At 31.8% G+C, this 72,089-nt stretch overlaps 3 long non-coding RNA genes across 4 annotated transcripts; all 3 read right to left on the minus strand.

Moving 5' to 3' along the window:
• Positions 1 to 22,443: 22,443 nt before the first annotated feature.
• Positions 22,444 to 33,436, minus strand: LOC130625988 (uncharacterized). The gene is made up of 11 exons (XR_008981787.1): positions 30,928 to 33,436; positions 28,603 to 30,456; positions 28,285 to 28,302; positions 28,146 to 28,183; positions 27,772 to 27,816; positions 27,634 to 27,677; positions 27,496 to 27,539; positions 25,774 to 25,797; positions 25,519 to 25,696; positions 25,382 to 25,427; positions 22,444 to 22,529 (listed from the first exon to the last, which is right to left on the minus strand). It is a non-coding gene; the product is annotated as an uncharacterized LOC130625988 (long non-coding RNA).
• Positions 33,437 to 33,482: 46 nt separating this feature from the next.
• On the minus strand, positions 33,483 to 41,840 carry LOC130625925 (uncharacterized). The gene is made up of 4 exons (XR_008981779.1): positions 41,099 to 41,840; positions 37,770 to 40,645; positions 35,840 to 36,241; positions 33,483 to 35,477 (listed from the first exon to the last, which is right to left on the minus strand). It is a non-coding gene; the product is annotated as an uncharacterized LOC130625925 (long non-coding RNA).
• Positions 41,841 to 50,435: 8,595 nt separating this feature from the next.
• LOC130625938 (uncharacterized) lies at positions 50,436 to 59,447 on the minus strand. Of its 2 annotated transcripts, XR_008981783.1 has the most exons (6): positions 58,421 to 59,447; positions 54,404 to 57,963; positions 53,976 to 54,011; positions 53,861 to 53,893; positions 51,563 to 52,821; positions 50,436 to 51,200 (listed from the first exon to the last, which is right to left on the minus strand). It is a non-coding gene; the product is annotated as an uncharacterized LOC130625938 (long non-coding RNA). The 2 variants fall into 2 exon arrangements; XR_008981782.1 differs by having other exon boundaries at positions 50,436 to 52,821.
• Positions 59,448 to 72,089: the final 12,642 nt, after the last annotated feature.

Raw genomic sequence — 72,089 nt, forward strand, 5'->3', positions numbered from 1 at the left:
TGTGTGATGTGTGTGCATCAGTCGAGGTGAAGTATAAAGATAAAACAAACTTACATGTGAACTTTTAAAGCAGAGTTAGGTTCATTGACAGATCATATACTAAGCATTATCTGATACTCGGCTTAAAATTGACCAGTTGACGATCCCGTGCTTATTACCAGTTTACGTAGTGTCGGAGAAAATGAGTGTATTCTTTCCTCCAAGATGTATCCAACTTATTATTGTTTTGCTCGGTCTGTACTTTTGACCTCGGGCTTTGTATTTTACAGTGCAACATCAAAACTGGTCAGTATCCGTTAAACACCGTTTTGTTAAAACGTCTTTATAAACAGTCCAAGCTTAACTTTTATTTTCACTAAATGGAGTCATTATAAAATTTTGGATCACATTTCTACAAAAAATAAAGCCCTGTAGTATTTTAACTAAAAAATGAGGTTAATGGTTATTGTTTACATTGAGCGTCGTCGCCGTTAAATATTGGACATCCTTATTTTCCGATCAATGAAATAGTTTCTTGAGTACAAACTCTAACGTTTCTATGTATCTAATGTTAATTCTTTATTTTTTAGCTCTGCCAGCCAATATCACAATTAAAGGTATGCTTTTCCTCTCATACACTTTATTAAAGCAGCGTAAATTTCTAACCATAACATTCATTTCTATATCTTGTTTTTATATCTTATAGACGAACCAACCTGTTCGAAATTCTAATAATTGTATCCGGTGAGTTAAGAACTACCTCTCGTTATCTGTCTTTGATATGCCATATCCCTTGACGTTGCTTTTCGCAATATATATGTTAGCTATATGAAGAAACTTCGTAGCGCTTCTTTTTCGTAGCGTTTCTTTTTGTTTATAATCAGTTTGATTGGGCATTTTCACTATTTACCTTCGTTAATCGCGTTATACCAAAGTGTTTGAGATCGGTTATAAGTCCATGTCGTTAACAAATGTTTCGCAAAAAACTAACATTAGGCAATGACTTTTATTCTGAATTAGCTAGTTGGCAACCACCGTTGAACTCCAGTTTAAGTGCAAGTGCAGCTGAACCATGTCATACATCCGTGCGTTGAGTCCTTACATCAGTGCGCCCTGTAAGCGGGATACTCTTTTTCAAAAAAAGCTTTATTACAACTTCAATTTAAATAAAAACAACCCTAACAGATTAAGCATAAGAACGATTATTTAAAAAATATGTAGCAGTCAACTAGCTACTTTCACGTTTTGGCTAATAGCTAGATCTTCACAACCCCAGTTGCAGCTGGGTAAAAGTAAGATTGATAACACACACAAAAACTGGTATAAAAAGTTTACCAAACTGAATAAAAAACCTTAAAATATTATCAATGCAAAGGTTACTTAGTTAAAATAATCCATGGAAACTACATAGTTAGCACAGTTTTAAAATCGGTTTTACATTGATACACGGCTGTATTCTTATCCGAATAATTTTTATTCCTTTTGTAAATAAAACTCTATTAATTCTTCGCTGATAAAGACAAGATAGCTGTCCCTCTTTTCTGCTCTAACGCTTCAATGTCTGTCCTGCTTTTTTAGCGCGCCATCGCAAAAAAGAGAATAACCTACCGTAGAAATTGCAACTGCTGCCTTAGGGTTCTTCTTAGACATATCTTAGACATATTATTTTTGACTTAAACAGTTTTTTATGACTAGGTTAAGTTTGAACTTTAAGTCTGTTCTCTACGATGGCTCACTTCTCTTCTTAATAAAAAAACTTTTCTTGTTAAAGGGGCTACGGGATGGCTGTTAGTTTTCGACTTACACGAAAGTTGAACTATGCCAGCGAAAAACAACTAGCTATTTTTCCGGCATGTATGTAATTTACAGACTCAAACATATAGATATATCTAGAATTTTTATCTTCCCTGGCCTTGGTCATGTTTTCATCCAGAATGAGTCTCGCTGAAATGTTTCTTTGTAATGTACTTTTCAAAAAAAATATTGAACCAGCGAACAAGGTGCGCTGGTCTGTTCATTGCGCAAAACGGGTTTGCCGGATTCTTAATATGTGCGCGGGATATACGGAATGTGAGCACTTTAACAGGGTCGTTTTTCTTTTCTCCGTAATCTTCTCTTCCATTTAAAATACTTCTCTTCAAAAGTGAGACGCACTTCTCTTCCAGGAACTTAAAAAGCTCCCAGACTCAATTCTGGTACAGAATATTGATTAAGCTGGATTTTGATAACTCAAGTTTTTGAAAAAATGACAACCCTCGACCCCAGGCATTTTTTCCCTTTCCGAAATATAATGGATGGTGAAAACCCCTGCGGACAAGGATGAATAAATGACATACCGGCCATGAAAAAGATTTAGTGTTCTTCGTAATTAATAACTCTCCAAAATATTTTGTGTGGTGGACCACTACACATACTTCAGATAAAAATATATTGTGGTATTCCGTTTGAGACGTTTCTTTATGCTTTTCAATACACACTTATTTTATAAATTCAAACCACACCAGGCTGGTCAGTATTCTTATTTTTCTTTTCTTCTAAGCAAAAGAACTGTTGGTTTTATCCTAAAATCCCAGCCTGATATTCTTATAAAGCACATTCATTATAATAAAGAAAAAGCCATTTATCTTACCACTGATTGTGTCTATTGATAAATAAAGTTAATTACTCTGCTACTGATCTGAATTGATTTGTGACACCTTGGGACCTGCTACAATAAGCTGTTCGTAAATTGAGCACGTATGTTAGCCAAGTATACTTCCTGCAAAAAGTGAAAAAAATATACAGACCGTGGGTGTAAAATTGCGGACCAGAATTTTAAATTTAGTGTCAAGAGAAATTTTGGTCCACATGCAGGGAAGTGTTAAGTGTAGAAGAGAAGTGTCGAAATGCAGAAGAGAAGTGTGAGAAAACAGAAGATAACTGTTTGGATCATAGAAGAGAAATGTTTTTAAATTGGAAGAGAAATGAGCCATAGGGGCCATCGTTCTTCTTATTCTGTTCTTTTTACGATAAAATTCGAAATTGGTTTTTTTAATACTGTGTTTAATGATTATAATGATGTGTAAAATTCGTGACTTTTTTGTGTCATTTTTGTATCAGATAACTTTCAGGGCATTTCTAGTCGTTTTATTACATAAAAGGCCTGGTCCAAATTGAGAGTTTTTTCACCTGCATATTTTGTGACCTTAATTTCCTTTTAGACAACAGTAACGTCTACATGTTTAGCGCCCGGCTGTGTATATGCAACGGGAAAGGGGAAGGTCAAACTTCAGAAACCTAAGAATGAGGCAGAGACATGAAAACTGGATTAAGGTTGAAACATTTTACTTCAAACAAAGCTTAGTTCTATGCAAAACCCATTTTCATCCACAGTGCATCAAACATAACCTGCAATAGGTTGAGTTGATGAATGCAAAACCGAAGAAAAAGTTACTTCCTGGTGCGATACCAACGATATTTAAAATGTAGCTACGACATTATTAAACGTGTACTTTACAGATGTCCACGAAGTACTAAATATTTCATCTACTTAGTTTTTAAATTTTTTAAATCCAAGATATAGTACTCCAGAAGAATTACGAACATGATTTACATTATTCAGTACACATCACACATACATAAAGATATTACAACTCCTAATCCTTTGCCAATGTTTTTATATTAGTGTGATCAGGAAGCAAAATTTTTATAATCTGTTAATCAATATTTTCTAAAAACAGAACAAAATTTAATTAGGACCTTATCTGCATATAATACAAAAGGATTCCGGAAAAACCAAAGTTCAAATCATTATGCGCAATAGTGTCTCGATTTATAAAAAAATCAAAAAGAAAAAAAGGCGAAAGCGGTTTCGAAAGTGTTTTGTATTTAGCGGAAATCTCGGTGACCCGGCGATCGTGTTTCGGCTGTCGGCGATGGTTTTGCCCGTTGTTTCGGCGGTGATTTTGCTTTTTCTCGATGGTTGCACATCGCGGAGAAACGCTTGAAGAGACGATGTTGTACCGCGGTGGTTGGTATTTGAATGGTCTTTCGGAGGAAATGGCGGTTTCCATAAGAAATATATATATATATAAACACGAAGTACTTTTTAACACAATTACAGAGTGCCAAATATAACAGAGCAATTATTGCGCCCCGCCGAAGGGGCGCACATTTAGTGGACCGCGGGTATATAGTGTTTGTTTTATGTATGGGAGAAGTTTTTTTCTTACTCTCAACTTCGCGGGGGAACTTCGGCTCGAACATCCAACCTAGGTTTGATATAACACAACCTGTGTGTTTGGTACCATCAAGACAAAAATAACACTGATCGAGCAAAACTTATCTTGTCTCGGTTTCTTTGTTGTCTCTGAAGATTTGACTGCCATAAAAAATATTAATCGAGATTCTTTTGTTATGTTAATTTAAAGCTTTGTAATATTGTCTCGTTTAATATGCTTAAATGTCACTGCAGCCCACGTGAATTTATCTTCAAGAAAAGGTTTGTTTTTCTTTATCCAAGTTGTTTCGAAACTTGTTAACAGTAAGTAGAAGGATTACTTATATTTTATATGAAATTAAACTCAGAACGGTTTATGGCGTTGATCCAAAGGCCGCAATTTATAAATGCATCACAATTTAAAGTCAATCAAGAACAGAACATTCCGTGTATGACCATGACTAAAACTGCTTGCATTTTGTTGGTCTTCCCTTCCCGATGGTCTGGCTTGTCGTAATAGCTTTAATGATGTAGCTAGGGAGCTAAATACTTATTTTTAAATTCTTGCATTTTATAAGTTAATAGTCGTAAAACTACTCTCACTTGTACTACAGCTATCAAGCTAGAACTGCACAAAATAGTGCTTTCATTAGAGTCCCTTTTTTCAGAAGCAACAAAAAACTTTTATCCTGCCCTGTGTAATTTTATCAACAAGGGTGCTGATAAGCCACATACACCGTAAAAAGTATAGGCGTTTTGGGTGAGTAAAATAACTTCTAAAGGAACCTTTGTGAGGCTGCTATCATGTATTCTTGCGGTCAGAATGTTCTCCTTCGTTGCTATCCGATGGAGAACAAAGTGGACTTTTCACGGTCAAACCTTCAAAGTAGCAACCTTACTTAAACAGAACTTACAAGTAAAACGTCGTAAAAATGTCGCAAAATGGCAAAAATTAAGCAGTATCTAAAACATATTAAGATTTGACTAAAAAAAAAAGAATTCCTTGAAAAATTCAGTATTGTATTTATGAAGATTTCACCACAAAAACATTAATTACGGCATTTGTACCCCATTTCATAATGGCTGCCCGTGATTGGTTGACACGAATCCGACTGCAAGAATATATATAAAAAGATATTTGTTGAATCATGAAAAAATATTGTTGTTCATTGCACGGAACAGTCAAGTTGAACTGATAAATTAACCAATAACATAACATAGTTAGCCCTTGCAGTACAACTAGACGCTACCCACAGTATGTTACAGGTTTCTTTGTTTTCTTCCCTTTTTTATGTTTTTTCTTGAAATTATAAATGATGTTGTTGATTTATCAAATCTGACAAATTTATTAATTGAGTGTCTACCCTTTTTTGTATCAACTTGTTCAATTCAATTCGAAAACAATGACCAATCAATTTCCTCGATAATAAACAATCAAATTTGTAAAATTCAATAAATCGATTTCAACAAAATAAGTCCTGTATTGTCCACAGGTTTGAAAATCTTGTATCGCCTGCCTAATATTATACTTGTTTAACAATGATATCAAAGCCAGCTTGACTAAATTTATATATATATTTTTATTTATATAGTATACCTTTTGTGTATCACATGGCATTGATTTGTATCTTTTTAATAAATTCTAACATTAAATCAGATAAGTAGACAATAATTAAACAACCTAGTATTAATTCAGTTCTGGTAAAATTGTATTCTTCTTTCTCAATTTTAAATATACTTTCTTTTTCAGATCATTTGTTATGAAACCATGCACCATCAGCATTTTCGAAAAATCTTCAACGAGAGAAATTTTTAAGGATTTTATTGGTAACTTAACAGAGTAATAATTCATTGAAATTGAAATTGTTCAGAAGTTATTATATATATTCGAATCGTGAAGTTCATACATAGCAATCCTGCATCCTGGAATTTTCGAGATCAGTTATAAAAAAATCCAGTTAAAGTTTTAACTATTGTTTTAGAATATATACTATATATATGTAAAAAAAAAACTTATTTTTTATTTATCAAGTTGTATTTTACGTTAATTACAATAATAATTGAGAATTAGGATACTTATGATGTGTTTATATACCCCATTGTTCTCCGTTTTAAAGTCTACTTCAAATTTCAGAATCTTTTAGGGTAATGACGGAAATCTTCAAGTCGCAGGGCTTCTTATTTAAAAATTTTCCCCTGGGCAATAAGCTTATTCACAAGCCTCTATGCAATTCCGTACTGCATTTCTATCATATTCGTCATATTTGGCGGAAAATGTTTCAGCAGAATAGCTTTCAGACACAATTTGTTATTACAGCACAAGAATTTTTGGAGATTTGATAAGTCAAAAATGTATGCGTAAGTCTTTTGAACGAATTTTAACCAAAAATCAAAAGCAATGATTACGTGAAATTACACAACAAGAAGGCTAGAGGCGTTTAAAGTGTACATATATTTAATCAAGATCTAACTTTATAGATGAGCCTTAGCCAAATGTGAAAATAACGAAAATAATAAGTTCTAACACTGCAGTTTTTATAGATTTCAAACGTCCACCATTTTCCATTTTAATTTTAAATCCCGTTCTAAATTTGAATGTTTGAAATCGTTATTAGTAATTCGGGGCGCATTAGTGGTAACTATGGCTAGTATTATTTTTATGTTTTGTTTTGATGAAACAACTACATTCGTTTTTGCTAGTTAAAGTTTTCATGCAATCTTCAGGAAAATGATACAAGTTCTACAAGTTGGTACTAACTAAAGTATAAACCTTTTAATTACGTGATAAAACGTAACAAATAAATACAAATAAATACATTGTTCGTTACGGTTCATTTCAACCATTTTAAAGTATATTTGTTACGATGGCGACATTTTTCTTCGGTTCAGCTCGTACAATTGGTATTTTTTCTTTTAGGCACATGTCACACGTGCGCGCTCTTGTCCTATACGGCATTGCGCGTTTTTCAATACTCCATGAGATTTCGAAGTCTGTTCCGTCATTTTTTAATCTCCAAATTAATTTCGAAAATTCAGTTTCGTTTCGCTATTTCTCGTGTCGAAAGGACTTTTTGTGGTTGTTAAACCTTTCTTTAAATTCGCCTTCGCATAAGCCGTAGTAAAATTCATTTTTGTCTACGTATTTGACTTCCGCTTTGTAGATGATGTATGCAGCTAAACAGTCGCCATTCAGTGCACTGGGACTTATGCCGGCAATTGGAAGATTGTTGTTTTTGCTTTTCTGCAAGAGTGAGAACTTTTTTATTATGTCCCTTTATGATGTTTCCGACGTTTGTGCTACATGAATAGCTCAACTTAAGGGTGTTTTTATTGAAAATTTTACAATATTTGTGTTCTTTACTGAAATTTTTTCTAACAATCCTGAGAAATGATCGTCCAATGTCGGTTTTAACATTTTTACTGAACGCCGGATTGAACCAAATTATCTTCCTTTGGCGAGTTTGGCAAGTTTTTATTCAGTTTGGTACACTCTTATTTCTTTATATTTAGTGTTGTTGCTATCTATCTACCTCTTTAGCTACTTCAAACTATAAAGTGAAAGTAGCCAAATACAGTTTGGCTACCAACACAATTCCTAGTACTAAACTACGTATGCTAAATACAGTCAGGTGGCTGCAGCATTTGTTACTGTTACAAAAATTTTTTTTGCAAAAAAAATTACTGAGTAATTTTTTCAACTGGACCGGGTAATGCCAACTGTTTACTGATTTCCTTAAAAAACGAAGCAAGAAAGATTTTTGAATAATGGTTTTACCTCTATGCGCATGCATGACACGGTTTACCTGATAAGCGCTCAGCCTGGTGTTAACAACGGGCTGTTTCCTGTTTTTTTTTATTTAAACCGTGATGATAAAGTTTTTTTGGAAAATGGTTTTATACGGCAATTAACTCATGCGGGAGACGGTTCACCTGTAATAAACGTTCAACCTGGTGTTAACAACGGGCTGTTGTGTGTATTTTTCTTATTTAAATTGAAGTTGTGGTAAGTTTTTCAGAAAAAGACTATTATGGCTATGCGTATAGGCGTGTGACACGGATTAGCTGTACTAGGCGCCCAGTCCAGTGTCATGATTAATTTGTTTACGTTTACTGAAACCTTTTCCACAAAATAAAATAATTTATATGATTTGTTATGATATAACAATAACCGTTGTTATGATAATAACAACGGCTTGTAAATCTGTTTTTATTTCAGCTTCCGTTGCAGGAAAGTTATTTTAAAAAAAAAAATATGTTACAGTACACTACAATTCAACGATTGGGTTTGACGTCACAATACTTTTGTTGCACGTGAATGGTTGCCGAAGATTAGAAAGTTTGAGCAAAGATTGAAGCAAAATCTTGATAGCTAAGCATCATTCCCAGACAGATTTTTATTGTGATCACCTTTCGTTAGATAATTATTCTTCAACTTCCTCATTTGTTAGCACTATCCCCCCTATGAAGTAGGCTTGTTTTCACCCAGCGAAATGTTATAAATGGCGTATGTAGCACAATTGCGTTTCGTCAATTAAGACAAATGTCAATCAACACTACGGAAACAAAGCTAAATCGAATCGCCGAATGGTGTATTCGCTTCACCTGATTTGCGACATACTGCATAATGGTACTAAAGCGCTCCACCGGAATATGTCTCACATTTTGCGGTTCTTATTAAGCGCTCCTCAGGGCATTTAACAACAGTTACTTGTGGCTTAACTCGGCGTTTCAAAGCCAGGTCTCCCGGCTAGTCTATATTATAATACCGGTATACGCCTGTCTGTCTGTCTGTTACGCCAAATGGTAACGGCAGTACCGAGACACACAAAATGCGGCATATAAAGGACGGCTAGACCCGTGGATGTATCCACGGGCCACTGACTAGTTCAATACTAATATACTAAAGGAAAAGTTGAAGAAAATAATATTATCTGTAATACATTCTAAAACTTATTTATATACTGACACTTTTTGTAAAAATAACTCCCTATATGAAATTTAAACATTTACAGTAATATTATATAATTTTATTTTCACCTCAAAATTCAAAGATACAAAATTATTGCTGCACAACATTCATTATTTATATTTTCCAAACAAGCAAAGATAAACAGGAAACCCCCTCCTTTTTTATTGCATTCTCGAAATAGATATTTAGTTAATTTAGTATTTTAATATCATCAAGCCTCCAGTAAATACTGCTCACAGATATTTTTTATAGTATTTTTTTGAAAAAGAAGTTGTGTCTTAAACAATACCATGGAAACAATGATCGCCGTCAATTTTTCCTTTCGCACGCTTTTTAGTCTCTGCGACAGAGCTCACCGTTTCAACACGTCATTTTTAGCGCAAAAGGAAATAAACTGAACTTTTTTTTTTTTAAGAAGCCGAAAGGATAGGGAATATTTTGATCCTAACATTACCGTTAGTGGAAAGTGGTGCTTGTATTGTAACAAAAGTTTATGATTGTTCTCAAGCCATTTTTTGGTATCTAATGGCAAAAGTGCGATATGTTTACTGGACGTTAGGAAATTATTTTATTTACTTTTATTTATTACAAAAATCATTACAGCAACAAATCAATTTTCAAGTTTTAGTGTATGTAATAAGTAATGTCCCACATTCTTTTAAACACAATTTAAAAAAAAAATAATAATTTTAAGTATTGCGCAAATAAAAGAATCTTTTCTCAATTCAGGAAATATATAAGCATCACATGCGTAAGGTTGTTTTATAGAAATGATACTGTTTTCGCAATATTCTCTCGGAAAAAAATTTACTGAGAAAACACGGAAACATCTCCTTAGCAACACTTCAACACTTCAAAATAATTTGAACAGTTTTATACAACTAAATACGTTAGTGAAAATAAGAATAACGGATGGGTGGATCAGATTCAAACGTGGTACCAAAAGTGCGCAATTATTTATGTACTTTTTTATAATGCCGTCAAGGATAGTTGGGCATGTTAGTATAAACAATTTTCATGATAAAATGATAAATTAAAATATTCTCAATAAACTTTACTAGTCACAAGGTTTCACAATAATTGATCAAACATTTTAGAATAGAATTTAGAATTTTAGGTCAAATCAGCACCCGTCCCTCCCCCAGTTACCAAGAAGGGAAGTATTTTGTTACTGTTTTATTTATGAGAATTGATAAAACTTAAGGCTGAATGCAGAAGTAACTCTTATAATGTAAAGATATTTATTCGAGATCACGTAGTGGTAGAGATATAACCGTACCAGATTTTGACAAACAAGTGTTTTTATAAGAAAACTGTTTATAAGAATCGTAAATGTCCATTAGTTTTAGTTGGCATCACAGGTGACATTTTTCTTATCATTTTCGTAGATATCGAAACTGTTAGTTTTAAGTTATAACAGACCATAGCTACGATTTTGGTAGGAAATAAATAATAAGCTAGAAAATAATGTAGTCCAATGAGCACTAAGCGCTAACTTTAACAACAGCAGCGTAGCTCTGGTAATGTTTTTCTCTTCATTATTCAAAGTTTTTGTTTTTTAGCATCACTAACGCGATGTTTTTTTATTACTATTCTTGGTTTAAAAAATAATGCACGCCACCCTGTATTCGGAAAGCGCTTGATGCGTAACCCAAAACCATTTCCTCACGCTCTTAAGAAAACGACAGATCGTGACTTTTGCGTCACGCTTCTTACCATCTGCACTTGTAATAGCATCGTGCGTACAGTGTAATAATACCCAAGCTAAATGAAGTCGCGTAACTGTTATTAATAAAACGTCTTTAATCCTCAACCAATCTTTATACATCGTTCTCTTAACGTCGTTAGTATTTGTGTTTTCCAAAGTGCGCACTAAATTTTTTTTAGTTATGCCATTCTTTAAGTTTATTTCAGTCGTTCTCTGTATACGGTGTTTTATAAACAACCTGTGTCGTACGAAAGACGGGTTCGTATATAATATGTGAAGGTGCGCACGCAGTCTTTAGCGTAAAGCGTTTAGCGTTGTATTTGAATTGAAACATGTGTTTATATGAAAAAATGTTCCACATCAGCTGGAACGGGTCGGGATTGTCCATGGACAAAAATTTTCATGAGAAAAAAAGTGAGCCTTCGTACAATTATGAATAAGGGCGGGATCACATCACAAATTCCGTGCCACCAATCGAACTTTCTTAGCGTTAGTTGACTATCTATTTGCGAAAACTAAAATCACGTTCTATCGCACAAAACTAACTACCTACTTCAGGCTATTGTTGGTCTTTTTCTTTGCAAGTGTCTAATTTTACTCTTTCTAAGGAGGTTGTCTTAATTGCTTGTTATTGATTTTTAGATGTTTCTCATAAAAATCGCGCGACCTTATTTTATCTGTTTTTATAAGAACGTCTGAATTTCAGTTGAGGCTAAATGCATTTTTGTAAATTTTATTAAATCTTCTTATTTGCTCTCTTTTTAATATAACCGTAGAAAGTATGGTCAGAAAAAAATGAAGTTGTTTAGGGAATAATTTGTTAGTAAGCCGAATTATATGATTCTTATCAAAAACGGCGTTATAACAAAACGTTCACTGTGCAACTCCACATGAAATTAACATTAAATGGTCTCTTGCCGATTTTATTCCCGCCTTCTATATGAAACTGATTACACAAACTGATCACTGAACTCTAACGCATACAAAGTTAATGAAGTGCAACCAAAAATTAAAAATTAATGGCCAAGATATACGATCAAAAATGTTTAGAGACAAACCACGCTGTTGCACAGACATTTTCGCAAGGTTCTGAATAATCAAGAGGATGAAAGTAAAGTTTTATCCTGGTACGTTAAATATACATTTTTTTAAATAAACTTTATATTAAAAACATTCATCATCTGAAAGAGTTCTGAATACAGATGTATTTATAAGAAATGTTTTATTTCACTTTAGTATGAAAGAAAATCACAGAATTTTATTGCAACTGGATAATATCACAACCAACGTGTATCAAAGTCAACGTGTTTCAATAAAGTAAGTAATATTTTTACTACAATCGATTATTAGTATTTTAATCGCGTAGGCCTTATTTTTAAGACGTTATTTTTTCTTTATAAAAGTCACATATTGGCGCCAAATTGGAGAGACTATAGCGTGTGAGTGGCTATGCAAGTGGCTATGCAAGTGGCTATGCAAGTGGCTATGGTAAGTCGATATTTTTTGGTTAATACTTTTAAAGCATATCCTAGGGTTAAAACGTTTAAACTGAAGCCGAATAGAATGTTTCTGAAACAATTTTCTTTTTAACAAAAACGACTGACTAAAACTTTCTCTTGAGTTTTAGGCCGCTATTCTCATGCAGATACAGCTGATTTAGGTGCGGCGAAAACTGTACTAACTAAAGTTTTCAGTTTTGAGCAATTTATAAAGTGTAAATAAACAAAAATCATTTTTGTTAAACAAAAAATACAGAAATATGTTTTTGGGACATATTTTTTTCATTTGCCAGACAGAAAATGTGCCGAATTTTGCATAAAAAATCTCAACGCTGTACAGAATAAAGAACGAAGCAAATTAACGGCGAATTTACCGGAGAAATGTATCTTACCTTTTTACAGTAAACAGTTTTTTTTAGCGGCGAAGTATTCGCTTAAACTTATAAAAACAAAATTCAATCTTCAGTATTTATTCTTAAATAGCTAATGAAAAGAATTACCTTGTTTTAGCTATTACTTTAAAGTTCGCTTACATTCAGTATTTTCAATTCACTACATGTTTTTTCGTTTTCCGTGAAAATTGCGGAGCTAATTCTCCGCCAAATTCGGCACTCACAATTCAATTTATGAAAATTCCCCTTAATATCTTTCTGAAGGCATAGTTACAGTTATGCAGTATTACCAAATTTAAAGCAAAAGTAATTTTATTGTATAAAAAAATCAGACCTGGCTGCTTACTTTACGGACACGATCTTTCAACTAAGATAAACAATTTTTAAAAAATAGAATATTTTTGTAAATATCGCAAAATCATAACTCTGTAACACAAGATATGTTTTTATTTTATTCATATGTGGATAATTGGTATTTCTTAAATAAAGCCTTCTAACGAAAAAAATAGTGACATTGCATGAAAACATGCCTGATGACGTTTGTCCGTAACGTATCGGAAATTCAATACTAAGACATTGATGCAATGTTTCTTTTCAGTATATGTTTGTCCCTACGGATTAACAAGCTCTCTTTAAGTTCTTAATTTAAAATTGGTATATGCGGAGGAGAGTATATTCAAGTTGTCAATCAAGTTGTCAAATCTCAGTCCGTTATGGCAATATATAACATGTTCTAGCAGGCCAATAGGATTTTGAGTTTTAACGGCTTTCCCAGTCAGAGAGGAAACACCCACATGTTCACAAACTTTAACTTTTAAACGTCGTACGTTTTTGTCGTAATAGATATCGTTGCAGCCATCGCACTTAAGCGATAAACGACGTTTGAACGTAGAGCCTTTGAGCGGTCCTTAAATCTAACATTTAAAAACCCTGCACTTACAAGGAGGAAACTTTTATTAAAGGTAATAATTTAACGAGATCGTAGTCACAACCTCTTTCACGTGAAACATTCTATTAACCTATTTGGTATTTGCTTTTTTGGACCCTTTTAAGTATGGGTGGGGGCATAAAGTGCCCGCGGGCTGTTACTTTTGTTCAGTTTGGTTTTACGTGACAAAACTTGGCACAAAGAAGCATCAACATGTTGTGACTTAATTAGTGATAAAATATATAGTTTGATATGTCATCACAGGAAGTAATAACGTCATAATGAGACAATGGTTGAAGAAAATGTCTTTTCTTAAAAGGTCTTGTTTTTTACACTACTAGTCATTAGAAAATAAGAATGGAAATCAATCAGAATTCAAATCTTTAAGAATTTTTTTGAAAAATCTATATTTGAGAACCTTAGTGTTAGTAGCTGTCATGGAATAAAACTTGGTATATCTATTAGCACTAACGTCAGTAGCTACTCAATAAAGGCAATGTGGATTGACATGGGACAAAATGACCTATGACGTTATCATATGACAATAGAAATAGTGAAATAACAAATTATAAACATTGTGGTCTGTAAATTACCAATAGTCTGATCGCAAATTGCGCAGTATGCATGCCAATATTGGATGATGACTTTTTGTCACTATCCCATATTCATACAACTGATTAGTTTAGAAAGCATTTATTTTTAGCACTACAACAAAAAAAGTTCATTGACCACCTGCCAAAGAGAACAAAGTAACATTGACAGAACAATTTTTGGAAATAATTTTTTTTATTTTCCAAAATTCCAATAGAAGTTAGGAAAAGTCACGAAATTTCAGGTAATTTCATCAAGTATTTATAAAGTTATTAGAGTTTGAAAATGTCGCGGGCATTTTATGGCCCACATACCAAATAGGGTTAAGAAATGATTTCATACAATGGTGGATAGCCATTTCTTAACAGTGTCTCAGATAACGCGTTTCAAAATGGAATCCAGAAAAACCGATACAATATTAAACATTCTAAAAATCAGAATCAAAACTCAACCTGTATATTAATCAGGCAAAAAGCAAGGAAATTTCTATAAACGGTACTAAATGTGGGACTTCTATAAATAGCAAACCTGGCGGTCTCACGAATAACAGAAACGCCACTAAACGGAAGACGATTGTCAACTTCATTTTCTGAAAGTATTTTGTTCCTACGGACAAACGTCATATATATCGAAGTCATATATATAAGGAAGTTTGTGGTGTTCGAACTTTGCCACTGCCTTAATCAGGATTTTATACCCGTGAACCCGAAAGTCCATACCAAATAATGTGAAATGCAAACAGTAATTAAGGTTCAATAACCTCATTTGGTCTTAGAAAAATCTACTGGCTATGTGCGACATTCATTTCTTTAACGATTTTGTGTTAACTTGTTTAGATGTTTTTAACAAGAGGAAATATCGTGTACAACAATAACTTGCCTTGAAAATGTTTTCATTGACGCAAAGAGGTTCTTCAAAGGTGGTATGAAATGTTTTTATAATTTTGTGCATGCTTTTTTATAAAGCGAAGCAAATAGCGACAAGCAGCCTGCAGTGGGTGTCTTATTTATTGTAGACATTTTGTATTTAGTTCTGTGCATTTTGTTCTGCTAAAATATGTAGCTAGGATCTCATCATTTTTTCTGCGCGAGTTAATAAAAAATTAAACAAGAGTACGACAGGAATTGTTATGCGTGAACCCGCGTGTCTAGCCATCTAATATATTTGAGGATTCAACTTGTGTTCTCTATGTAAGTGTAACTGAGTTAATTGTCGTAAACTACAAATTATATACAAAAATTGTTTTCGAAAAAACATATCTTTTAAATTTTTTTAAAAAATAGTCGGTTGTTTGACAATTATTGAAATACAAATTAATACTAGCTGGGAAACCCGGCGTCGAATCGCCGGGATGAGCCACAAGTAACTGTTGTTGAACACCGTAAGGAGCGCTTAAAAAGAACTGCAAACTGTGCGACACAGTCAGGTGGAGCGCTTTAGTACAGGTATACAGTATGTCGTAATCAAGTAAAGCGCACACACCATTATAGTGTTGCAACTGTAACATATTTTCAAAAAATAACTTTCCCGCAACAAAGGCTGAAATAAAAACACAGTTTACAACCGTTGTGACTCCGTAATAGCAAAAACAATTGGTCAATATTATTTTATTTTGCGGAATAAGTTTTTGTAAAAGTTAGAAAATTAATCGTGACACCGGACTGAGCGCTTAGTACAGCTAAACGGTGTTACACAGGTGTATAGGGATAATACCCTTTCGAAAAAAACTTTCTTGCAGACTCTATATAAATGAAAACACAAGAAACAGTCCTTTGCTTCTTGCACAGGGCTAAGCGGTTAGTCCAGGTAAACATTGTTGCACATTCGTACAGGCGTGATTCCCAAGAAAGTTTCAAAATTAATTGTCACAGTGGGATAACCCGCATAGGCATAACAGCCTCTTCCAAAAAACAGGCTATTGTTAACACTGACCTAACCGCTTAGTACAGTTAAACAGACTTGAAAAGTACCCTTCTCAAAAATAAACTTTATCAACTTCGGTTAAAATTTTATTTGCAAAAAAAGTTTTGCATTTGGCATAAGACTTATTGCTGAGAATATTGCCATATTGATAGCCAAACTCAATTTTTATACTCACACTTTTTAGGTAAATATATGAGCTAGCCAAGTGGCTACATCCTCGACATAAAAATAAATGTTGGGTTGGAGATAAACCTCCTATACGAAACAAAATTAGATATTCGTTCCTAGCCAAAACACCTAAAACTGGTGCGTTTAAGATCTGTACGTAGCTAAAAAACGTGACAATATATTTATCATAACATTTTAGAACATACAAAAAACCAATGCCACAAAAATAAAAAGCTTATAGAAGACAAAAAGGTGAAACAGACTTTCACAAACAGCACTGACCACCATTACTTTAAAAACTAAAATGGCCATCATGTTTCGGTCCTTATATTTCTTCGTTTGCCCAGGCCGCGAAAGTCTTGGATTGCTTTTTCAAAGAATCAAGCGTTTTGATTAGTGTACTTCGTGCAAGCGCTCAAAAAAAAGTAGTAAAACTATCAGTAAAATGTCCCATTTGTTTTCTGTGGCTCATGAGCGAAAACGGCGATTGAGGTCACGGGGGTAAATTATTATTAAAAATGGCGCATTTAAATAATGAATTCATTTTAATCACTTAATTTGTTTTTTAAATTAGAGATTTATCAATTAAATTATGTAAGGAACTAAATTAATTTCTGTAGTTTATTTTGATAAATCATAAGATTTCCAATTAAACAACCCCCTGGTTTCTGAAAATTCGCGGAAAGATCAAAGGAATATCGGTAACTCTTTTGAACAGACAAAATACGGCTATTAAACAGTCAGTTTCTGGCTAGGATTATAATTGAAGTGTATAATTTGTTTCTATTACCACAGTTAATTACAAGGCATTTTTCCGTACTCAGATTCGTATAGTTTTTTATTATTGCATGGATCTGCCTTTGTCTTTTTCTCCAGGTGCCATACAGCTACTCTTCTGAATCTAATTGTTCCTTAAACCGTGAAAAGTTCCGTTTTCCAGAGAGTAAGAAAATTCTCAAAGCTGAATTTTTTGATAAATTAACTAAATTCATGCCTTTTTTCCATTTTACAAATATTTGATTTAACGATAGTTTCTTGGTGAAATGTCTCCTTCTTTTCCCCTTTCCATCGAATAAATATCAAGTTGCCGGAAATCAATCAACAGCTCTGTTTAATTTATTTTAAATTAAGGTTTTTCTTACTTAAAATCACTTATAGACTTTCAGACTTTGCAATCACAAACCTATCGCATTTTGTAATTATTCCATGTTGCAAGCGTGTCCCGTTGCTTGGGTTTTAATGAAACATAGGACGAATCAGGCAATTTATACTCTGGCAGCAATACGAAAATTTCTTTGTGCCAAAATTCTCCGATCTTTATAGCTACGCGCTGTGCTAGCGTTTTATAAGTAACAGTTTCATTGTGGTAGCAATTCTGCGCTAAAGTAATTAAACATATTCAAAACGTACATTACATTCACTTTCTGTCCCGATCCGGTGTTGATTCAACGGATCCATAATACATAATACATACGCTTTTTTGCCAGGGTATCTACCGTGGCCTATTCTTCTAGTGTCTTGTTTTATTTTGCCGTGACAGTGTGGGCTACTAAAAGATAAAATAGAAATCTTTATAGCAATTATTAATCTTTTTGAATCCTCCAAAATCTTAAATACTCGACACGTTTCTAAATTGACCTTAAGGTTTTTTTCTTTCCTACTGTATTTGCACACTATATATATTTTTCTATCCGGACAAAAAATAAAAGTTACAATGCAATTCTTCACAATACCGGTAATTACTATCAACCGCCTTTTGACGTGGATTTAAAATATTTTTCATTATTCTTGTTCTGTCTGCACACGTGCGCTCTGTGGTTATGTTTCAGGACCCATTGCAATAATTTTTGAATAATTTTAACTAGGATATCTCCTACTGGCAATTATGTTATACCTGAAAACACTGTATATAATCAGAGCTAAAAATGCACATCGCATCCACCTTTTCAATCGCGAAAATTATAAAATTATAACTTTACAACTGGTGGTAACGTTTGTGAAACGCAGTTGGTGTGTACATGTGTCGTAGTATTTTGAAGTTTCAAATAGTTTTCAGTTCATGGATGCCAATTTTTGACAGTATTATTAAAGGTGAGAGAAATATAACTTTATCATATTTCTTGTCTTTTATACTTTTGAGTTTCAATATTCTAAACTATATTTCGCTTTTGCTTTTGTAACTGAACTGTTATATTCTCAAAATAGTATCTTATTGCTTCATTTATGTATATTTAAATATTAAATATCTGTATATTTTTAGATAAGAACAATTGTTGCTTGGATGAAATTTGGAACTTAGATGAAGAAAAAATGAACTGAAGATGGGCAAGAAAGCAATTGTTAGCATAGGATGTTTAATGTCAACTTAGAAAAAACATAATTTTAACCATGCTGCCGTTCCTTATTTATGAAACGTAATCACTCACTGATTTAAATCAGTTTAGCTATTGATGTATTGCTTTACTACAAATGTGGAATATCGCATTGTTGTGCTAATGTAAATACAGTTATCTCTCGTTTGGTGTTGTTTAATACAAGGAATGACAGATACAAACATGGACAATTGTTTTTGCTTGGGATTTCCAGATATATGTGACACAAATCTCGTAAAGTTCATCACTCGTTAGAAACTGCATATGGTATAAATACAACCTTTTCACTCGTTCTATCCTACAAAAGTACTACAACAAATTCCTTTCGCCTGGTGATTTTATCCAAAACAAGATTGGTAGTATATGAATGCTTTTCCGATTCTCAAGAATATATTAAAGACAAGACTCAAATGATTTTGGAAGTTTAAAGAAAACTACATTAAAAATTTATTTGTTAATATATAGATATATACGTAGCGATTTCAAATATTTAAAACTGTGAATGTCCTTTCATATGAAACATTTATAAAAACATTTTTCACGGCATACATAAACTGAAACTTTCAAACTGATGGAATGATTTCTGCGGGTAATTTAAAGTACCATCACATCAACTACGTTTCACAAACACAACCACCCACTTTTGCTCCAATATTACGGGGAACAATGTGAAGCAACATTTTGTTCAATTTTTCTTAATGCTTAATTTCTTAATGCTTCTTCTGTAAATTTAGGCCATTATCTTTAATTTTTTATCCGGGTAGGAAATGAGAAGAATGAAATACTTAAGGAAACATCTGGTTTGAGCATTCCTAGAAAATCCTCTTTTTAATTTGTTAAAAACATCCAAATTTAAAATTTTTGCGAAAGTTCCGTATTTTCAATCCAAATGACGTCATATTGTTTTCTTTGCGTCCAGCATTTAAAAGTGTAAAATATATCGTCAGTTAGTTAATCAGAAAAATATAATTTAAGCATGTGTGATTCCATGACCTAATCAAGTTGATTTTTTTGCCTGAACTGAAAATTGGCAAGGTAGCAAAGATTTGTTTATTTTTCTTACTTCTTTTTCCCCAAATTCTCCTGAATTGAGAAATCCTACTAACTTCGTAGCTGAAGAAAAATGTGTGTTTAATATAGATAGCAAAATATCATAGACTAAAGACATATTTTACATCTCAAGCGTATTAAATTAGCTTCTCGTCAAAATACTCTTCAACACCGTTGCCCTTATAACAGTATTCTTATAAAAACGCATGAATATCCTCCAGGTGAATAAAATGTATTAGCGTACGGTGGTGTGAGCTATATACATTATGTGATATTTCAGAATTGTAATTACGAAAATCATCACAGGCAAATGTTTTTCTAGAAACTTTTATAAGATCGGAAGGACATCAATCCCCTTTAACTGCTCAGTTGCAGAAAAATAAAATTAATTTTCTAAGTTACACACATTGGTGGCTTTTATCACTATAATACATACCATTTTCCTTTTGTAGCTTTCGCTAAACGACTTGATGCTGGCAGCAACACTGCCTCCGTTTCTAGAAGAAATTATAGTTTAAAGTTATTAAGAACTTTGAAAAACTGATTATAAAATAAAAGTAAATTACATAAAATTTTACTTACCAAAAAACTTCAATAACTTCATTTTAAACAAAATAATATAAATCGACGACCATAAAGTTTTAATATATGTCATTTGAACATTTACAAAGTAAAATGTGTTTGTCAAATAGTTTATTCCAATTTATTTTCCAGTTATAACGTTAGATAAAACATAATTTAGTAGAATTCTTTTCAGGCTCAGACACGCTTAGGGATGAGAGGGGATGATAATTATGCCACATCCCCCATAGACGTTTTTAGTCATTACTTTTTTCTATGTCTCCTTGAAATTGTTTACTAACGGAAATCGCGCCCTCTTAACAGGAAAAATATGTCCATTTATATCAACCAAAAAAAACAGTACTACTTTTAGAAATAATTAAAGTAAAAAATCCCTGGGTTCGTCTGCGGATCCCAGTTCTGGGGACCGCGGATCGAATCCCGCTCGCTGCTTGGCATTATGTTAGTGATGAACAAAGTAGTTCTTCTTCAATATAAAAAATCCCTGTTGTTTTGTGTTCTCATGTATTTACTAAATGAAATGAATAAGGTTAATATTGATTAGAGGATTTTTGCTAAATTTGCCAAGCTGTAAGTAAAAATCCATGTTTGCTGTTCTTCTTGTTCCTGTATGTACTAACTTAATATCAAGTATGTTAAAATGAGAGACGGTCCATTTGATTTGTATTTTTCGTCTTCCAAAAACACTATTGTGGTTCGTTAATGGTTTCTGGTTCTTGACTTAAAATCTGTTGATTCCGTTGTAAGATTAGCAAAGCTAATAAAAGTCATGTGTCCAACATGTTAAACCAGAAAGAAATGTTATTGTTGGCACAACATGGCTAAATTTTGCTGTTATCTTTAACAAGAATTGCGCATAATAGTTTTTACTATTATATTTCATAAGTAAGCAAGTGCAGCTAGCTAGCTAGCTAACTAGGTAGCTGAAGAAATGTAGGTGTAGTTTAGGCCAGTTAGCTTTAGTTAGTCTGGCCAGTCACAGTCAGTACACAGGGACAGGAAAAACATCATTGTAACTACTTTTATTATATCATTATGTTAGCTGCTAAGCAAATGAAAAATCGATTATCTAAACCAGACATAGAAAAAGTAATTCTCGCCAAAAAACCCTAACATTGCCAGATTAGCCGAAATTTAATATTGTTTATACAAATTGGTTAGTAAACTATTATTAGGAATGAAATCATAGGAAAATTACATGAATATAAGAAATTGTTCTCTTTATACTTATTCGCAAGAATTTATTTATTTCAGCAAAATGAGTAACTCTTAAAATTTGTTGTGAACTTGTCTACTAAAGAAAAAAATCTAAAAAAATTATGAAAACTTCTTTCTGTTTAAAATACTTTTTCCACAAAATTCCTGCGTCCACAAAACTTTCCTCGTAAAAAAAGGCAGCCAGAAAGAGTTAAATTTAAAATTTAAAAAGCTTTCAAAATTTAAATGATATTGAAGATGAATCATACGAATATGATGAATCATGTCTTTTTATTCACGTCTTCGTCTGCATTAAAACTACAAAACTATAGCAGCTATAGGAACATTTGATGCTAAACCACGAGGTTATGCAGTCGGTGAAGTTAAAGTATAAGCTAGCTACAATGCAGTTGTGTCACTTTTAATAACCTGCGTCGAAATTTGACAATGGTCTTTGATGATTATCTATATCTTGATTCCTTTAGTCCATGCTCACTGTCTCTGCAGCCACACCCGCTAAAAATACCCTTTTTACCATCATCCAACTTTGAACTTTGTATAAGTTAATAACTGTAGGTTCTTCTTACTTAAAACGTTTTAATAAAGTTAATATACCACAGAGATGACTATCAGCACTATATCAAAACGTTATTTAAAAGTTAAACGTTATTATTATAAAATACAAAGAATTAGAAAAGAAACAACAGAGCGTTAGACATTCTGCCTTTTTTCCGTATGACACAAAAAATTCTTTGTGAGAAAGTGACAGGGCTATCGAGTCAAACAATAAAACAGGCTAAATTTGTTGCTACAAGCGCCTTACTAGTGCCCAGACTGCGTTGTATAAAAGTCGGTAATATTACTAAGTCACGCTTTTCCCTTTGTTGGGGTGACAAGAGTAAAGAGACTTAATACATTTTTGGATTAAAATATATTTATTTACATAAAAATGAAGGTCTTTAATTTTCGGAATCTAAATAAAGATATAGGTGTATATAAGAATAAAGATATAGGTACAAAATATTTCTATAATACCTTCAGGAAATGAATTTTTGTTGAAATTAATTTTTGCGAAATATATATAAACTTTGCGAAAATTATTTTTTGCGAATTTTTTTTACTAAGAATTTTACCTAAAAATTAGGTCTCGAAAAAATTTATTCCAGTAATGTTTACCAATGTAGTAAAGTTCAGTTAACCGAAATATATCGGCGACAAGACGGCAATGAAAAAGATAAACACACTAAGTAAAAAAAATAACACCATAAAAGACAAGACTTTAAAATTTAAATTTTTCTTTAGTAGGCTTATTTTATTCTGTGGAAATTTGGCTCTAACACGTCGCTGTCGAGTAAAATTTGTATCGAAAATATACTAAATATATATGTTTTAAAACATTTCATACAAAAAGTTTGGAAATATTCGGAAAGCTGGTAGAATATACTCCACTGCTCTTATGAAAAAATACTGATAAAACGGGGTCGGCCAATGGCCGAAAACAAATTGGTGAAGGTCAATGTTTATTTTAACCGAAATGATAAGTTTCAATTCTAGATTTAATCTTCTTTTTGTTTATAATAGTGGAGAGCACGTGCTTTCGTAGCTAATTATGCAGTTGCAGTATTGCAAATTTGATATCTAGCTACCTACAACTAAACACAAAAGTAAAGTTTAAATGTAAAATAGGTGTTTCCAGAAAATTTTAATGTTTCAAAAAAAACTGCATAGCAGAATATGAATTAAACTATAATAAATAAACCTTAAAAAATTAATGTAGTATTGAAAGATATTTTGCTGTAGTATGCACGGGTATTATCTGTAAAAAACTACCTCCCGCAAAAATCAAGTTAAACTCATATGAAAGACCTTTGAAAGTTATGTAGGAATCTTCTTACTGTTTTTAAGAAACCTTCGTCTTAAAACGTGTGTTTTCTGTTATAAGCATTAATAAAATTTATGTAAAATTTTTTGCCCTATCAAAACTATTAAATACAACACCCACACGGGGCTAATTTTTATCGCGTAGAATCTAAAGTCGTGTTTGCTACCATTTTAAAAATAAAATGTAAATAAGGTGGTACGTGACACTAATGTCTTCCCACACATGGAAAATATGTACTTTTGTCACAAAAACAACATACTTCTTCCATTCTCTTCATTGTAGTTTTATTTAAAACCAAAAAAAATATTGCTTTGGTCAAAACTTTTTTAAAATACAGCTATTTTCTTTTTCAAGTGCTATTAGTTTTTTTCTTCGAAAATGCGCACTCAAGTATCCTAAAAACATATTACATGAATGTCTGTGTGAAATAAGTATAAAGCCAGCAAAAACACGTTCGGTAACAATTGAATATCCAAATACTATCTATTGGTTGCCGAAACAAGTGAATTATGTAATAAAGAGAAATCTTACCCTTGGCAAATGCACCTGGAATTCGTAACGTCGGCGCTCGTTATCTCAACTGCTCGTTCTCTTGAACTTTCTTTATCTCGGCCTATTCTTACGGTCCCTTAAGTACATTTTATTACGTTATCTCGACATTCTCTGTAAACCAAACATTCGAACGTGCGAATTTCTCAAACTTTCTCAAAATCAAAATTTGAAAAAAACCTACCCGAGTTACAAGAAAAGGATCCTAACTTGTTACATAAAGAGTTAACAGCAGAGGAATTTGTTCACATTGAATTTCAGGTTATCGCAACAGATAACCTGTTCACAGATGAAGAAATTATTTAATCTGTAATACACGTAGATGACAAAGAGGGTCAGAATAAAGATGACAAAATTAAAGTGTATGATTAACCCATTGTAAAGCCATTGAAAATCATGGTTGATGCCGCCATAGAAACATTAAGAACTTCTTCCCTTTTAGCGGCAACGGCAACGACATGCACTCTTCATTACAGCGTTTAGAATACTTTTTAAATAAGGAAAGAAAGCAAAGGAAAGTAGTATTTTGAATTTTTTTAATTGATTAAATACATATAGTATGAGAATAGTAATAATTAATTTAAATAATTTTTCTAATGTGTGCATGACATTGACAAACTTTCCTTATCTCGACATTTCTCACGATTGACGTTTCTTATCTCGACTATCCACCATCTCGAGCTTTGTTTACCTTGACCTTTTTCACCATTCCCGTGGAAAGACCAACACACTGCAAATTCGTGTCATGTCTCAACAAATTTCTTCGTTATTTTTGTATATAGAACAAGAGATTAACCGATGTTTAATGAAGAAATAGTATACTATGGGAAAGTTGGAAACTGACGCACTTGTTTAGCTATTAAAATGAAATTAAGAAACATGGTCTGTCTATTTTTTAATGAAGCCTACGCGACTTTTAATTATTTTGACGTCACGCATAATTTCTATTACGAACGTTTTAAACCAATTGAATTTTGACCACATTGAAGTGTTTTGTTTTTTCGAATAAATCAAAGTGTTTTAAATAAAAATGTCTTAATATTCTACGCGAAAAACGTCATGCATGATTGGTGAAAAGAACCAATTAAGAAATTTAAAAATAATATTTACAAATTTATCGGCAACTTTTTAAGGTCTTTCATATAAAATCAACTTGATTTTTTACGGGGAGGAAAGCTTCAAACTCACACAATTCATTTATATAATTACTTAGAAAATAACTTGAAGAATTCATCAAAAGTTCAGTTTTTAAAAGGTTTTTTGAGAAAAAAGATACGAGAGAATACTGTAATTGTTTACCAACCAACGTAATTGCTTCTTGTAAGCATCAATATACAATCAATCAATATACAAACTACGCCGAAAGTGTATACATCTAAATAATTTTTACTTACCACTTAAACTAATGTTGGTGATTCTATAAAAATCACTTTGTGTTTTCTAAAAAGATTTTATATAAATTTATTAAAATTCACAGAAGAAATTTTATTATTTGAGTGCAGCAACAGTACGATAACAAAAGGTTATTTACGTCAAAGTATTGTTTCCACGAGAGACACTCCATGTCAATTTGCGTTTTAACGAGAGACTCAGACATTTTCATATATCTTACTAAGGGGTACGGATGGACACAGACGCATCTGGAAACGGACGCAGTCTCAGAACTTTTTCATCTCATAATGTTAGACACCGGCAGCTTGTCGCCCCATCTAGAAGGAGGAATACGTAATGTAGTAAATAGATATACATATATATTAAAGTGGATTAAATTAAAACAGAAGCATACCCATATCCGTGTAATGCTCTTCAACTAGAAACATAAATTTATATAAGCTGATAAGAAGAAGAAATCATAAACATATAGATGTATAAGTAAGTGGTTTAATATCTCCAATTTTAGAAGGTAGGTTTTGCGTAAAATTTACAACTTAACGTAAGGTAATTTGAGGTTTAAGTATCAAATGCTGACATTTTATCTATCACTGAGCATGAGATATCATATGAACTACCTAGCAGTGGACAATCTTGGGAAGCAGGTGACCAGAATACACTTTTTTCGAATTAGATTAATTTTTTGTAAAATCTTTATCAGTTCTCGAGATAATTGTGTTTCAAGCTGCGCTAATTGTGCGAAATTATGACGTCATAAACCAGCATTACGCATAATTATAGTAACTAAATATTGAAATTTATGTAAAATATTCAAAACGCGTTGAAGTGAAAAGATTTTTAACTCTATATGGCTTGTCAAAATGTTATATATAACACCCTCGCAGACCAAACTCATGACATCATGCATAATTAGTGAATCTTCTTAGTCCAAATTCTAAAGAAGCAATCAAGAATTTTTAAAAAAATGTGTATAATACCACCAAAAACAGCCTTAATATGGTCTTAAGATAAAACAACAAAATTATAAAAATCATGAAAACACCATGGAAATTCTGGTAAAATGCTACGTAGCTTAGCGGTCAGTGCTTACAACCCGTGTGACCACCGAATGAAAACTAGAAATTTTGACTGGAAAATTTTTTGAACCGATTTAATATAACACATATACAAAAAAATTATATTTCGTACCATTTTTCTCCTTTATCCAAAAATCTAAAAAATTAAAAAATTAGACGTGTGGCTAGTTCACGTATAAGTATTTGAAAAGTCGTATAATATAATTTATGACGAATTTAATTCTTTTCTCCACGTTGTGCTTTCTGGTACGTAAAGGAAAAAACAATATTTTAATCACATTTCGCGAATGTTGTTCTGCCGCACATCCCATGTTGAATGTGGAAATATCTGAGAAGCTCGCTCAATTCTTGTGAATGAATAGGAACAAAAGGTTTTTTTGTCTATTTTGATCGAAGCATTTCAGTAAAATCTTTTTCCAGATCTAAGCGAGCTAACCGCAAGCGAAGCCCATTGGCCATTTGAGCGAGCGTAAATATTTTGGCCAGGAAACATTATTCCAAAGGTAGTCAGCTGTTCACTTTATTGCAAAGCAATTGAGCTTAGCGAGCGATGCGAAATGGTGGAGCAGGTTTGCTACGCGAAGTATACCAAGAGAATTATTCAGATTCTCAAAATTTCGATGAAAAAATATCATAAAATCAGCGTAAGGTATAACTAATATTGTTCTTGATCAACAAATTTTGCTTGCAACATAAGACAATAAGCGTATTTGAAAATATTTTTCCTACTTGCGTCTTTTTGAAAATTAATTGTATGTTTGTTGGTTTTGCGTACTGGTGCTGATGTGAAATGTGCAAATCGAAATTGGAAATCGAACACGACGTTTAAATTTTCTTCTCTCAAGGAACAGAAGATAAAAACATAACGGACAACATAACATAACGTAATACGTTTTCACAAGACGTTCGTATGTTTTTTGATTGCTTTCATCGTCTATGTTCTTTTTTCATGTTCATTTTGGTTTTATTGAAGTTTGGTAATTACAAGTTGTTTATATCTAGCGTCTATTCTTCAAGTTGATACAATATATATTACTTACCATCATTTTCTAAATCATCATCAGACGATTGGTCTTTCTTGCAACTAAAAAGTTGTGAAATAATGCGTAAATAACTAACTGTAAAGTTGTTTATATCTAGCGTCTATTCTTCAAGTTGATACAATATATATTACTTACCATCATTTTCTAAATCATCATCAGACGATTGGTCTTTCTTGCAACTAAAAAGTTGTGAAATAATGCGTAAATAACTAACTGTAAAGTTGTTTATATCTAGCGTCTATTCTTCAAGTTGATACAATATATATTACTTACCATCATTGTCCAAGTCGTCATCAGACCATTGATCTTTTTTTGCAACTAAAAAGTTGTGAAATAATGTGTAAATAACTAACTGTAGTGTAACGTGTCTTTTAAAAAAGTGTTGATAAAATGACTTAATTATAGGGCTCTGACAGGTATGGTACCTTTCATTTAACATGCAGCTGTCTATATTAGATAATTATATAAAGCATTAACAAGCAAATAACAAAAAGAGAATCGGAAAAACTAGTAATTACACAAAATGTTAGCCTTTTTCTATTTTATTGTATCATTATTATTATTATTATGTTGTGTTTTTAAGCACGTTTGATTGCCTCCATATTTAAAATTTCAATCTTTTTAAATTTAATAAAAAAACAACTTACTTTTCAGGTGGGCAGGGCCAACTACCTCTAAATTTACACTAAAAAGGGTTTATGAAAGATTCGTATATTTTCGTATACTTTCGTATATATAGCACCAAATAATACTGAGACAGAAAAAAAAAAAAGGATCACCGCTTACCTTTCCCTTTTCTTTTCCCTAAAAATTAAAAAGAAATTTAAAACAACTAAAATTTAAATAAATATAATTCTTATAGCATAAAAAATGGGATTAGAAAAGAAAATATTTTCTGTAGCCAACCGACATCGTTTTAAATTCATCAAAAATATTATTATTTTGTATTAAACATTCTATGCATCAAACACAATATTATTGTTTGGCATGAAGCGCCTAAAACATAATGACATTCAAGGAAGGTTTCCATTATAGTCGTACATTTGCTCAACACTTTATGTTAATAAAAGCCAAACTTTAAAATAGCAAACCACTTATACTTACTTATTCTTATTGGCGTGAAGACTGTATCAAACCTGGAATTTCTTCTTCTTCTTCTTACACAATATGCTACCACATTTAACTCTATCGAAGTTTACAACATTTCATTAAACAAACTTTAATGATTTCCGTTTTTTTTAACACCAATGAATGCAGTACAATTGATGGTAGTTGAAACATATGTATTTCCATAACTATTGGCTGTTAATCTTCCTTCTGCAGAATATTTCCCGCTGTATTTTTTTGAATAAAAAAAATGCTTCTCTTTGTACCTTTCATTACTTGCCACCAGCAGGGCGAGTGTTTTACTTTGCATTTTCAAAAAGAAGAGTAACTTGGGAATTACTTCTCTTCCAAAATGCCAAAATAAGTTTATCATCCATGTTTTCCCTGCGTGTATAAGTACTAGTATATCCTATACGATTACGTACCGACTCTCGACGTACTAACTGAAACTAAAAAAGAAAGAAATTTAATATTACACAAATATTATGTAAATCGTTAAATAACATAATTATTGAGATTGTTATGAATATGCCACGACATGAACTATTACCTTAAACATTTCATCATACTTAACGTTGAGCATTTACATACAACAGGTCTCTCTGCTCTACTTAACACAAGGTGTTGTTATTTTGGGAATAAAAAAGTAGAGAAAAATTGGTTTTTTCCTACATTTTTCTTAAATAAAATGGATTGCGCAATTGTTCACATTTCCTTGAATTTCATTGGTTAAAAAGCTGAAGAGAAGAAATACGCGCTGAAAAAGTCGAGTGAGTTAAACTTTTTGAGAACAGCTCGGGAGCATCTTTTTACGTCGAGTCAGCGGCCATTCTACTTCATTACGTATGCTCGAAGCGGAAAATGCAGTCGTATTGAAACCTACCTTTAAAAAGGTGTGCGAAAGAAAGACTGTGCCGAAATGGAGAACAAGTAAAAAAATAGCAATTTCTTTCATTCAAAATTAATCATAAAATTAATTGCACCTCACAATCCTTGTGTCGACATAAATAAACAAAAACTTAGCACAACAAAAGCACAGTTCACACAGAGTTAACCAACAAAACAATAATATATTTTGGGTGTAGACCGAAATTTATGAACTGTCTGCAAGTGTACGAATTTTATTAACTGTCTGTAAGTGTACAGAGTTTCCTTATTATCTAAAAAGCGAATCACTTGCCATTAAATTTGTTTCGGCAAAAAATCTTGAATATTTTTTTTATTGACGGACTTTGCTTTGATGAACTTGCTTGCATTCATTTTTATTGTTACATTAAGAGATCACTGAAATCACTGAAAATAATTATTTTATCATTTTCTAAAGTTCCGAACTAGAAAATTGTAAAGGGAAACTTTATTGCAGTTAAATGATATTCTGTCAATATGCTTGTAAAATCATTAAACATGGCGGAACGCGGTAAACAATAATATGAAGTTCATTGCACATGCTGTGGCTGTTTAATAATGTTGATATGCCTCATATAAAAATCTTAAGAAAATAAAATTCTTAAGAAGGATGTGTTGATGAAAATACATTTCAACAGCAGATTCTCTCTAAAACCAATTGTAATTGATTATTGGGATTGTTTTGTTGTTTTCCAATTTTTTTTACAATTGATGAAAAGGGGGAAACGCTGCAAAATACTGATTTTCCTCAAAGTAACACATCGATTATGTCCATGCTTTTCAATTATCTTTGCGTTGACAATGGGTTAAAGAAGTTTGAAATAATAGTCTTTACTCACTTCCTACCTCCATTTCTTCGTTCTCTGAGAAAACTAAAATTCTTTACACAGTAGTAAAAAGTTACCGTACCAGGTAGATTCATCGTATCTTCCCAATCTACAGGATCTAAAGAGAAATGTTAATGATATATAGCTTTAAAAAATGTTTTTATACAGGATTAACAAGATGCTTTAAAACTAGGTTTGCAAATCGACGAATAAATTCAGAATATTCTCATCCTCTCTAAGCCCACCTGCTATATTTTAGTGATTGTCAATTGTATGTAATTTGTATTTCAAATATTCTGAGCAATTTTAATATAGGAATAATATAAAAGCTACTTTTAATTATAAAAATATTACTTTCTTGTAAAACAAACCAACCAACATCGTTTTAAATTCATCAAAAATATTTTATTATTTTGTATTAAACATTCTATGCATGAAACACAATATTATTGTTTGGCATGAAACGCCTAAAACATAATGACATTCAAGAAAGGTTTCCATTATAGTCGTTCCATTATAGTCGTACAATTGCTCAACACTTTATGTTAATATAACCCAAACTTTAAAATAGCAAATCACTTATACTTACTTATTCTTATTGGCGTGAAGACTGTATCAAACCTGGAATTTCTTCTTCTTCTTCTTACACAATATGCTACCACATTTAACTCTATCCAAGTTTACAACATTTCATCAAACAAACTTTAATGATTTCCGTTTTTTTAACACCAATGAATGCAGTACAATTGATGGTAGTTGAAACATATGTATTTCCATAACTATTGGCTGTTAATCTTCCTTCTGCAGAATATTTCCCGCTGTATTTTTTTTGAATAAAAAAAATGCTTCTCTTTGTACCTTTCATTACTTGCCACCAGCAGGGCGAGTGTTTTACTTTGCATTTTCAAAAAGAAGAGAAACTTGGGAATTACTTTTCTTCCAAAATGCCAAAATAAGTTTATCATCCATGTTTTCCCTGCGTGTATAAGTACTAGTATATCCTATACGATTACTTACCGACTCTCGACGTACTAACTGAAACTAAAAAAGAAAGAGAAATTTAATATTACACAAATATTATGTACATCGTTACCAACTTACTTTTCAGCTTTTCAGGGCCAATTAATCCTTTTCCCTTTCTTTTCCCTGAAACTTAAATTTCCTGTTAATAGAATTAAGTCTGGATCATATCATACTTAACGTTGAGCATTTACATCTAACAGGTCTCTCTGCTCTACTTAACACCAAGTACCTTTCTAAAAGGTGTTGTTATTTTTGCAATAAAGAAGTGTAGAAGAAATTGTGGTTCATTGTTCACATTTCCTTGAATTTCATTGGTTAAAAATCTCAAGAAAAAAAGTAACAAAGTTTCAATAAACGTTGTCCCTTCTTTCATTCAAAATTAATCATATAATTAATCGGACCTCACAATCCTAGTGACAACATAAATAAATAAAATCTTAGCAAAACAAAAGCACAGTTTCGGCAAAATTTCTTGAATAATTTTTTTATTGGCGGACTCTGCAATGAACTTGCATTTTTATTGCTAACTACAATTCTCCCAAAAATTTACAAGGAATTTTCTCTTGTATTAACAAATAAGAACGTAGCTGAGTTAACGTTGCTACATGTAATAATTATTGTATAGAAAGTAGTACTTATATTTTTACGACCCATTCTAAATTAGTTCTGCTAAAAACAACTGCAAAAACAGCAACACGCAACACCAACAGCAAAGACTGTAAGCACAACAGCAAAATGTGACCCCAAAAAATCCATCAAAACGATAAAAATTCGTCGCTCTCTAGAGAATAAAATACAAAAGGCACTAACACATTAATAGGGTCTCCATCCTTGACTCTCCATCCACAGCCTTTATTAATATAATGTGATTTAAACGGAGATATTAGAAAAGGGACCCGGTTTAAAAGTACTTTGACAGGACGTTGTCCTTTCTTCCATTCAAAATTAATCATATAATTAATCGGACCTCACAATCCTAGTGTCAACATAAATAAATAAAATCTTAGCAAAACAAAAGCACAGTTTCGGCAAAATTTCTTGAATAATTTTTTTATTGGCTGACTCTGCAATGAACTTGCATTTTTATTGCTAACTACAAATCTCCCAAAATTATACAAGGAATTTTCTCTTGTATTAACAAATAAGAACGTAGCTGAGTTAACGTTGCTACATGCAATAATTATTGTATAGAAAGTAGTACTTATATTTTTACGACCCATTCTAAATTAGTTCTGCTAAAAACAACTGCAAAAACAGCAACACGCAACACCAACAGCAAAGACTGTAAGCACAACAGCAAAATGCGACCCCAAAAAATCCAACAAAACGATAAAAAATTCGTCGCTCTCCAGAGAATAAAATACAAAAGGCACTAACACATTAATAGGGTCTCCTTCCTTGACTCTCCATCCACGGCCTTTATTAATATAATGTGTATTAAACGGAGATATTAGAAAAGGGACCCGGTTTAAAAGTACTTTGACAGGACGTTGTCCTTTCTTTCATTCAAAATTAATTATATAATTAATCGGACCTCACAATCCTAGTGTCAACATAAATAAATAAAAACTTAGCAAAACAAAAGCACAGTTTCGGCAAAATTTCTTGAATAATTTTTTTATTGGCTGACTCTGCAATGAACTTGCATTTTTATTGCTAACTGCAATTCTCCCAAAAATTTACAAGGAATTTTCTCTTGTATTAATAAATAAGAACGTAGCTGAGTTAACGTTGCTACATGTAATAATTATTGTATAGAAAGTAGTACTTATATTTTTACGACCCATTCTAAATTAGTTCTGCTAAAAACAACTGCAAAAACAGCAACACGCAACACCAACAGCAAAGACTGTAAGCACAACAGCAAAATGTGACCCCAAAAAATCCAACAAAACGATAAAAAATTCGTCGCTCTCCAGAGAATAAAATACAAAAGGCACTAACACATTAATAGGGTCTCCATCCTTGACTCTCCATCCACAACCTTTATTAATATAATGTGTATTAAACGGAGATATTAGAAAAGGGACCCGGTTTAAAAGTACTTTGACAGGACGTTGTCCTTTCTTTCATTCAAAATTAATCATATAATTAATCGGACCTCACAATCCTAGTGTCAACATAAATAAATAAAACTTAGCAAAACAAAAGCACAGTTTCGGCAAAATTTCTTGAATAATTTTTTTATTGGCTGACTCTGCAATGAACTTGCATTTTTATTGCTAACCACAATTCTCCCAAAATTATACAAGGAATTTTCTCTTGTATTAATAAATAAGAACGTAGCTGAGTTAACGTTGCTACATGTAATAATTATTGTATAGAAAGTAGTACTTATATTTTTACGACCCATTCTAAATTAGTTCTGCTAAAAACAACTGCAAAAACAGCAACACCAACAGCAAAAACTGTAAGCACAACAGCAAAATGCGACCCCAAAAAATCCAACAAAACGATAAAAAATTCGTCGCTCTCCAGAGAATAAAATGCAAAAGGCACTAACACATTAATAGGGTCTCCTTCCTTGACTCTCCATCCACGGCCTTTATTAATATAATGTGTATTAAACGGAGATATTAGAAAAGGGACCCGGTTTAAAAGTACTTTGACAGGCAGCGTGTACTGTTTAGATGCTGTAGTGAGCGATGTGAGTTGCGGGTGCGCCTATCCTTAAAAATTGCGTTTAGTGTTTCCGTGACACGATTTTTTTTTAGTGAACAAGCAGACAGACGACGGCTGTTTTCCCTGCGTGTATAAGTACTAGTATACGATTACTTACCGACTCTCGACGTACTAACTGAAACTAAAAAAGAAAGAGAAATTTAATATTACATAAATATTATGTACATCGTTAAATAACATAATTATTAAGATACGTTGAGCATTTACATATAAAAGGTCTCTCTGCTTCATAAAATTTTGTGCTTTTAACGACGTCTGATTTCATTCTTTTTAAATTTTATAATAAAACCAACTTATTTTTCAGCTTTTCAGGGCCAATTAATCCTTTTCCCTTTCTTTTCCCTGTTAATAGAATTAAGTCTGGATCATATCATACTTGACGTTGAGCATTTACATCTAACAGGTCTCTCTGCTCTACTTAACACCAAGCACCTTTCTAAAAGGTGTTGTTATTTTTGCAATAAAGAAGTGCAGAAAAAATTGTGGTTCTTTCTAATAATTTTCTTAAATAAAATGTATTGTGCAATTGTTCACATTTCATTGGTTAAAAATCTCAAGAGAAAAAGTAACAAAGTTGCAATAAACGTTGTCCTTTCTTTCATTCAAATTAATCATAAAATTGATCGGACCTCACAATCCCGGTGTCAACATAAATAAACAAAATCACAGTTCTGTCTGTAAGTGTACGAAATTTCCTTATCATCTAAAAAGCGAATGACTTGCTGTTAAATTTGTTTCGGCAAAATATCTTGAATATTTTTTTTTATTGACGGATTTGTTTTAAATAACTTGCTTAAATTCATTTTTATGTTATATAACGAGAGTTTATCACCGAAAATAATTTTTTATCATTTTCTAAAGTACCGAACTACAAAATTGTCAAGGGAAACATTAATCCAGTTAAATGATATTCTTGTCAATATGCTAGTAAAATCAGTAAACATGGCGGAACGCGGTAAACAATAATTTAAAGTTTATTGCACATGCTGCGGCTGTTTAATAATGTTGATATGCCTCATATAAAAATCTTAAGAAAATAAAATTCTTAAGAAGGATGTGTTGATGAAAATACATTTCAACAGCAGATTCTCTCTAAAACCAATTGTAATTGATTATTGGGATTGTTTTGTTGTTTTCCAATCTTTTTTACAATTGATGAAAAGAGGGAAACGCTGCGAAATACTGATTTTCCTCAAAGTAACACATCGATTATGTCCATGCTTTTCAATTATCTTTGCGTTGACAATGGGTTAAAGAAGTTTAAAATAATAATCTTTACTCACTTCCTACCTCCATTTCTTCGTTCTCTGAGAAAACTATTATGAATTATAAAAAGTATGTTGCTCTTCGTCATCAAATACTTTAAATTCTTTACACAGTAGTAAAAAATTACCGTACCAGGTAGGTTCATCGTATCTTCCCAATCTAAAGGATCTAAAGAAAAATTTTAATTATATATAGCTTTAGAAAATGTTTTTATACAGGATTAACAAGATGCTTTAGAACTAGGTTTGCAAATCGACGAATAAAATCAGAATATTCTCATCCTCTCTAACCCCACCTGCTATATTTTAGTGATTGTCAATTGTATGTAATTTGTATTTCAAATATTCTGAGCAATTTTATTTTAGGTATAATATAAAAGCTACTTTTAATTATAAAAATATCCCTTTCTTGTAAAGCAAACCAACCTGCATCGTTTTAAGTTCATCAAAAATATTATATTATACCCAAACTTTAAAATAGCAAATCACTTATACTTATTTATTCTTATTGGCGTGAAGACTGTATCAAACCTGGAATTTCTACTTCTTCTTCTTACACAATATGCTACCACATTTAACTCTATCCAAGTTTACAACATTTCGTTAAACAAACTTTAATGATTTCCGTTTTTTTTAACACCAATGAATGCAGTACAATTGATGGTAGTTGAAACATATGTATTTCCATAACTATTGGCTGTTAATCTTCCTTCTGCAGAATATTTCCCGCTGTATTTTTTTGAATAAAAAAAATGCTTCTGTTTGTACCTTTCATTACTTGCCACCAGCTGGGCGAGTGTTTTACTTTGCATTTTCAAAAAGAAGAAAAACTTGGGAATTACTTGTCTTCCAAAATGCCAAAATTAGTTTATCATCCATGTTTTCCCTATATCCTATACGATTACTTACTGACTCTCGAGGTACTAACTGAAACTAAAAAAGAAAGAGAAATTTAATATTACATAAATAATATGTACATCGTTAAATAACATAATTATTAAGATTGTTATGAATATGCCACGACATGAAGTATTACCTTAAACATTTCATCATACTTAACGTTGAGCATTTACATATAAAAGGTCTCTCTGCTTCATAAAATTTTGTGCTTTTAACGACGTCTGATTTCATTCTTTTTAAATTTTATAATAAAACCAACTTATTTTTCAGCTTTTCAGGGCCAATTAATCCTTTTCCCTTTCTTTTCCCTGAAACTTAAATTTCCTAAGTCTGGATTTTATCATACTTAACGTTGAGCATTTACATCTAACAGGTCTCTCTGCTCTACTTAACACCAAGCACCTTTCTAAAAGGTGTTGTTATTTTTGCAATAAAGAAGTGCAGAAAAATTGTGATTCTTTCTAATATTTTTCTTAAATAAAATGGATTGCGCAATTGTTCACATTTCATTGGTTAAAAATCTCAAGAGAAAAATTAACAAAGTTGCAATACACGTTGTCCTTTTTTTCATTCAAATTAATCATAAAATTGATCGGACCTCACAATCCCGGTGTCAACATAAATAAACAAAATCACAGTTCTGTCTGTAAGTGTACGAAATTTCCTTATCATCTAAAAAGCAAATGACTTGCTGTTAAATTTGTTTCGGCAAAATATCTTGAATATTTTTTTTTATTGACGGATTTGTTTTAAATAACTTGCTTAAATTCATTTTTATGTTATATAACGAGAGTTTATCACCGAAAATAATTTTTTTATCATTTTCTAAAGTTCCGAACTACAAAATTGTCAAGGGAAACATTAATCCAGTTAAATGATATTCTTGTCAATATGCTAGTAAAATCAGTAAACATGGCGGAACGCGGTAAACAATAATTTAAAGTTTATTGCACATGTTACGGCTGTTTAATAATGTTGATATGTCTCATATAAAAATCTTAAGAAAATAAAATTCTTAAGAAGGATGTGTTGATGAAAATACATTTCAACAGCAGATTCTCTCTAAAACCAATTGTAATTGATTATTGGGATTGTTTTGTTGTTTTCCAATCTTTTTTACAATTGATGAAAAGGGGAAAACGCTGCGAAATACAGATTTTCCTTATGCTTTAAACCTAGGTTTGCAAATCGACGAAGAAAATCAGAATATTCTCATCCTCTCTAAGCCCACCTGCTATATTTTAGTGATTGTCAATTGTATGTATCTTGTTTTTCAAATACTCTGAGCAATTTTAATTTAAGAATAATATCAAAGCTACTTTTAATTATAAAAATATCACTTTCTTGTAAAGCAAACCAACCGACATCGTTTTAAATTCATCAAAAATATTATATTATTTTGTATTAAACATTCTATGCATCAAACACAATATTATTGTTTGGCATGAAACGCCTAAAACATAATGACATTCAAGGAAGGTTTCCATTATAGTCGTATAATTGCTCAACACTTTATGTTAATATAACCCAAACTTTAAAATAGCAAATCACTTATACTTACTTATTCTTATTGGCGTTAAGACTGTATCAAACCTGGAATTTCTTCTTCTTCTTCTTACACAATATGCTACCACATTTAACTCTATCCAAGTTTACAACATTTCATCAAACAAACTTTAATGATTTCCGTTTTTTTAACACCAATGAATGCAGTACAATTGATGGTAGTTGAAACATATGTATTTCCATAACTATTGGCTGTTAATCTTCCTTCTGCAGAATATTTCCCGCTGTATTTTTTTTGAATAAAAAAATGCTTCTCTTTGTACCTTTCATTACTTGCCACCAGCAGGGCGAGTGTTTTACTTTCATTTTCAAAAAGAAGAGAAACTTGGGAATTACTTTTCTTCCAAAATGCCAAAATAAGTTTATCATCCATGTTTTCCCTGCGTGTATAAGTACTAGTATATCCTATACGATTACTTACCGACTCTCGACGTACTAACTGAAACTAAAAAAGAAAGAGAAATTTAATATTACACAAATATTATGTACATCGTTACCAACTTATTTTTCAGCTTTTCAGGGCCAATTAATCCTTTTCCCTTTCTTTTCCCTGAAACTTAAATTTCCTGTTAATAGAATTAAGTCTGGATCATATCATACTTAACGTTGAGCATTTACATCTAACAGTCACCTTTCTAAAAGGTGTTGTTATTTTTGCAATAAAGAAGTGTAGAAGAAATTGTGGTTCATTGTTCACATTTCCTTGAATTTCATTGGTTAAAAATCTCAAGAGAAAAAGTAACAAAGTTTCAATAAACGTTGTCCTTTCTTTCATTCAAAATTAATCATATAATTAATCGGACCTCACAATCCTAGTGTCAACATAAATAAATAAAATCTTAGCAAAACAAAAGCACAGTTTCGGCAAAATTTCTTGCATAATTTTTTTATTGGCGGACTCTGCAATGAACTTGCATTTTTATTGCTAACTACAATTCTCCCAAAAATTTACAAGGAATTTTCTCTTGTATTAACAAATAAGAACGTAGCTGAGTTAACGTTGCTACATGTAATAATTACTGTATAGAAAGTAGTACTTATATTTTTACGACCCATTCTAAATTAGTTTTGCTAAAACCAACTGCAAAAACAGCAACACGCAACAAAGACTGTAAGCACAACAGCAAAATGCGACCCCAAAAAATCCAACAAAACGATAAAAAATTCGTCGCTCTCCAGAGAATAAAATACAAAAGGCACTAACACATTAATAGGGTCTCCTTCCTTGACTCTCCATCCACGGCCTTTATTAATATTGTGTGTTTAACGGAGATATTAGAAAAAAGACCCGGTTTAAAAGTATTTTGACAGGCAGCGTGTACTGTGTAGATGCTGTAGTGAGCGATGTGAGTTGCGGGTGCGCCTATCCTTAAAAATTGCGTTTAGTGTTTCCGTGACACGATTTTTTTTCTCGTGATCAAGCAGACAGACGACGGCTGTTTTCCCTGCGTGTATAAGTACTAGTATACGATTACTTACCGACTCTCGACGTACTAACTGAAGTTAAAAAAGAAAGAGAAATTTAATATTACATAAATATTATGTACATCGTTAAATAACATAATTATTAAGATTGTTATGAATATGCCACGACATGAAGTATTACCTTAAACATTTCATTATACTTAACGTTGAGCATTTACATATAAAAGGTCTCTCTGCTTCATAAAATTTTGTGCTTTTAACGACGTCTGATTTCATTCTTTTTAAATTTTATAATAAAACCAACTTATTTTTCAGCTTTTCAGGGCCAATTAATCCTTTTCCCTTTTTTTTTTCCTGTTAATAGAATTAAGTCTGAATCATATCATACTTGACGTTGAGCATTTACATCTAACAGGTCTCTCTGCTCTACTTAACACCAAGCACCTTTCTAAAAGGTGTTGTTATTTTTGCAATAAAGAAGTGCAGAAAAAATTGTGGTTCTTTCTAATATTTTTCTTAAATAAAATGGATTGCGCAATTGTTCACATTTCATTGGTTAAAAATCTCAAGAGAAAAAGTAACAAAGTTGCAATAAACGTTGTCCTTTCTTTCATTCAAATTAATCATAAAATTGATCGGACCTCACAATCCCGGTGTCAACATAAATAAACAAAATCACAGTTCTGTCTGTAAGTGTACGAAATTTCCTTATCATCTAAAAAGCGAATGACTTGCTGTTAAATTTGTTTCGGCAAAATATCTTGAACATTTTTTTTTATTGACGGATTTGTTTTAAATAACTTGCTTAAATTCATTTTTATGTTATATAACGAGAGTTTATCACCGAAAATAATTTTTTATCATTTTCTAAAGTTCCGAACTACAAAATTGTCAAGGGAAACATTAATCCAGTTAAATGATATTCTTGACAATATGCTAGTAAAATCAGTAAACATATCGGCACGCGGTAAACAATAATTTAAAGTTTATTGCACATGCTGCGGCTGTTTAATAATGTTGATATGCCTCATATAAAAATCTTAAGAAAATAAAATTCTTAAGAAGGATGAGTTGATGAAAATACATTTCAACAGCAGATTCTCTCTAAAACCAATTGTAATTGATTATTGGGATTGTTTTGTTGTTTTCCAATCTTTTTTACAATTGATGAAAAGGGGGAAACGCTGCGAAATACTGATTTTCCTCAAAGTAACACATCGATTATGTCCATGCTTTTCAATTATCTTTGCGTTGACAATGGGTTAAAGAAGTTTAAAATAATAATCTTTACTCATTTCCTACCTCCATTTCTTCGTTCTCTGAGAAAACTATTATGAATTATAAAAAGTATGTTGCTCTTCGTCATCAAATACTTTAAATTCTTTACACAGTAGTAAAAAATTACCGTACCAGGTAGGTTCATCGTATCTTCCCAATCTAAAGGATCTAAAGAAAAATGTTAATTATATATAGCTTTAGAAAATGTTTTTATACAGGATTAACAAGATGCTTTAAAACTAGGTTTGCAAATCGACGAATAAAATCAGAATATTCTCATCCTCTCTAAGCCCACCTGCTATATTTTAGTGATTGTCAATTGTATGTATCTTGTATTTCAAATATTCTGAGCAATTTTAAAGAATAATATAAAAGCTACTTTTAATTATAAAAATATCACTTTCTTGTAAAGCAAACCAACCGACATCGTTTTAAATTCATCAAAAATATTATATTATTTTGTATTAAACATTCTATGCATCAAACACAATATTATTGTTTGGCATGAAACGCCTAAAACATAATGACATTCAAGGAAGGTTTCCATTATAGTCGTACAATTGCTCAACACTTTATGTTAATATAACCCAAACTTTAAAATAGCAAATCACTTATACTTACTTATTTTTATTGGCGTGAAGACTGTATCAAACCTGGAATTTCTTCTTCTTCTTCTTACACAATATGCTACCACATTTAACTCTATCCAAGTTTACAACATTTCATCAAACAAACTTTAATGATTTCCGTTTTTTTAACACCAATGGATGCAGTACAATTGATGGTAGTTGAAACATATGTATTTCCGTAACTATTGGCTGGTCCTTCTGCAGAATATTTCCCGCTGTATTTTTTTTGCATAAAAAAAATGCTTCTCTTTGTACCTTTCATTACTTGCCACCAGCAGGGCAAGTGTTTTACTTTGCATTTTCAAAAAGAAGAGAAACTTGGGAATTACTTTTCTTCCAAAATGCCAAAATAAGTTTATCATCCATGTTTTCCCTGCGTGTATAAGTACTAGTATATCCTATACGATTACTTACCGACTCTCGACGTACTAACTGAAACTAAAAAAGAAAGAGAAATTTAATATTACACAAATATTATGTACATCGGTACCAACTTATTTTTCAGCTTTTCAGGGCCAATTAATCCTTTTCCCTTTCTTTTCCCTGAAACTTAAATTTCCTGTCAATAGAATTAAGTCTGGATCATATCATACTTAACGTTGAGCATTTACATCTAACAGGTCTCTCTGCTCTACTTAACACCAAGCACCTTTCTAAAAGGTGTTGTTATTTTTGCAATAAAGAAGTGCAGAAGAAATTGTGGTTCATTGCTCACATTTCCTTGAATTTCATTGGTTAAAAATCTCAAGAGAAAAAGTAACAAAGTTGCAATAAACGTTGTTCTTTCTTTCATTCAAAATTAATCATATAATTAATCGGACCTCACAATCCTAGTGTCAACATAAATAAATAAAAACTTAGCAAAACAAAAGCACAGTTTCGGCAAAATTTCTTGAATAATTTTTTTATTGGCTGACTCTGCAATGAACTTGCATTTTTATTGCTAACTAAAATTCTCCCAAAAATTTACAAGGAATTTTCTCTTGTATTAATAAATAAGAACGTAGCTGAGTTAACGTTGCTACATGTAATAATTATTGTATAGAAAGTAGTACTTATATTTTTACGACCCATTCTAAATTAGTTCTGCTAAAAACAACTGCAAAAACAGCAACACGCAACACCAACAGCAAAGACTGTAAGCACAACAGCAAAATGTGACCCCAAAAAATCCAACAAAACGATAAAAAATTCGTCGCTCTCCAGAGAATAAAATACAAAAGGCACTAACACATTAATAGGGTCTCCTTCCTTGACTCTCCATCCACGGCCTTTAATAATATAATGTGTATTAAACGGAGATATTAGAAAAGGGACCCGGTTTAAAAGTACTTTGACAGGACGTTGTCCTTTCTTTCATTCATAATTAATCATATAATTAATCGGACCTCACAATCCTAGTGTCAACATAAATAAATAAAAACTTAGCAAAACCAAAAGCACAGTTTCGGCAAAATTTCTTGAATAATTTTTTTATTGGCTGACTCTGCAATGAACTTGCATTTTTATTGCTAACTACAATTCTCCCAAAAATTTACAAGGAATTTTCTCTTGTATTAATAAATAAGAACGTAGCTGAGTTAACGTTGCTACATGTAATAATTATTGTATAGAAAGTAGTACTTATATTTTTACGACCCATTCTAAATTAGTTCTGCTAAAAACAACTGCAAAAACAGCAACACGCAACACCAACAGCAAAGACTGTAAGCACAACAGCAAAATGCGACCCCAAAAAATCCAACAAAGTGTCAACATAAATAAATAAAAACTTAGCAAAACAAAAGCACAGTTTCGGCAAAATTTCTTGAATAATTTTTTTATTGGCCGACTCTGCAATGAACTTGTATTTTTATTGCTAACTACAATTCTCCCAAAAATTTACAAGGAATTTTCTCTTGTATTAATAAATAAGAACGTAGCTGAGTTAACGTTGCTACATGTAATAATTATTGTATAGAAAGTAGTACTTATATTTTTACGACCCATTCTAAATTAGTTCTGCTAAAAACAACTGCAAAAACAGCAACACGCAACACCAACAGCAAAGACTGTAAGCACAACAGCAAAATGTGACCCCAAAAAATCCAACAAAACGATAAAAAATTCGTCGCTCTCCAGAGAATAAAATACAAAAGGCACTAACACATTAATAGGGTCTCCTTCCTTGACTCTCCATCCACGGCCTTTATTAATATAATGTGTATTAAACGGAGATATTAGAAAAGGGACCCGGTTTAAAAGTACTTTGACAGGACGTTGTCCTTTCTTTCATTCAAAATTAATCATATAATTAATCGGACCTCACAATCCTAGTGTCAACATAAATAAATAAAAACTTAGCAAAACCAAAAGCACAGTTTCGGCAAAATTTCTTGAATAATTTTTTTATTGGCTGCCTCTGCAATGAACTTGCATTTTTATTGCTAACTACAATTCTCCCAAAAATTTACAAGGAATCTTCTCTTGTATTAATAAATAAGAACGTAGCTGAGTTAACGTTGCTACATGTAATAATTATTGTATAGAAAGTAGTACTTATATTTTTACGACCCAATCTAAATTAGTTCTGCTAAAAACAACTGCAAAAACAGCAACACGCAACACCAACAGCAAAAACTGTAAGCACAACAGCAAAATGCGACCACAAAAAATCCAACAAAACGATAAAAAATTCGTCGCTCTCCAGAGAATAAAATACAAAAGGCACTAACACATTAATAGGGTCTCCTTCCTTAACTCTCCATCCACGGCCTTTATTAATATTGTGTGTTTAACGGAGATATTAGAAAAGGGACCCGGTTTAAAAGTACTTTGACAGGCAGCGTGTACTGTGTAGATGCTGTAGTGAGCGATGTGAGTTGCGGGTGCGCCTATCTTTAAAAATTGCGTTTAGTGTTTCCGTGACACGATTTTTTTTCTCGTGAATAAGCAGACAGACGACGGCTGTTTTCCCTGCGTGTATAAGTACTAGTATACGATTACTTACCGACTCTCGACGTACTAACTGAAGATAAAAAAGAAAGACTTGACGTTGAGCATTTACATCTAACAGGTCTCTCTGCTCTACTTAACACCAAGCACCTTTCTAAAAGGTGTTGTTATTTTTGCAATAAAGAAGTGCAGAAAAAATTGTGGTTCTTTCTAATACTTTTCTTAAATAAAATGGATTGCGCAATTGTTCACATTTCATTGGTTAAAAATCTCAAGAGAAAAAGTAACAAAGTTGCAATAAACGTTGTCCTTTCTTTCATTCAAATTAATCATAAAATTGATCGGACCTCACAATCCCGGTGTCAACATAAATAAACAAAATCACAGTTCTGTCTGTAAGTGTACGACATTTCCTTATCATCTAAAAAGCGAATGACTTGCTGTTAAATTTGTTTCGGCAAAATATCTTGAATATTTTTTTTTATTGACGGATTTGTTTTAAATAACTTGCTTAAATACATTTTTATGTTATATAACGAGAGTTTATCACCGAAAATAATTTTTTATCATTTTCTAAAGTTCCGAACTACAAAATTGTCAAGGGAAACATTAATCCAGTTAAATGATATTCTTGTCAATATGCTAGTAAAATCAGTAAACATGGCGGAACGCGGTAAACAATAATTTAAAGTTTATTGCACATGCTGCGGCTGTTTAATAATGTTGATATGCCTCATATAAAAATCTTAAGAAAATAAAATTCTTAAGAAGGATGTGTTGATGAAAATACATTTCAACAGCAGATTCTCTCTAAAACCAATTGTAATTGATTATTGGGATTGTTTTGTTGTTTTCCAATCTTTTTTACAATTGATAAAAAGGGGGAAACGCTGCAAAATACTGATTTTCCTCAAAGTAACACATCGATTATGTCCATGCTTTTCAATTATCTTTGCGTTGACAATGGGTTAAAGAAGTTTAAAATAATAATCTTTACTCACTTCCTACCTCCATTTCTTCGTTCTCTGAGAAAACTATTATGAATTATAAAAAGTATGTTGCTCTTCGTCATCAAATACTTTAAATTCTTTACACAGTAGTAAAAAATTACCGTACCAGGTAGGTTCATCGTATCTTCCCAATCTAAAGGATCTAAAGAAAAATGTTAATTATATATAGCTTTAGAAAATGTTTTTATACAGGATTAACAAGATGCTTTAAAACTAGGTTTGCAAATCGATGAATAAAATCAGAATATTCTCATCCTCTCTAAGCCCACCTGCTATATTTTAGTGATTGTCAATTGTATGTAATTTGTATTTCAAATATTCTGAGCAATTTTAAAGAATAATATAAAAGCTACTTTTAATTATAAAAATATCCCTTTCTTGTAAAGCAAACCAACCTGCATCGTTTTAAGTTCATCAAAAATATTATATTATACCCAAACTTTAAAATAGCAAATCACTTATACTTATTTATTCTTATTGGCGTGAAGACTGTATCAAACCTGGAATTTCTACTTCTTCTTCTTACACAATATGCTACCACATTTAACTCTATCCAAGTTTACAACATTTCGTTAAACAAACTTTAATGATTTCCGTTTTTTTTAACACCAATGAATGCAGTACAATTGATGGTAGTTGAAACATATGTATGTGTTGATGAAAATACATTTCAACAGCAGATTCTCTCTAAAACCAATTGTAATTGATTATTGGGATTGTTTTGTTGTTTTCCAATCTTTTTTACAATTGATGAAAAGGGGGAAACGCTGCAAAATACTGATTTTCCTCAAAGTAACACATCGATTATGTCCATGCTTTTCAATTATCTTTGCGTTGACAATGGGTTAAAGAAGTTTAAAATAATAATCTTTACTCACTTCCTACCTCCATTTCTTCGTTCTCTGAGAAAACTATTATGAATTATAAAAAGTATGTTGCTCTTCGTCATCAAATACTTTAAATTCTTTACACAGTAGTAAAAAATTACCGTACCAGGTAGGTTCATCGTATCTTCCCAATCTTAAGGATCTAAAGAAAAATGTTAATTATATATAGCTTTAGAAAATGTTTTTATACAGGATTAACAAGATGCTTTAAAACTAGGTTTGCAAGTCGATGAATAAAATCAGAATATTCTCATCCTCTCTAAGCCCACCTGCTATATTTTAGTGATTGTCAATTGTATGTAATTTGTATTTCAAATATTCTGAGCAATTTTAATTTAGGTATAATATAAAAGCTACTTTTAATTATAAAAATATCACTTTCTTGTAAAGCAAACCAACCTGCATCGTTTTAAGTTCATCAAAAATATTATATTATACCCAAACTTTAAAATAGCAAATCACTTATACTTATTTATTCTTATTGGCGTGAAGACTGTATCAAACCTGGAATTTCTTCTTATTCTTCTTACACAATATGCTACCACATTTAACTCTATCCAAGTTTACAACATTTCGTTAAACAAACTTTAATGATTTCCGTTTTTTTAACACCAATGAGTGCAGTACAATTGATGGTAGTTGAAACATATGTATTTCCATAACTATTGGCTGTTAATCTTCCTTCTGCAAAATATTTCCCGCTGTATTTTTTTTGAATAAAAAAAATGCTTCTCTTTGTACCTTTCATTACTTGCCACCAGCAGGGCGAGTGTTTTACTTTGCATTTTCAAAAAGAAGAGAAACTTGGGAATTACTTTTCTTCCAAAATGCCAAAATAAGTTTATCATCCATGTTTTCCCTGCGTGTATTAGTATTAGTATATCCTATACGATTACTTACCGACTCTCGACGTACTAACTGAAACTAAAAAAAAAGAGAAATTTAATATTACACAAATATTATGTACATTGTTACCAACTTATTTTTCAGCTTTTCAGGGCCAATTAATCCTTTTCCCTTTCTTTTCCCTGAAACTTAAATTTCCTGTTAATAGAATTAAGTCTGGATCATATCTTAACGTTGAGCATTTACATCTAACAGGTCTCTCTGCTCTACTTAACACCAAGCACCTTTCTAAAAGGTGTTGTTATTTTTGCAATAAAGAAGTGTAGAAGAAATTGTGGTTCATTGTTCACATTTCATTGAATTTCATTGGTTAAAAATCTCAAGAGAAAAAGTAACAGTTTCAATAAACGTTGTCCTTTCTTTCATTCAAAATTAATCATATAATTAATCGGACCTCACAATCCTAGTGTCAACATAAATAAATAAAATCTTAGCAAAACAAAAGCACAGTTTCGGCAAAATTTCTTGAATAATTTTTTTATTGGCGGACTCTGCAATGAACTTGCATTTTTATTGCTAACTACAATTCTCCCAAAAATTTACAAGGAATATTCTCTTGTATTAACAAATAAGAACGTAGCTGAGTTAACGTTGCTACATGTAATAATTATTGTATAGAAAGTAGTACTTATATTTTTACGACCCATTCTAAATTAGTTCTGCTAAAAACAACTGCAAAAACAGCAACACGCAACAAAGACTGTAAGCACAACAGCAAAATGCGACCCCAAAAAATCCAACAAAACGATAAAAAATTCGTTGCTCTCCAGAGAATAAAATACAAAAGGCACTAACACATTAATAGGGTCTCCTTCCTTGACTCTCCATCAACGGCCTTTATTAATATAATGTGTATTAAACGGAGATATTAGAAAAGGGACCCGGTTTAAAAGTACTTTGACAGGACGTTGTCCTTTCTTTCATTCAAAATTAATCATATAATTAATCGGACCTCACAATCCTAGTGTCAACATAAATAAATAAAAACTTAGCAAAACAAAAGCACAGTTTCGGCAAAATTTCTTGAATAATTTTTTTATTGACTGACTCTGCAATGAACTTGCATTTTTATTGCTAACTACAATTCTCCCAAAAATTTACAAGGAATTTTCTCTTGTATTAATAAATAAGAACGTAGCTGGGTTAACGTTGCTACATGTAATAATTATTGTATAGAAAGTAGTACTTATATTTTTACGACCCATTCTAAATTAGTTCTGCTAAAAACAACTGCAAAAACAGCAACATGCAACACCAACAGCAAAGACTGTAAGCACAACAGCAAAATGCGACCCCAAAAAATCCAACAAAACGATAAAAAATTCGTCGCTCTCCAGAGAATAAAATACAAAAGGCACTAACACAAGGGTCTCCTTCCTTGACTCTCCATCCACGGCCTTCATTGATATAATGTGTATTAAACGGAGATATTAGAAAAGGGACCCGGTTTAAAAGTACTTTGACAGGACGTTAGCACAGTTTCGGCAAAATTTCTTGAATAATTATTTTATTGGCTGACTCTGCAATGAACTTGCATTTTTATTGCTAACTACAATTCTCCCAAAATTATACAAGGAAATTTCTTTTGTATTAATAAATAAGAACGTAGCTGAGTTAACGTTGCTACATGTAATAATTATTGTATAGAAAGTAGTACTTATATTTTTACGTCCCAATCTAAATTAGTTCTGCTAAAAACAACTGCAAAAACAGCAACACGCAACACCAACAGCAAAAACTGTAAGCACAACAGCAAAATGCGACCACAAAAAATCCAACAAAACGATAAAAAATTCGTCGCTCTCCAGGGAATAAAATACAAAAGGCACTAACACATTAATAGGGTCTCCTTCCTTGACTCTCCATCCACGGCCTTTATTAATATTGTGTGTTTAACGGAGATATTAGAAAAGGGACCCGGTTTAAAAGTACTTTGACAGGACGTTGTCCTTTCTTTCATTCAAAATTAATCATATAATTAATCGGACCTCACAATCCTAGTGTCAACATAAATAAATAAAAACTTAGCAAAACAAAAGCACAGTTTCGGCAAAATTTCTTGAATAATTTTTTTATTGACTGACTCTGCAATGAACTTGCATTTTTATTGCTAACTACAATTCTCCCAAAAATTTACAAGGAATTTTCTCTTGTATTAATAAATAAGAACGTAGCTGGGTTAACGTTGCTACATGTAATAATTATTGTATAGAAAGTAGTACTTATATTTTTACGACCCATTCTAAATTAGTTCTGCTAAAAACAACTGCAAAAACAGCAACACGCAACACCAACAGCAAAGACTGTAAGCACAACAGCAAAATGCGACCCCAAAAAATCCAACAAAACGATAAAAAATTCGTCGCTCTCCAGAGAATAAAATACAAAAGGCACTAACACAAGGGTCTCCTTCCTTGACTCTCCATCCACGGCCTTCATTGATATAATGTGTATTAAACGGAGATATTAGAAAAGGGACCCGGTTTAAAAGTACTTTGACAGGACGTTAGCACAGTTTCGGCAAAATTTCTTGAATAATTATTTTATTGGCTGACTCTGCAATGAACTTGCATTTTTATTGCTAACTACAATTCTCCCAAAATTATACAAGGAATTTTCTTTTGTATTAATAAATAAGAACGTAGCTGAGTTAACGTTGCTACATGTAATAATTATTGTATAGAAAGTAGTACTTATATTTTTACGTCCCAATCTAAATTAGTTCTGCTAAAAACAACTGCAAAAACAGCAACACGCAACACCAACAGCAAAAACTGTAAGCACAACAGCAAAATGCGACCACAAAAAATCCAACAAAACGATAAAAAATTCGTCGCTCTCCAGGGAATAAAATACAAAAGGCACTAACACATTAATAGGGTCTCCTTCCTTGACTCTCCATCCACGGCCTTTATTAATATTGTGTGTTTAACGGAGATATTAGAAAAGGGACCCGGTTTAAAAGTACTTTGACAGGCAGCGTGTACTGTGTAGATGCTGTAGTGAGCGATGTGAGTTGCGGGTGCGCCTATCCTTAAAAATTGCGTTTAGTGTTTCCGTGACACGATTTTTTTTCTCGTGAACAAGCAGACAGACGACGGCTGTTTTCCCTGCGTGTATAAGTACTAGTATACGATTACTTACCGACTCTCGACGTACTAACTGAAGCTAAAAAAGAAGAGAAATTTAATATTACATAAATATTATGTACATCGTTTAATAACATAATTATTAGGGCCAATTAATCCTTTTCCCTTTTTTTCCCTGTTAATAGAATTAAGTCTGGATCATATCATACTTGACGTTGAGCATTTACATCTAACAGGTCTCTCTGCTCTACTTAACACCAAGCACCTTTCTAAAAGGTGTTGTTATTTTTGCAATAAAGAAGTGCAGAAAAAAATTGTGGTTCTCTCTAATACTTTTCTTCAATAAAATGGATTGCGCAATTGTTCACATTTCATTGGTTAAAAATCTCAAGAGAAAAAGTAACAAAGTTGCAATAAACGTTGTCCTTTTTTTCATTCAAATTAATCATAAAATTGATTGGACCTCACAATCCCGGTGTCAACATAAATAAACAAAATCACAGTTCTGTCTGTAAGTGTACGAAATTTCCTTATCATCTAAAAAGCGAATGACTTGCTGTTAAATTTGTTTCGGCAAAATATCTTGAATATTTTTTTTTATTGACGGATTTGTTTTAAATAACTTGCTTAAATTCATTTTTATGTTATATAACGAGAGTTTATCACCGAAAATAATTTTTTATCATTTTCTAAAGTTCCGAACTACAAAATTGTCAAGGGAAACATTAATCCAGTTAAATGATATTCTTGTCAATATGCTAGTAAAATCAGTAAACATGGCGGAACGCGGTAAACAATAATTTAAAGTTTATTGCACATGCTGCGGCTGTTTAATAATGTTGATATGCCTCATATAAAAATCTTAAGAAAATAAAATTCTTAAGAAGGATGTGTTGATGAAAATACATTTCAACAGCAGATTCTCTCTAAAACCAATTGTAATTGATTATTGGGATTGTTTTGTTGTTTTCCAATCTTTTTTACAATTGATGAAAAGGGGGAAACGCTGCGAAATACTGATTTTCCTCAAAGTAACACATCGATTATGTCCATGCTTTTCAATTATCTTTGCGTTGACAATGGGTTAAAGAAGTTTAAAATAATAATCTTTACTCACTTCCTACCTCCATTTCTTCGTTCTCTGAGAAAACTATTATGAATTATAAAAAGTATGTTGCTCTTCGTCATCAAATACTTTAAATTCTTTACACAGTAGTAAAAAATTACCGTACCAGGTAGGTTCATCGTATCTTCCCAATCTAAAGGATCTAAAGAAAAATGTTAATTATATATAGCTTTAGAAAATGTTTTTATACAGGATTAACAAGATGCTTTAAAACTAGGTTTGCAAATCGATGAATAAAATCAGAATATTCTCATCCTCTCTAAGCCCACCTGCTATATTTTAGTGATTGTCAATTGTATGTAATTTGTATTTCAAATATTCTGAGCAATTTTAATTTAGGTATAATATAAAAGCTACTTTTAATTATAAAAATATCCCTTTCTTGTAAAGCAAACCAACCTGCATCGTTTTAAGTTCATCAAAAATATTATATTATACCCAAACTTTAAAATAGCAAATCACTTATACTTATTTATTCTTATTGGCGTGAAGACTGTATCAAACCTGGAATTTCTTCTTCTTCTTCTTACACAATATGCTACCACATTTAACTCTATCCAAGTTTACAACATTTCATCAAACAAACTTTAATGATTTCCGTTTTTTCAACACCAATGAATGCAGTACAATTGATGGTAGTTGAAACATATGTATTTCCATAACTATTGGCTGTTAATCTTCCTTCTGCAAAATATTTCCCGCTGTATTTTTTTTGAATAAAAAAAATGCTTCTCTTTGTACCTTTCATTACTTGCCACCAGCAGGGCGAGTGTTTTACTTTGCATTTTCAAAAAGAAGAGAAACTTGGGAATTACTTTTCTTCCAAAATGCCAAAATAAGTTTATCATCCATGTTTTCCCTGCGTGTATAAGTATTAGTATATCCTATACGATTACTTACCGACTCTCGACGTACTAGTTAATAGAATTAAGTCTGGATCATATCTTAACGTTTAGCATTTACATCTAACAGGTCTCTCTGCTCTACTTAACACCAAGCACCTTTCTAAAAGGTGTTGTTATTTTTGCAATAAAGAAGTGTAGAAGAAATTGTGGTTCATTGTTCACATTTCATTGAATTTCATTGGTTAAAAATCTCAAGAGAAAAAGTAACAAAGTTTCAATAAACGTTGTCCTTTCTTTCATTCAAAATTAATCATATAATTAATCGGACCTCACAATCCTAGTGTCAACATAAATAAATAAAATCTTAGCAAAACAAAAGCACAGTTTCGGCAAAATTTCTTGAATAATTTTTTTATTGGCGGACTCTGCAATGAACTTGCATTTTTATTGCTAACTACAATTCTCCCAAAAATTTACAAGGAATTTTCTCTTGTATTAACAAATAAGAACGTAGCTGAGTTAACGTTGCTGCACAACAGCAAAATGCGACCCCAAAAAATCCAACAAAACGATAAAAAATTCGTCGCTCTCCAGAGAATAAAATACAAAAGGCACTAACACATTAATAGGGTCTCCTTCCTTGACTCTCCATCCACGGCCTTTATTAATATTGTGTGTTTAACGGAGATATTAGAAAAGGGACCCGGTTTAAAAGTACTTTGACAGGCAGCGTGTACTGTGTAGATGCTGTAGTGAGTGATGTGAGTTGCGGGTGCGCCTATCCTTAAAAATTGCGTTTAGTGTTTCCGTGACACGATTTTTTTTCTCGTGAACAAGCAGACAGACGACGGCTGTTTTCCCTGCGTGTATAAGTACTAGTATACGATTACTTACCGACTCTCGACGTACTAACTGAAGCTAAAAAAGAAAGAGAAATTTAATATTACATAAATATTATGTACATCGTTAAATGACATAATTATTAGGGCCAATTAATCCTTTTCCCTTTCTTTTCCCTGTTAATAGAATTAAGTCTGGATCATATCATACTTGACGTTGAGCATTTACATCTAACAGGTCTCTCTGCTCTACTTAACACCAAGCACCTTTCTAAAAGGTGTTGTTATTTTTGCAATAAAGAAGTGCAGAAAAAATTGTGGTTCTTTCTAATACTTTTCTTAAATAAAATGGATTGCGCAATTGTTCACATTTCATTGGTTAAAAATCTCAAGAGAAAAAGTAACAAAGTTGCAATAAACGTTGTCCTTTCTTTCATTCAAATTAATCATAAAATTGATCGGACCTCACAATCCTAGTGTCAACATAAATAAACAAAATCACAGTTCTGTCTGTAAGTGTACGAAATTTCCTTATCATCTAAAAAGCGAATGACTTGCTGTTAAATTTGTTTCGGCAAAATATCTTGAATATTTTTTTTTATTGACGGATTTGTTTTAAATAACTTGCTTACATTCATTTTTATGTTATATAACGAGAGTTTATCACCGAAAATAATTTTTTATCATTTTCTAAAGTTCCGAACTACAAAATTGTCAAGGGAAACATTAATCCAGTTAAATGATATTCTTGTCAATATGCTAGTAAAATCAGTAAACATGGCGGAACGCGGTAAACAATAATTTAAAGTTTATTGCACATGCTGCGGCTGTTTAATAATGTTGATATGCCTCATATAAAAATCTTAAGAAAATAAAATTCTTAAGAAGGATGTGTTGATGAAAATACATTTCAACAGCAGATTCTCTCTAAAACCAATTGTAATTGATTATTGGGATTGTTTTGTTGTTTTCCAATCTTTTTTACAATTGATGAAAAGGGGGAAACGCTGCGAAATACTGATTTTCCTCAAAGTAACACATCGATTATGTCCATGCTTTTCAATTATCTTTGTGTTGACAATGGGTTAAAGAATTTTAAAATAATAATCTTTACTCACTTCCTACCTCCATTTCTTCGTTGTCTGAGAAAACTATTATGAAATATAAAAAGTATGTTGCTCTTCGTCATGAAATACTTTAAATTCTTTACAGAGTAGTAAAAAATTACCGTACCAGGTAGGTTCAACGTATCTTCCCAATCTAAAGGATCTAAAGAAAAATGTTAATAATATATAGCTTTAGAAAATGTTTTTATACAGGATTAACAAGATGCTTTAAAACTAGGTTTGCAAATCGACGAATAAAATCAGAATATTCTCATCCTCTCTAAGCCCACCTGCTATATTTTAGTGATTGTCAATTGTATGTAATTTGTATTTCAAATATTCTGAGCAATTTTAATTTAGGTATAATATAAAAGCTACTTTTAACTATAAAAATATCCCTTTCTTGTAAAGCAAACCAACCGACATCGTTTTAAATTCATCAAAAATATTATATTATTTTGTATTAAACATTGGTTTCCATTATAGTCGTACAATTGCTCAACACTTTATGTTAATATAACCCAAACTTTAAAATAGCAAATCACTTATACTTACTTATTCTTATTGGCGTGAAGACTGTATCAAACCTGGAATTTCTTCTTCTTCTTCTTACACAATATGCTACCACATTTAACTCTATCCAAGTTTACAACATTTCATCAAACAAACTTTAATGATTTCCGTTTTTTTAACACCAATGAATGCAGTACAATTGATGGTAGTTGAAACATATGTATTTCCATAACTATTGGCTGTTAATCTTCCTTCTGCAGAATATTTCCCGCTGTATTTTTTTTGAATAAAAAAAATTCTTCTCTTTGTACCTTTTATTACTTGCCACCAGCAGGGCGAGTGTTTACTTTGCATTTTCAAAAAGAAGAGAAACTTGGGAATTACTTTTCTTCCAAAATGCCAAAATAAGTTTATCATCCATGTTTTCCCTGCGTGTATAAGTATTAGTATATCCTATACGATTACTTACCGACTCTCGACGTACTAACTGAAAGTAAAAAAGAAAGAGAAATTTAATATTACACAAATATTATGTACATCGTTACCAACTTATTTTTCAGCTTTTCAGGGCCAATTAATCCTTTTCCCTTTCTTTTCCCTGAAACTTAAATTTCCTGTTAATAGAATTAAGTCTGGATCATATCTTAACGTTGAGCATTTACATCTAACAGGTCTCTCTGCTCTACTTAACACCAAGCACCTTTCTAAAAGGTGTTGTTATTTTTGCAATAAAGAAGTGTAGAAGAAATTGTGGTTCATTGTTCACATTTCCTTAAATTTCATTGGTTAAAAATCTCAAGAGAAACAGTAACAAAGTTTCAATAAACGTTGTCCTTTCTTTCATTCAAAATTAATCATATAATTAATCGGACCTCACAATCCTAGTGTCAACATAAATAAAATCTTAGCAAAACAAAAGCACAGTTTCGGCAAAATTTCTTGAATTATTTTTTTATTGGCGGACTCTGCAATGAACTTGCATTTTTATTGCTAACTACAATTCTCCCAAAAATTTACAAGAAATTTTCTCTTGTATTAACAAATAAGAACGTAGCTGAGTTAACGTTGCTACCGGTTTAAAAGTACTTTGACAGGACGTTGTCCTTTCTTTCATTCAAAATTAATCATATAATTAATCGGACCTCACAATCCTAGTGTCAACATAAATAAATAAAAACTTAGCAAAACAAAAGCACAGTTTCGGCAAAATTTCTTGAATAATTTTTTTATTAGCTGACTCTGCAATGAACTTGCATTTTTATTGCTAACTACAATTCTCCCAAAAATTTACAAGGAATTTTCTCTTGTATTAATAAAAAAGAACGTAGCTGAGTTAACGTTGCTACATGTAATAATTATTGTATAGAAAGTAGTACTTATATTTTTACGACCCATTCTAAATTAGTTCTGCTAAAAACAACTGCAAAAACAGCAACACGCACCACCAACAGCAAAGACTGTAAGCACAACAGCAAAATGCGACCCCAAAAAATCCAACAAAACGATAAAAAATCGTCGCTCTCCAGAGAATAAAATACAAAAGGCACTAACACAAGGGTCTCCTTCCTTGACTCTCCATCCACGGCCTTCATTGATATAATGTGTATTAAACGGAGATATTAGAAAAGGGACCCGGTTTTAAAGTACTTTGACAGGACGTTGTCCTTTCTTTCATTCAAAATTAATCATATAATTAATCGGACCTCACAATCCTAGTGTCAACATAAATAAATAAAAACTTAGCAAAACAAAAGCACAGTTTCGGCAAAATTTCTTGAATAATTGATTTATTGGCTGACTCTGCAATGAACTTGCATTTTTATTGCTAACTACAATTCTCCCAAAATTATACAGGGAATTTTCTTTTGTATTAATAAATAAGAACGTAGCTGAGTTAACGTTGCTACATGTAATAATTATTGTATAAAAAGTAGTACTTATATTTTTACGACCCAATCTAAATTAGTTCTGCTAAAAACAACTGCAAAAACAGCAACACGCAACACCAACAGCAAAAACTGTAAGCACAACAGCAAAATGCGACCACAAAAAATCCAACAAAACGATAAAAAATTCGTCGCTCTCCAGAGAATAAAATACAAAAGGCACTAACACATTAATAGGGTCTCCTTCCTTGACTCTCCATCCACGGCCTTTATTAATATTGTGTGTTTAACGGAGATATTAGAAAAGGGACCTGGTTTAAAAGTACTTTGACAGGCAGCGTGTACTGTGTAGATGCTGTAGTGAGCGATGTGAGTTGCGGGTGCGCCTATCCTTAAAAATTGCGTTTAGTGTTTCCGTGACACGATTTTTTTTCTCGTGAACAAGCAGACAGACGACGGCTGTTTTCCCTGCGTGTATAAGTACTAGTATACGATTACTTACCGACTCTCGACGTACTAACTGAAGCTAAAAAAGAAAGAGAAATTTAATATTACATAAATATTATGTACATCGTTAAATGACATAATTATTAGGGCCAATTAATCCTTTTCCCTTTCTTTTCCCTGTTAATAGAATTAAGTCTGGATCATATCATACTTGACGTTGAGCATTTACATCTAACAGGTCTCTCTGCTCTACTTAACACCAAGCACCTTTCTAAAAGGTGTTGTTATTTTTGCAATAAAGAAGTGCAGAAAAAATTGTGGTTCTTTCTAATATTTTTCTTAAATAAAATGGATTGCGCAATTGTTCACATTTTATTGGTTAAAAATCTCAAGAGAAAAAGTAACAAAGTTGCAATAAACGTTGTCCTTTCTTTCATTCAAATTAATCATAAAATTGATCGGACCTCACAATCCCGGTGTCAACATAAATAAACAAAATCACAGTTCTGTCTGTAAGTGTACGAAATTTCCTTATCATCTAAAAAGCGAATGACTTGCTGTTAAATTTGTTTCGGCAAAATATCTTAAATATTTTTTTTTATTGACGGATTTGTTTTAAATAACTTGCTTAAATTCATTTTTATGTTATATAACGAGAGTTTATCACCGAAAATAATTTTTTATCATTTTCTAAAGTTCCGAACTACAAAATTGTCAAGGGAAACATTAATCCAGTTAAATGATATTCTTGTCAATATGCTAGTAAAATCAGTAAACATATCGGAACGCGGTAAACAATAATTTAAAGTTTATTGCACATGCTGCGGCTGTTTAATAATGTTGATATGCCTCATATAAAAATCTTAAGAAAATAAAATTCTTAAGAAGGATGAGTTGATGAAAATACATTTCAACAGCAGATTCTCTCTAAAACCAATTGTAATTGATTATTGGGATTGTTTTGTTGTTTTCCAATCTTTTTTACAATTGCTGAAAAGGGGGAAACGCTGCGAAATACTGATTTTCCTCAAAGTAACACATCGATTATGTCCATGCTTTTCAATTATCTTTGCGTTGACAATGGGTTAAAGAAGTTTAAAATAATAATCTTTACTCATTTCCTACCTCCATTTCTTCGTTCTCTGAGAAAACTATTATGAATTATAAAAAGTATGTTGCTCTTCGTCATCAAATACTTTAAATTCTTTACACAGTAGTAAAAAATTACCGTACCAGGTAGGTTCATCGTATCTTCCCAATCTAAAGGATCTAAAGAAAAATGTTAATTATATATAGCTTTAGAAAATGTTTTTATACAGGATTAACAAGATGCTTTAAAACTAGGTTTGCAAATCGACGAATAAAATCAGAATATTCTCCTCCTCTCTAAGCCCACCTGCTATATTTTAGTGATTGTCAATTGTATGTATCTTGTATTTCAAATATTATGAGCAATTTTAATTTAAGAATAATATAAAAGCTACTTTTAATTATAAAAATATCACTTTCTTGTAAAGCAAACCAACCGACATCGTTTTAAATTCATCAAAAATATTATATTATTTTGTATTAAACATTCTATGCATCAAACACAATATTATTGTTTGGCATGAAACGCCTAAAACATAATGCAATTCAAGGAAGGTTTCCATTATAGTCGTACAATTGCTCAACACTTTATGTTAATATAACCCAAACTTTAAAATAGCAAATCACTTATACTTACTTATTCTTATTGGCGTGAAGACTGTATCAAACCTGGAATTTCTTCTTCTTCTTCTTACACAATATGCTACCACATTTAACTCTATCCAAGTTTACAACATTTCATCAAACAAACTTTAATGATTTCCGTTTTTTTAACACCAATGAATGCAGTACAATTGATGGTAGTTGAAACATATGTATTTCCATAACTATTGGCTGTTAATCTTCCTTCTGCAGAATATTTCCCGCTGTATTTTTTTGAATAAAAAAAATGCTTCTGTTTGTACCTTTCATTACTTGCCACCAGCAGGGCGAGTGTTTTACTTTGCATTTTCAAAAACAAGAGAAACCTGGGAATTACTTTTCTTCCAAAATGCCAAAATAAGTTTATCATCCATGTTTTCCCTGCGTGTATAAGTACTAGTATATCCTATACGATTACTTACCGACTCTCGACGTACTAACTGAAACTAAAAAAGAAAGAGAAATTTAATATTACACAAATATTATGTACATCGGTACCAACTTATTTTTCAGCTTTTCAGGGCCAATTAATCCTTTTCCCTTTCTTTTCCCTGAAACTTAAATTTCCTGTTAATAGAATTAAGTCCGGATCATATCATACTTAACGTTGAGCATTTACATCCAACAGGTCTCTCTGCTCTACTTAACACCAAGCACCTTTCTAAAAGGTGTTGTTATTTTTGCAATAAAGAAGTGCAGAAGAAATTGTGGTTCATTGTTCACATTTCCTTGAATTTCATTGGTTAAAAATCTCAAGAGAAAAAGTAACAAATTTGCAATAAACGTTGTCCTTTCTTTCATTCAAAATTAATCATATAATTAATCGGACCTCACAATCCTAGTGTCAACATAATTAAATAAAAACTTAGCAAAACAAAAGCACAGTTTCGGCAAAATTTCTTGAATAACTTTTTTATTGGCTGACTCTGCAATGAACTTGCATTTTTATTGCTAACTACAATTCTCCCAAAAATTTACAAGGAATTTTCTCTTGTATTAATAAATAAGAACGTAGCTGAGTTAACGTTGCTACATGTAATAATTATTGTATAGAAAGTAGTACTTATATTTTTACGACCCATTCTAAATTAGTTCTGCTAAAAACAACTGCAAAAACAGCAACACGCAACACCAACAGCAAAGACTGTAAGCACAACAGCAAAATGTGACCCCAAAAAATCCAACAAAACGATAAAAAATTCGTCGCTCTCCAGAGAATAAAATACAAAAGGCACTAACACATTAATAGGGTCTCCTTCCTTGACTCTCCATCCACGGCCTTTATTAATATAATGTGTATGAAACGGAGATATTAGAAAAGGGACCCGGTTTAAAAGTACTTTGACAGGACGTTGTCCTTTCTTTCATTGAAAATTAATCATATAATTAATCGGACCTCACAATCCTAGTGTCAACATAATTAAATAAAAACTTAGCAAAACAAAAGCACAGTTTCGGCAAAATTTCTTGAATAACTTTTTTATTGGCTGACTCTGCAATGAACTTGCATTTTTATTGCTAACTACAATTCTCCCAAAAATTTACAAGGAATTTTCTCTTGTATTAATAAATAAGAACGTAGCTGAGTTAACGTTGCTACATGTAATAATTATTGTATAGAAAGTAGTACTTATATTTTTACGACCCATTCTAAATTAGTTCTGCTAAAAACAACTGCAAAAACAGCAACACGCAACACCAACAGCAAAGACTGTAAGCACAACAGCAAAATGTGACCCCAAAAAATCCAACAAAACGATAAAAAATTCGTCGCTCTCCAGAGAATAAAATACAAAAGGCACTAACACATTAATAGGGTCTCCTTCCTTGACTCTCCATCCACGGCCTTTATTAATATAATGTGTATGAAACGGAGATATTAGAAAAGGGACCCGGTTTAAAAGTACTTTGACAGGACGTTGTCCTTTCTTTCATTGAAAATTAATCATATAATTAATCGGACCTCACAATCCTAGTGTCAACATAATTAAATAAAAACTTAGCAAAACAAAAGCACAGTTTCGGCAAAATTTCTTGAATAACTTTTTTATTGGCTGACTCTGCAATGAACTTGCATTTTTATTGCTAACTACAATTCTCCCAAAAATTTACAAGGAATTTTCTCTTGTATTAATAAATAAGAACGTAGCTGAGTTAACGTTGCTACATGTAATAATTATTGTATAGAAAGTAGTACCTATATTTTTACGACCCATTCTAAATTAGTTCTGCTAAAAACAACTGCAAAAACAGCAACACGCAACACCAACAGCAAAAACTGTAAGCACAACAGCAAAATGCGACCCTAAAAAATCCAACAAAACGATAAAAAATTCGTCGCTCTCCAGAGAATAACATACAAAAGGCACTAACACAGTAATAGGGTCTCCTTCCTTGACTCTCCATCCACGGCCTTTATTAATATAATGTGTATTAAACGGAGATATTAGAAAAGGGACCCGGTTTAAAAGTACTTTGACAGGCAGCGTGTACTGTGTAGATGCTGTAGTGAGCGATGTGAGTTGCGGGTGCGCCTATCCTTAAAAATTGCGTTTAGTGTTTCCGTGACACGATTTTTTTTCGTGAACAAGCAGACAGACGACGGCTGTTTTCCCTGCGTGTATAAGTACTAGTATACGATTACTTACCGACTCTCGACGTACTAACTGAAACTAAAAAAGAAAGAGAAATTTCATATTACATAAATATTATGTACATCGTTAAATAACATAATTATTAAGATACGTTGAGCATTTACATATAAAAGGTCTCTCTGCTTCATAAAATTTTGTGCTTTTCAATTAATCCTTTTCCCTTTCTTTTCCCTGTTAATAGAATTAACACCAAGCACCTTTCTAAAAGGTGTTGTTATTTTTGCAATAAAGAAGTGCAGAAAAAATTGTGGTTCTTTCTAATATTTTTCTTAAATAAAATGGATTGCGCAATTGTTCACATTTCATTGGTTAAAAATCTCAAGAGAAAAAGTAACAAAGTTGCAATAAACGTTGTCCTTTCTTTCATTCAAATTAATCATAAAATTGATCGGACCTCACAATCCCGGTGTCAACATAAATAAACAAAATCACAGTTCTGTCTGTAAGTGTACGAAATTTCCTTATCATCTAAAAAGCGAATGACTTGCTGTTAAATTTGTTTCGGCAAAATATCTTAAATATTTTTTTTTATTGACGGATTTTGTTTTAAAAAAAACTTGCTTAAATTCATTTTTATGTTATATAACGAGAGTTTATCACCGAAAATAATTTTTTATCATTTTCTAAAGTTCCGAACTACAAAATTGTCAAGGGAAACATTAATCCAGTTAAATGATATTCTTGTCAATATGCTAGTAAAATCAGTAAACATGGCGGAACGCGGTAAACAATAATTTAAAGTTTATTGCACATGCTGCGGCTGTTTAATAATGTTGATATGCCTCATATAAAAATCTTAAGAAAATAAAATTCTTAAGAAGGACGTGTTGATGAAAATACATTTCAACAGCAGATTCTCTCTAACACCAATTGTAATAGATTATTAGGATTGTTTTGTTGTTTTCCAATCTTTTTTACAATTGATGAAAAGGGGGAAACGCTGCGAAATACTGATTTTCCTCAAAGTAACACACCGATTATGTCCATGCTTTTCAATTATCTTTCCGTTGACAATGGTAAAAAATTACCGTACCAGGTAGGTTCATCGTATCTTCCCAATCTAAAGGATCTAAAGAAAAATGTTAATTATATATAGCTTTAGAAAATGTTTTTATACAGGATTAACAAGATGCTTTAAAACTAGGTTTGCAAATCGACGAATAAAATCAGAATATTCTCATCCTCTCTAAGCCCACCTGCTATATTTTAGTGATTGTCAATTGTATGTAATTTGTATTTCAAATATTCTGAGCAATTTTAATTTAGGTATAATATAAAAGCTACTTTTAATTATAAAAATATCCCTTTCTTGTAAAGCAAACATGCATGAAACACAATATTATTGTTTGGCATGAAACGCCTAAAACATAATGACATTCAAGGAAGGTTTCCATTATAGTCGTACAACTGCTCAACACTTTATGTTAATATAACCCAAACTTTAAAATAGCAAATCACTTATACTTACTTATTCTTATTGGCGTGAAGACTGTATCAAACCTGGAATTTCTACTTCTTCTTCTTACACAATATGCTACCACATTTAACTCTATCCAAGTTTACAACATTTCGTTAAACAAACTTTAATGATTTCCGTTTTTTTTAACACCAATGAATGCAGTACAATTGATGGTAGTTGAAACATATGTATTTCTATAACTATTGGCTGTTAATCTTCCTTCTGCAGAATATTTCCCGCTATATTTTTTTGAATAAAAAAAATGCTTCTCTTTGTACCTTTCATTACTTGCCACCAGCAGGGCGAGTGTTTTACTTTGCATTTTCAAAAAGAAGAGAAACTTGGCAATTACTTCTCTTCCAAAATGCCAAAATAAGTTTATCATCCATGTTATCCCTGCGTGTATAAGTACTAGCATATCCTATACGATTACTTACCGACTCTCGACGTACTAACTGAAACTAAAAAAGAAAGAGAAATTTAATATTACACAAATATTATGTGCATCGTTACCAACTTATTTTTCAGCTTTTCAGGCCCAATTAATCCTTTTCCCTTCCTTTTCCCTGAAACTTAAATTATTAAGTCTGGATCATATCATACATAACGTTGAGCATTTACATCTAACAGGTCTCTTTGCTCTACTTAACACCAAGCACCTTTCTAAAAGGTGTTGTTATTTTTGCAATAAAGAAGTGCAGAAGAAATTGTGGTTCTTTCTAATATTAGTTGCAATAAACGTTGTCCTTTCTTTCATCCAAAATTAATCATATAATTAATCGGACCTCACAATCCTGGTGTCAACAAAAAATAAATAAAAACTTAGCAAAACAAAAGCACAGTTTCGGCAAAATTTCTTGAATAATTTTTTTTTACTGGCTGACTCTGCAATGAACTTGCATTTTTATTGCTAACTACAATTCTCCCAAAAATTTACAAGGAATTTTCTCTTGTATTAATAAATAAGAACGTAGCTGAGTTAACGTTGCTACATGTAATAATTATTGTATAGAAAGTAGTACTTATAGCTTTACGACCCATTCTAAATTAGTTCTGCTAAAAACAACTGCAAAAACAGCAACACGCAACACCAACAGCAAAGACTTTAAGCACAACAACAGCAAAATGCGACCCCAAAAAATCCAACAAAACGATAAAAAAATCGTCGCTCTCCAGAGAATAAAATACAAAAGGCACTAACACATTAATAGGGTCTCCTTCCTTGACTCTCCATCCACGGTCTTTATTAATATAATGTGTATTAAACGGATATATTAGAAAAGGGACCCGGTTTAAAAGTACTTTGACAGGCAGCGTGTACTGTGTAGATCCGGTAGTGAGCGATGTGAGTTGCGGGTGCGCCTGTCCTTAAAAATTGCGTTTAGTGTTTCCGTGACACGATGTTTTTCCTCGTGAACAAGCAGACAGACGACGGCTGTTTTCCCTGCGTGTATAAGTACTAGTATATCCTATACGATCACTTACCCGACTCTCGACGTACTAACTGAAACTAAAAAAGAAAGAGAAATTTAATATTACATAAATATTATGTACATAGTTAAATAACATTAACTATTGAGATTGTTATGAATATGCCACGACATGAAGTATTACCTTAAACACTGGATCATATCATACTTAACGTTGAGCATTTACATATAACAAGTCTCTCTGCTTCATAAAATTTTGTGCTTTTAACGACGTCTGATTTCATTCTTTTCAAATTTTATAATAAAACCAACTTATTTTTCAGCTTTTCAGGGCCAATTCATCCTTTTCCCTTTCTTTTCCCTGAAACTTAAATTTCCTGTTAATAGAATTAAGTCTGGATCATATCATACTTAACGTTGAGCATTTACATCTAACAGGTCTCTCTGCTCTACTTAACACCAAGCACCTTTCTAAAAGGTGTTGTTATTTTTGCAATAAAGAAGTGCAGAAAAAATTGTGGTTCTTTCTAATATTTTTCTTAAATAAAATGGATTGCGCAATTGTTCACATTTCATTGGTTAAAAATCTCAAGAGAAAAAGTAACAAAGTTGCAATAAACGTTGTCCTTTTTTTCATTCAAATTAATCTCAAAATTGATCGGACCTCACAATCCCGGTGTCAACATAAATAAACAAAATCACAGTTCTGTCTGTAAGTGTACGAAATTTCCTTATCATCTAAAAAGCGAATGACTTGCTATTAAATTTGTTTCAGCAAAATATCTTAAATATTTTTTTTATTGACGGATTTGTTTTAAATAACTTGTTTAAATTCATTTTTATGTTATATAACGAGAGTTTATCACCGAAAATAATTTTGTAATTGATTATTGGGATTGTTTTGTTGTTTTCCAATCTTTTTTACAATTGATGAAAAGGGGGAAACGCTGCGAAATACTGATTTTCCTCAAAGTAACACATCGATTATGTCCATGCTTTTCAATTATCTTTGTGTTGACAATGGGTTAAAGAAGTTTAAAATAATAATCTTTACTCACTTCCTACCTCCATTTCTTCGTTCTCTGAGAAAACTATTATGAATTATAAAAAGTATGTTGCTCTTCGTCATCAAATACTTTAAATTCTTTACACAGTAGTAAAAAATTACCGTACCAGGTAGGTTCATCGTATCTTCCCAATCTACAGGATCTAAAGAAAAATGTTAATTATATATAGCTTTAGAAAATGTTTTTATACAGGATTAACAAGATGCTTTAAACCTAGGTTTGCAAATCGACGATTAAAATCAAAATATTCTCATCCTCTCTAAGCCCACCTGCTATATTTTAGTGATTGTCAATTGTATGTATCTTGTATTTCAAATATTCTGAGCAATTTTAATTTAAAAATAATATAAAAGCTACTTTTAATTATAAAAATATCACATTCTTGTAAAGCAAACCAACCGACATCGTTTTAAATTCATCAAAAATTTTATATTATTTTGTATTAAACATTCTATGCATCAAACACAATATTATTGTTTGGCATGCAGTACAATTGATGGTAGTTGAAACATATGTATTTCCATAACTATTGGCTGTTAATTTTCCTTCTGCAGAATATTTCCCGCTGTATTTTTTTTGAATAAAAAAATGCTTCTCTTTGTACCTTTCATTACTTGCCACCAGCAGGGCGAGTGTTTTACTTTGCATTTTCAAAAAGAAGAAAAACTTGGGAATTACTTGTCTTCCAAAATGCCAAAATAAGTTTATCATCCATGTTTTCCCTATATCCTATACGATTACTTACCGACTCTCGACGTACTAACTGAAACTAAAAAAGAAAGAGAAATTTAATATTACACAAATATTATGTACATCGTTACCAACTTATTTTTCAGCTTTTTAGGGCCAATTAATCGTTTTCCCTGAAACTTAAATTTCCTGTTAATAGAATTAAGTCTGGATCATATCATACTTAACGTTGAGCATTTACATCTAACAGGTCTCTCTGCTCTACTTAACACCAAGCACCTTTCTAAAAGGTGTTGTTATTTTTGCAATAAAGAAGTGCAGAAGAAATTGTGGTTCTTTCTAATATTTTTCTTAAATAAAATGGATTGCGCAATTGTTCACATTTCCTTGAATTTCATTAGTTAAAAATCTCAAGATAAAAAGTAACAAAGTTGCAATAAACGTTGTCCTTTCTTTCATCCAAAATTAATCATATAATTAATCGGACCTCACAATCCTGGTAATAAATAAAAACTTAGCAAAACAAAAGCACAGTTTCGGATAAATTTCTTAAATAATTTTTTTAATGGCTGACTCTGCAATGAACTTGCATTTTTATTGCTAACTACAATTCTCCCAAAAATTTACAAGGAATTTTCTCTTGTATTAATAAATAAGAACGTAGCTGAGTTAACGTTACTACATGTAATAATTATTGTATAGAAAGTAGTACTTATATTTTTACGACCCATTCTAAATTAGTTCTGCTAAAAACAACTGCAAAAACAGCAACACGCAACACCAACAGCAAAGACTGTAAGCACAACAACAGCAAAATGCGACCCCAAAAAATCCAACAAAACGATAAAAAATTCGTCGCTCTCCAGAGAATAAAATACAAAAGGCACTAACACATTAATAGGGTCTCCTTCCTTGACTCTCCATCCACGGCCTTTATTAATATAATGTGTATTAAACGGAGATATTAGAAAAGGGAGCCGGTTTAAAAGTACTTTGACAGGACGTTGTCCTTTCTTTCATTCAAAATTAATCATATAATTAATCGGACCTCACGATCCTAGTGTCAACATAAATAAATAAAAACTTAGCAAAACAAAAGCACAGTTTCGGCAAAATTTCTTGAATAATTTTTTTATTGGCTGACTCTGCAATGAATAACGTTCTACATGTAATAATTATTGTATAGAAAGTAGTACTTATATTTTTACGACCCATTCTAAATTAGTTCTGCTAAAAACAACTGCAAAAACAGCAACACGCAACACCAACAGCAAAGACTGTAAGCACAACAGCAAAATGCGACCCCAAAAAATCCAACAAAACGATAAAAAATTCGTCGCTCTCCAGAGAATAAAATACAAAAGGCACTAACACATTAATAGGGTCTCCTTCCTTGACTCCCCATCCACGGCCTTTATTAATATAATGTGTATTAAACGGAGATATTGGAAAAGGGACCCGGTTTAAAAGTACTTTGACAGGACGTTGTCCTTTCTTTCATTCAAAATTAATCATATAATTAATCGGACCTCACAATCCTAGTGTCAACATAAATAAATAAAAACTTAGCAAAACAAAAGCACAGTTTCGGCAAAATTTTTTGAATAATTTTTTTATTAGCTGACTCTGCAATGAACTCACATTTTTTTTGCTAACTACAATTCTCCCAAAAATTTACAAGGAATTTTCGCTTGTATTAATAAATAAGAACGTAGCTGAGTTAACGTTCCTACATGTAATAATTATTGTATAGAAAGTAGTACTTATATTTTTACGACCCATTCTAAATTAGTTCTGCTAAAAACAACTGCAAAAACAGCAACACGCAACACCAACAGCAAAGACTGTAAGCACAACAGCAAAATGCGACCCCATAAAATCCAACAAAACGATAAAAAATTCGTCGCTCTCCAGAGAATAAAATACAAAAGGCACTAACACATTAATAGGGTCTCCTTCCTTGACTCTCCATTCACGGCCTTTATTAATATAATGTGTATTAAACGGAGATATTAGAAAAGGGACCCGGTTTAGAAGTACTTTGACAGGCAGCGTGTACTGTGTAGATGCTGTAGTGAGCGATGTGAGTTGTGGGTGCGCCTAGCCTTAAAAATTGCGTTTAGTGTTTCCGTGACAGAATTTTTTTTCTCGTGAACAAGCAGACAGACGACGGCTGTTTTCCCTGCGTGTATAAGTACTAGTATACCATTACTTACCGACTCTCGACGTACTAACTGAAACTAAAATTTCCCTGAAACTTAAATTTCCTGTTAATAGAATTAAGTCTGGATCATATCATACTTAACGTTGAGCATTTACATCTAACAGGTCTCTCTGCTCTACTTAACACCAAGCACCTTTTTAAAAGGTGTTGTTATTTTTGCAATAAAGAAGTGCAGAAAAATTGTGGTTCTTTCTAATATTTTTCTTAAATAAAATGGATTGCGGAATTGTTCACATTTCATTGGTTAAAAATCTCAAGAGAAAAAGTAACAAAGTTGCAATAAACGTTGTCCTTTTTTTCATTCAAATTAATCATAAAATTGATCGGATCTCACAATCCCGGTGTCAACATAAATAAACAAAATCACAGTTCTGTCTGTAAGTGTACGAAATTTCCTTATCATCTAAAAAGCGAATGACTTGCTGTTAAATTTGTTTCGGCAAAATATCTTGAATATTTTTTTTTATTGACGGATTTGTTTTAAATAACTTGCTTAAATTCATTTTTATGTTATATAACGGTGATAATTTTTTATCATTTTCTAAAGTTCCGAACTACAAAATTGTCAAGGGAAACATTAATCCAGTTAAATGATATTCTTGTCAATATGCTAGTAAAATCAGTAAACATGGCGGAACGCGGTAAACAATAATTTAAAGTTTATTGCACATGCTGCGGCTGTTTAATAATGTTGATATGCCTCATATAAAAATCTTAAGAAAATAAAATTCTTAAGAAGGATGTGTTGATGAAAATACATTTCAACAGCAGATTCTCTCTAAAACCAATTGTAATTGATTATTGGGATTGTTTTGTTGTTTTCCAATCTTTTTTACAATTGATGAAAAGGGGGAAACGCTGCGAAATACTGATTTTCCTCAAAGTAACACATCGATTATGTCCATGCTTTTCAATTATCTTTGCGTTGACAATGGGTTAAAGAAGTTTAAAATAATAATCTTTACTCACTTCCTACCTCCATTTCTTCGTTCTCTGAGAAAACTATTATGAATTATAAAAAGTATGTTGCTCTTCGTCATCAAATACTTTAAATTCTTACCACAGTAGTAAAAAATTACCGTACCAGGTAGGTTCATCGTATCTTCCCAATCTAAAGGATCTAAAGAAAAATGTTAATTATATATAGCTTTAGAAAATGTTTTTATACAGGATTAACAAGATGCTTTAAAACTAGGTTTGCAAATCGACGAATAAAATCAGAATATTCTCATCCTCTCTAAGCCCACCTGCTATATTTTAGTGATTGTCAATTGTATGTATCTTGTATTTCAAATATTCTGAGCAATTTTAATTTAAGAATAATATAAAAGCTACTTTTAATTATAAAAATATCACTTTCTTGTAAAGCAAACCAACCGACATTGTTTTAAATTCATCAAAAATATTATATTATTTTGTTTTAAACATTCTATGCATCAAACACAATATTATTGTTTGGCATGAAACGCCTAAAACATAATGACATTCAAGGAAGGTTTCCATTATAGTCGTACAATTGCTCAACACTTTATGTTAATATAACCCAAACTTTAAAATAGCAAATCACTTATACTTACTTATTCTTATTGGCGTGAAGACTGTATCAAACCTGGAATTTCTTCTTCTTCTTCTTACACAATATGCTACCACATTTAACTCTATCCAAGTTTACAACATTTCATCAAACAAACTTTAATGATTTCCGTTTTTTAACACCAATGAATGCAGTACAATTGATGGTAGTTGAAACATATGTATTTCCATAACTATTGGCTGTTAATCTTCCTTCTGCAGAATATTTCCCGCTGTATTTTTTTTGAATAAAAAAAATGCTTCTCTTTGTACCTTTCATTACTTGCCACCAGCAGGGCGAGTGTTTTACTTTGCATTTTCAAAAAGAAGAGAAACTTGGGAATTACTTTTCTTCCAAAATGCCAAAATAAGTTTATCATCCATGTTTTCCCTGCGTGTATAAGTACTAGTATATCCTATACGATTACTTACCGACTCTCGACGTACTAACTGAAACTAAAAAAGAAAGAGAAATTTATTATTACACAAATATTATGTACATCGTTACCAACTTACTTTTCAGCTTTTCAGGGCCAATTAATCCTTTTCCCTTTCTTTTCCCTGAAACTTAAATTTCCTGTTAATAGAATTAAGTCTGGATCATATCATACTTAACGTTGAGCATTTACATCTAAAAGGTCTCTCTGCTCTACTTAACACCAAGCACCTTTCTAAAAGGTGTTGTTATTTTTGCAATAAAGAAGTGCAGAAGAAATTGTGGTTCTTTCTAATATTTTTCTTAAATAAAATGGATTGCGCAATTGTTCACATTTCCTTGAATTTCATTGGTTAAAAATCTCAAGAGAAAAAGTAACAAAGTTGCAAGAAACGTTGTCCTTTCTTTCATTCAAAATTAATCATATAATTAATCGGACCTCACAATCCTAGTGTCAACATAAATAAATAAAAACTTAGCAAAACAAAAGCACAGTTTCGGCAAAATTTCTTGAATAATTTTTTATTTATTTATTTATTTATTTATCATCAATATTTACCCAGGATATACATTTCAGAATAAATTTCTGCTTTTCAAATGTGTCCTGCTAAAATTAAAATCAAATACTCTACATTATATACAATTTAATATAAAATCGTCGATGTTCTAAAATCCAATAAAATGAAAAGGAATAGGCGACATCAAATGGGAGAGAATTGGTATAAATGGGTGAGGCAACAAAGCTAGTATAATATATGAAATATTTAAAATGCTATACTAAGAAACGAAAGATGAAACATGCCATATCACAAATGCTTCCTTCTGCTAAATGTCGAATGAATAATCGGCAAAAAACATTTTAATTCAAAACCGCGTATGTCATAAGCTTGCAGTATCTAAAAACATCAAGTAGAAAGGGTGAGAAACAGAGGTGAAAACATATAAATAAGGAAGACTAGACAAGGTTTAAGAGCTTCATATTGTGTTAGGGTCCAAAGTCCAAATAAAGTGTGTAAGTAGGCCAAACGATTAAAAAATATGGTTATCCAATTTATTTTTAAATTTCATATAACTAGGCTCCCTTCGTATATCTATTGGTAAAGAATTATATATACTGGCAGCCATATAGTAAAAACCATTTCTTGCCATATCCAAACGTACTGCTGGTAACTTTAGCGAATAAGAATTGTTTCGAGTCAGTCTTTGATGGTTTAGCAGCTGAAAGTGGTTCCAATAATTTGAGCATGTTTTACGATCAATACATTTTCTGACAACATTACAAGCATTTCGTTGAATTTTGTCGTAAATGGGTTGTAAACTGTTGTTGTTAGTTACTACTCTGGCACGTCTATCCAAGGACTGCAGTTTGTTCAACTGGGTGTTATTCAGGTTCAAATTGATGATACTATTGAATGTAATGATTGGAGTTATCATTGCTTCGTAAATCTTTTTAGCAGTTGTATCGTCAACTTCGGATCGTAGTCTCGTCAGTAAACGGAGTCTTGATGCTTTTTGGTATGTAGAGTCGAAGTTGTTATTTAGAGACAACTTAGGATCAATAATTGATCCCAAATACTTGTAGCTTTTCGTCTCATTAATCTCCACAAAATTACATGACAATGATATTTTTCCTTCAGCACTTTTCAACATTTTACTCGTCCCGAATATCATCCATTCTGTTTTCCCTTTGTTTAAATTAATAACAAGATCATTTTCTCGTAGATATGTCTCAACAGCAAGAAGTTCTTCATTTAATACATTTTCAAGGACGAGAAAGCTTTCACTTGAGAAGTAGATAACAGTGTCATCTGCAAATTTAATAACGCTAGCTTTAAGTAGGACATTATCAAAGTAGGACATTATCAAAGTCTTTAAAGAAAATTAAAAATAATAATAGCCCGAGTATGGACCCTTGCGGAACACCACAATTCACTGGTTGTGGATCAGATTTGATGTTATTTACCACTACTTCCTGCTTTCTCCCAAACAAATAATCAGAAAACCATTCTAGTTCGTTACCACGTATACCATTAGCTGATAATTTCTCAATTAAAATACTATGACCAACCGTGTCGAAGGCTTTTGACAAGTCCATGAAAACTGCAGCAACGTATTTTTTCTTATCAACTTCC

Source organism: Hydractinia symbiolongicarpus, chromosome 14 (assembly GCF_029227915.1).
Source record: "Hydractinia symbiolongicarpus strain clone_291-10 chromosome 14, HSymV2.1, whole genome shotgun sequence".
NCBI lineage: Eukaryota > Metazoa > Cnidaria > Hydrozoa > Anthoathecata > Hydractiniidae > Hydractinia > Hydractinia symbiolongicarpus.